The sequence below is a fragment of the Gossypium hirsutum genome, chromosome A13, assembly GCF_007990345.1.
Source record: "Gossypium hirsutum isolate 1008001.06 chromosome A13, Gossypium_hirsutum_v2.1, whole genome shotgun sequence".
Classification (NCBI taxonomy): Eukaryota; Viridiplantae; Streptophyta; class Magnoliopsida; order Malvales; family Malvaceae; genus Gossypium; species Gossypium hirsutum.
The window spans coordinates 104,230,106-104,301,700 of NC_053436.1; the positions used below are offsets into that span (position 1 = coordinate 104,230,106).

Here is a 71,595-nt window from a genome sequence, read left to right on the forward strand (position 1 = left end):
AAGAAGTATCGGGTATTTCTCTCCCCAATACAGTTATTCTGCAATATATAAGAGCATATTAAGTAGATATTGAATGAGATTCAGATTTTTTAAACATTATGTACATAAAACAACTTGCAATACAAAGTAAAATAACAAAGAAAAGAATAGATTGCGATGTCAGTCAAACCATCCATCCACAGTGATGATCAAAGCGAGCAACACATCGATTGCATAAGCTGCAGTGCTTCGATCTAGCAAGTCTGGAACAATAGCAAAATCTCATCACACTTTATGTTAACAAAAAGGCTATCAATAAATACAAAACCAAAGCAATGACCCTACTTTGGAATTTTACAAGTGGGACATTCTTTCTCGGTATAGATGATATTGTCATAAGGATAAGCAGATAGATATCGTGAAACATTATCAGCCTTCACAGTCCCCGGATCAGAAAAGCTAGTTACTAGAAAGAGCAGAATGCCGACAGCAATAGCCAAAAAACTTGCGTACCTAAAAGAAGATACAAAATACAAGGAAAAGAGGGAGGACAATCATTTTGAAGAAATCAGGTTACAGCAGAGAACTCGCTTCTTAGCACATACCTATGAGCTTCACTCAGATAGTACCCAGGAATATAGCTAAAAGACGTCTTCACTATAATGTAATAAGTCGTTCCAATTATTGCCAAGTATATAAGCTGTCATAAGAAGAAAGTCATAAAACGGTTTACCACAATACGAAAGAAAAATCACCCCTTTACTAGTACAAAACAACCCTTTATAAGATCATCTTTTCAATATGGGTACTTTTCAAGCTAGGGTAGAATACTGGAGCATCTAAACCGTGAATTCTTATCATTTGCATCTGAGATCCATTTCTTTATATGGTATGGTGAAGGTTTCCTTATTTGATGCATGTATGTTGGCAGTGAGTTTTGACATTAAAATGGAGTTTAGAGGGCCGTGACAGAACCGAACCTCTATTCGGTTTATCCTCATTCATCATATATAATGTGCATATAACTAAAGCTGTGAATCAGATGATAAAGATCAAAAAGAAAACTCAGGCAATCATCTTATAATTCAATACAACATCTCAAGCTTCACACCGTTGTCACTCTCCCATAGAAGGGCTAAGGCCAAAGTTTCGAGTTCTCTCTCTCCCCCTAAGACTTCCTCATAATGATGGGTGCCAAATGAATCTTATAATTCAATACTTTAGCAACTGAAACTAAACATCATTACCCATGCTGTATTGCTTTCTAATGTTCCCAAAGAAAACAACTTTCATGTATCCTAATTCAGATTCTACAATAAAATACCCAAATTCATAGAAACTCACTCAGCTATGAAACAAGAAAAAAAAGCAGAAATCATTTTTCCCAGGGGCTTCAATTGGTATTAGAATTACACCTGTAAGATAGGATTAGGCCTATCCCAACAATAATACTCAACGGAAAGGATCAAATTTGTTCCTCTATCTCCAAAAACAGCCCCAATAAACCTCCTGAAACAAATTAAAACAAGAAAGAATCATATCCAAAGCAAGAAAAAAAAAGAAGAACCCATAAAAGAAAATGTGGTAAAAAGAAATGGAAGTTACAGGAAGTATTGATAAGCTCCGAAAGTGAGGAAACGATGGATAGAGCTGATGGGTGTTCCTTGGAAGATACGCCACTGCCCACAAAGGAAGGAAACAACTATTGTAAGAGTTATCAACCCATGGCATATCAATGCCCAATGCAAAGACATCTTTGTGAACAAGAATAAAGGGGCGAAGCTTTTTCTGGGTCTTTGAGACAGAGGGAAAAAAGGGGTATTTTGTGAGAGAAAATCTGGAAGATTTTCAGGAAGAGGTGGCTTGGTTTGACTTTTCGATGTTTTGTTTTACTTTTATGGCAGTTTCTTAGTTGGGGTTGGGTTTTTCGGATGTTTGTTCTAACTTCATGGTATTGAATTGTTTAGTGCACGAACTGAACTGAACTGAACTGAGAGATGATTTATCAGAAATCTTTTCCTATTTGATTATTGAATTGTTCATTGGATCTGGATCTTTCCTTCTGAATTTGGGAATGGGGTCATGGCCTGTATGAGTTGGGTACGATGTTAGAAAAGAAAGTCGATCTAATTATGTAAACTTAATTTTTTTAGGGTAAATTTCCAAGTTGGTCATCCAACTTTTAGGTACTTTCATTTTGGTTACTCAAAATGAAATTCTTACAATTTCATCACTTTAACTTTTAGGTCGTTTTGATTTTAGCCACATCATGTTCACACTCTTATTTTGGTAAAAAAAATTATTTTTTATAAATAAAACAGAAGATTACATAGAAGCATTCATAAATGAATTATCAGAGTGCTTTCTTCTTTCATAAAAATAATTATTTTTTAAAGTATTGATTGAGATAAAAAAAATTTAAGAATTAAAGAGAAAAAATGGTAGAAACTAAAATAATGCATTAAAATTTTGTCAAATTTTTCTTGTTTATCACATTGCCGAAATTTTTTATCTTTTGATAATGTTAACTGATTTGTCACTCTAATACTAAAATTAATTTAATTAAACTCCTTCTAAATTTTAATTTTAATTTTATGTTTTTATATTATTTTTAATGAAATCCAGTTGATAACTTTTATTTAAATTAGTCTATGAAACTTAAAAAAAAAATTATTATAGTATTGAATATAGATAATCATGGATCGGGCCAGGTCTCATGGAATTTTAAATCCGAATGCAGTCCAAAAAAATAAGTTTAAATTTTTATTCAAATCTAATTAAAAATAAAAGTATTTGTTTATTAAATTATACTTATCTTAATCAATGATAACCGGAGTGGGAATGGCAGTCCCACAGACCATAAGATGAGAGGTGCAGGTGCTTTTTATAATAACTGACACATTGCAAATATGATCCAAGTTGAAACAACATGTATCAGCAAATATTTCTAAGCCATTATTATGACTAAAATAAATTCTCTCTCTACTAACTTTTGACTTTCAACAAGTATTTTGAATGGTTTTGTAATGCATTGTTCAACCCCCCACCCCACCATTTTTATACTACTAATATGCAACTACATTTGTTTCTCATGTTTTATACTAAAGTTGCAATTCAACAAAGCGTTTACTAAACAGTTTAGTTTTTTTTCATTTATTAATTTAAATAAATTAACATGAACAATATTTTAAATCTCGTTTATTAAATGAATTGAATACACACAAAGCTTGTTCGATTTATTTATGTTTATAAACATACTTGCTTATGTTCATTTAAATAATTATAAAAATTATAAAATTAAGAATTATTAAAACTATTAAAAAGTTAAAAAATATATTTTTTTAATATTTTAAAAATTAACTAATTGCTAACGTGACATACAATGAACAACCATGTGCATGGCACATCAATAAAGGTAACAACGTTAACTTCTCCATTTATTTTGGAATAATTTGATAAACAATATAAATTTGAAGACTAAAAAAAGTAAAAATATTAAATGAAGGGTTAAAATGATTTTTTTTATAAAGTTAGAGAGCCAAAAAAATCAATATTATTTTTAATTTATCTAAAAGGTAAAATTTTGATCATACTGGTAAACATATTCGTAAAATTGTTTCCATTTTTATTCTAACCAATCACTTCCTTTTCTTTTTTTCCAATTTATTTACTTGTTGATTTCAGATGAAAATCCGATGAAAAAGTTGAGGAAAACATTCTTTCTTATTCCAATAAATTAAATTAAAATTTTAAAAATAATATTTACATTTAGCATAAGTAGTAGCTCCATTGGTTAAGATGATTTTATTTATCTTCGAATTTAAAATTCGATCCACAAGAAAATATCATAAACTAACTTAAAACACAAAAATAAGTGATTTATAATTTTAGGATTATATTGTATATTAGATTTAGTCTCTAGTTATGGTGATATTAATGAAAAAATCATTTCATTAAAATCGGTACATTATCACATGCTTCATTATTTATTTTTAATTATATTTTAACGAGACTATGAGAATACAAACACTCATACTATACGTAGGTATATAGAAAGAGCAATAAAATAAGTAGGGATATCTATTTATTAATGTAAATAAATCAGCATCAACAAAATTTTTAATTATTAAATGAATTTAACATGAATAAAGTTTATCCAATTCATTTATATTTATCAACATGCTCGTTTATGTTTATTTAAAGCTCATTTAAATAATTTTTTTTTAAATTTAAAAAATTTCTTCTCCCCCTTTCCTCAAAACTTTAAAATATTTTTTCCTACTCTCTCCCTTTCGTTCTCTTCATCGTCAAGACAAAATTTGAAAAAACAAAAAAATTTTCCCCCTTTCAGTTTTCTCATGATTTATGATTCCACTACAAGTATATATAGCCTGCTGGTGCCAATAACAAGAAAGACGATACCAAAAAAAAAATAATAAAAACATCGGTGCTAACAATGAAAAAGTTAGCACTGAAAAAGTAAAATTTAAACTTTTTTAACATCGATGTTGGCAACAAAAAGGCCGACACCAAAAATATATATATTTCTTAAAATTTAAACTAGTGCTAACAATCTGAACGCTAACATTTATTAAAATATAAAAATTTTTAATTATTAAAACCCGAAATACTAATGTTTTTAATAGGTATCTGGAAAAAATACATATCAATATAGACACCAAAAAAATAATTTTTTAGAGGATCGGATAATCATGTGGTAATGATTACGCGATAATGAAGGTTCACTGCCGGCACCAAGTGCAATGTAAAAAACAAATCATTTTCATACAAGATTTTACACTCTAAGTCATTTTCATAAATAATTAATTTATTTGGATAGTTCTACGGGAATTGAAAATCCAGAGTACTAAAATATGATCTGATGGTAACTTCGTCAAGATTTGCATCAACAATACAAAAATCACAAAGAAATAAACTGGAGTTTAGTGATTAAAAAAAAACACTCCTAAGAAAGCAGCGAACTGCAGGTTGCTTTCGATTGGGAACCCTGAGTTGCATTTTCCATACATAGAGTTGAAGAAACACAAGTCAATACCCAACCTCAAAACCACACTCATAATCATTTGAATGTGAGAAGCCAACTGTTGTAAGAGAGGAGCATTTGGCAGAGTTACTTTCTTATGCGTGCTACTCAGGGAGCCTGCTCACTCATCATCTACAAATTGGATAGTGGGAGCAGCTAAGATAAAGTTACTACTTCGGCGATTGGGTTACTCAGAAAGTCAACTACATTATAGCAAACAGATCAAACTGGCATTTGCATTAAAAATACTTATCATCTGCAAAATAAAATACTGATTCAATTTTTGTGCTTAATGCATGGGGAAAAAAACTTGGTTTCTCATGCATTAATCAATTCATGAGTCACAAAACCAGATTGAATTATCCAATCAATGACAAAGAAGCGGAAGATGAAGCAGCTTTTGCCCAAAATAGTTTGATATATAAGAGCTTTGTTCAAAAGATTACAAAACAAAATTCAAAGCTCGGTATCAAAATCCCCAAACCCTAAACAGCATATTCTACTATTTACCATTTTTCCATATTAAAATTAAAAAAGCTAAAGGCCTAAAACTCCTGAGAAGCAGATCCAATTTCACCCTTATCCTTCCCCATTTTCTTAGGAAGAAGAGTTTGATGAATATTTGGTAAAACACCTCCATTTGCAATAGTGACTGAACCCAAAAGCTTGCTCAACTCTTCATCGTTCCTTACTGCCAGTTGGATGTGTCTTGGAACAATTCGGGTCTTTTTGTTGTCTCTCGCTGCATTCCCAGCAAGTTCTAGAACCTGAATCAATCGCAATTCGAATGCAAATTTAGATTAGAACAAAAAAATAACTCAAATCATAACAACATACAATCGAATAAGATCGTTTTTCTGTAATTAGAAAACCTATCACCAAATCGATTTACGTTAACAGTACAACCAAAAGAACTGAAACCCAGAAACAGATATCCTTTTAAAAACCCACCTCAGCAGCAAGGTACTCAAGCACGGCAGAGAGATAGACGGGAGCTCCGGCACCAACACGCTCGGCATATTTTCCAGCTTTCAAGAACCTGGCGATCCTCCCGACAGGAAATTGAAGACCGGCCTTGTGCGACCTCGAAACCGACTTTGATGCCTTCGGTTTCCCTCTCCCTCCTTTCGTTGATCCACCCGTAGAGCTCATATTCAAAATTCCTAAACCCTAAATTCCGCTGTGAAGATAGGAAATGGAAAACGGGAAAAGAGCAAAAACTTGAATTCGATGGAAAGTTAAGTAAGGTGAGTTGCGGTATTTAATATACCGGTGGTTTGAGGGATCTGATTGGCGGAGTGAACACTCACGAAGCTTGCCAACGTGGCAAAAAATGTTTCGGGTTTCCCGCGAAAATCTGCTCTCTGTTTGGAATAGTATCGATTCTTTGTCTTTGTTCAAGATGAAAACGCTGTCGTATAAATGTGCCACAATTGATGTTACTTAAAAGGATCTCAAAGTTTTGCCCAAACCGACATCTTGTTTTTGGGCTGTAATCATTCACAAATCTTCATTCTTTTTGGGGCCAAAAAGAACCCAAACATATGACTGTTATGTCTCGTGTTTTTTTTTACTAATTTTTAATATCACATATATTACATATAATTTAACGTGTTTAAATTTTAAACTACTTTTAAATAATATAATTTTAATTATTATAATTCATTTTTATTTTTTATAATTTTAATAATTATAATTATTCTTAAATATATAATTATCATAATTTCTATTAAATCATAATTATTTTTAAAATATAATCATTATAAAATATATTTTATGTCAATCTTTTTAATTAATAATTTTAAATTAAATATTTAAATTATTTTTAAATGTAATTTTTGGAGTCGGTAATAATTTTTGAAATTTTATTGGGCGAAGAATTGACTTGAATGAAAGTAAAATTATAAGTTTTAATAGTTTAAGGACTAATTTGAATAAGAGAAGAATTTAAAAGGTTTTAAGTTATGATTAACCCAAGGGTTCGATAGCTATGATGGAGCTAGAGGAGTTCATGGGCTGGGTTGCTCGGCCAGGCCCGAAGGCCTACCCGAAATGTGGGAGGGTTTGGGTAAAAATATAGGCCTGAAAAATGAGCTTGAACAAAAAATAAGGCCTGTTTAAAAAATGGGCCGGGCCTCGAGTAAGGTATTTTTAGCCCGGGCCCGGCCCAAATTCACTAAATAACAAAAAAAATCTGCATTCTTTTTTATTTTTGAATGTTATTTTCTTGTTGTTTTCTCCCTATTTTGCTACCATTTTACTATTATGTTATTACTATTTTGTTGTTATTGTTTGGATATTGTATAAAACTTATTTTATTGTTGATTTTGTTATTATTTTAAAAGCATTTGTTAATTTTTTATTATTTTAGAGGCATGTGCTTGTTAAATGCATCTATCTTAGTGTTATTTAAGTCTACATATTTTTTAAAAATTATTTTCAATTTATTAGAAAATATTTATTTTGATGTTTTTAGTATTTTTAATGTATTATATATATTTAAAATTAATATAAAAAATTAATACAGGCGGGCCGGGCCGGGCCCTGGTTTTAGTATTTTTATTCAAGTCGAGTTTGGGTAAAATTTTAGACCCGTTTTTTGGACCCGAGCCCAATAAATGGGCATGATTTTTTAGTTGAGCCCGGCCAAAACCCGATCCATGAACACCTCTAGATGAAGCTATTCCCCTTTAGTCAATTGTCGTTCCCTTCTCTACTGCCGGGAATTGTCGTCCAAAGCCGCGAGATATTCCCCCATCAGTCAATTGTTTTAATTGTTGGAGAGATCGGATAATTCAACCCGATAATTAATGATCTAATCAGTTCGATCATCTATCTGACTTCATAAGTCATAATCATTTAAACATTCATACATGTTTATCTTTATATAAAAATATTTTATTTGTATATTCATTATATGAGAATTAATTTGTTTGCCCTAATTAATTACTGGCTCAAATGACTCGTATTTTTTTCACATCTTATACAATATATTTAAAATTGAAGAATTTACTAAAAAAATTTAATTTGTGGAAACTATATTCATTATAAATATATATGGGCAAATATTTTATCCACTATGAAGTTAAACACGTGTCTGTTTTAATTTTTTTTTAATTTTTTTTAATATATGAGCTAAAATTAAATTATCGGTTTTAATGCATTTCTTAGTAAAATCAATGCTTTGTGAAAATCTAAAATATCAGTTTAACTCTTGAATATAGAGAATAAATATTATCTTATTTTTAGTAGTATGTATAATATTTTAAAAATATCGATAATTTTGAAATGTATGCTAAAAACATATTAATGTTAATATATATATATATATATATATATCAATATAAGAATAAAAATAATATTTCCACCGATAAAATATTGATTAGCTTAACGGTTTGAAATGTGTGGAATGTAAATGAACGGATGGATAGATCATATAATATATATATATATTAAATTAATTATAAATTGAATTGAGTTTTAACTCGATTAGCATCAGTTACTGTTGTTAATATAAGAGGGCGTGGGTTCGAGTATATTGAAGCATATCATACTCCTATTTAAGGATTGGGGAGGGGCTATAAATAATTCTAAGTATTATATAAAAAATGAACTAATATGGTCAGAACCTACAATGAGATTGTTGAATAAAATTCAATTTGACTGGAATAAGTAATTCGAGTTTAAGTCAAGTTGAATTTTAAAATTCGAATAACTCAAATAACAAATTAGTGTAAATACCACTTTAGTCATTGTCAATTTTGAAAATAAACAAATTCATCTCTCTAGTCTCTCAACAAATAATTCAAAATATTTATAAAATTTTCAAAAAAATATATTTTTTTAAAAAAATTTAAAGAATATATAAAGAAAGTTAAAAAAATTTTAAATAATAATTTTGAAAATCTAAATAAGTTAATTAACAATTCAAATTTATCATACCCAACTAATTTCACTCGATTCAACTCGAATCGAATTTCATTTCACTAAACTTAATTTGAAAAAAATTCAAATTGAGTCAATATGATAAAATAGAACTCATCAACTTGTTTAATTTAAAAAAATTATTTAACTTAATTCAATTCGATCGAACGTTTACCCTTAATCATATAACATGTTAAAAATGTTATTAAAACAAAAGGGGAAAGAATCATACAATGTATCTGAGCTCTATTATGCGTGGATTATATTATTTGACAGTAGATTGTAGTATTGGTTGGGTGTGTGTGTGTCCATGTTCGAGGGAAGTCCACAACAATCCAAAAACTTATCCCAGTTGTTGACCCATTATTGCCAATGCTTCCAAAACTATAGGGGGACTGTGGGCTGAGAGAGAGATGCCTAATAATAATAGCAAAAACTAGAACTTCACAGACAATGACAGCGGCATATATGGACAGAGATATTAGCTGTTTGGTTTTGCTTCCTCACTCATGTTTCCAATTACTTATGTCTTGTTTTACTTTTATTCCACTTCCTTTTTTTTTTTTAATTTCTCATTAAGTTCTATATTTTATTTTCATTTTTAATACATTTTAAGTTAATTATGCCGAGTGAAGTTAGAAAATTCTTTTAGGGGCTGAATGAAATTTTAATTTTTTATAGTTTATATCTTTAAAATTTGTAAAAGATTAAATTAAATTTTTATAATTTTAGGGGGGTAAAGTGTAATTTTACCTTTACTAATTTAAATTTTTTTTAAAAATCTAAGGGTCTAAAAAATAATTTTACATTTTAGGGAGGGTCGGGGCCATGCTAGCCCCCTAGCTTTGCCCCTGCCCTTACTCGTTTTTAATATATTTTATGATTGAGAAGATATGAAATTATTTTAAATATTTTTTATTAAAAATAAAGATTATTTGAGTAGTAAATTCGACAAGGGATGTATTTATATAAGAATTATATTATTTTCTTTTTAATTTAAAATTTAAAATTTTAATAATTAAGTTGATTGAGTCTTTAGCTCGATTGGTATGGGCATTGTTATCAATGCAGAAGAACATGGGTTTGAGTACGTTGAAGCGCATTATCCTCCTACTCATGGGTTAGGAAGAGGCTTTGGGTAATTTTAGATATTGTCTAACAAAAAGAACATATATGATCAGAAATTATAATAAGATTATTCAAAAAAAATTAATAATTAATATTTATATAAATCAGTCATATATGCCAGATTTTTTTAATTAGTAAAATAGGTCTTCTTTTTTTCAAAAATTAAGAAAATAGATTGATTTTAGAGGGAGTGTATGAAAGCCTGTTTTCCCGCCACCACGCGCCCAATTGGACGCGCTTTCCTCCAACGATCATTTCTCAATGGTCAGAATTTAAAAGAGGCCAATGGTAAATTTTTTTAAGAATCTCGCATCTGGCAAATAACCACCTTGGGGGCTGCAAATTGGATCCTACACTTATCAGTGCATTGGTGGAAAGATGGAGACTCAAGACACACACATTCCACCTTCTATGCAATGACTATATAATCGCACTCGAGAACGTAACTCTACAACTCAATTTACCGGTAGATGGGCTAGTCGTTACAGAGTCAGTGGCCGTTCCCGGTAAAAAAGATCTTTGCAAGACATTTTTTAAGGAAGGTGCTGAGAAAGTTTCAAGGTAGTTATGTAACACCCTTAACCCTTATCCATCGCCAGAACAGGGTTACAAGGTATTACCAGAAAGATCAGAACAAATACAAGCAATTACGAATTTATTTAACATACATAATGAAATTTAATAAAAATGTCCCTTTATTAAGCTCTCGAGGCCCAAAACATGTATTAGAAGCAAATCAGGACTTAATTGGAAGCTCAGAGAATTTTTTGTGAAATTTTCAAAATTTTTCCTAGATGCAAGGCTCACACGCTCGTGTGCCAGGCCATGTGGACTCAAAACGAGCCTTTTACAACAAGTTTACGAACCCTGCAATTCTTGAACACAAACAACTCCAAAATATATATATTCAACCAATCTAAAATACATTCAAATACCTTTAATACATGCCAAATTTATCAATCTCATGACCTTTTTAAAGTACTTTCATAATTATTTCACATATAATTTCTAAACTAATTCATTTAACTTCATTTAAAAAACGAAACAGGGGAGAAAGAAAGAAAGGGGAATTAGGAATTTTAAGGTTTCAAGCTTAAGTGCTAACGTTGTGCCGAAAACCTCAGCTAAGAAAGGAAAGGAAAAAGTCAACGAGGATTAGCTCGGAAAATACGGTTTGTATTTCTATAATCTGAAAACTAAAACTATTTGTTTTATTTATTATTATTATGTATGGTAAGTGAAATTGATGTGAGTTTGGTGTCGTGACATTGAATTGGATTGAATTAAAGTTGTATGTATATGTGAAAAATGTGATAAGTATGAAAATTGAGATTGAATTGGAATTATGTGATTATTGTGGAATTGATATTGAAATGTATATTGATTGTGAATTGAGAAATGAATGGAAACCTATTAATTGTATCAGACTGAATCGGATATAGTTGGCATGCTATAGGATTCGAAGTGTTTAGGGATACTTTGACTTCAAGTCGATGAGACACTGAGTGTCGTATTATTACTTCGGATAAATCCGATGAGGTACTGAATACCATATCATTTTACTTCGGCATAGCCGATGAGGCACTGAGTGCCGTATTGGTGTGTTTTGGTTGGATCCGTGTATCCATCCAAGTCCGAATTGTGTTAATAGGGGTATATGAATGAATTGTCCAATTGATTGACATTGAATGATATTGATTATAGATTGGAATGAATAATGAAATGAAATATGTAATTGAGATGCATCAAATCACATGAATCATGGATTCATGAAATGGATATTGAAAATCGAATTGAGTATTTTTTGTAAAATGCTATTGAATAGCAATTATGAAATTGAAATAAAAAATAAGATATTTGAAAGTGTTATGAGTGATGTGTTTATGACATTTAATTATTTATTGAATGGTTACAGGTCATGAGTGATTATGTACTTAAATATTATAATTTTTTATTATTAAGTATTTGGATTATATAAATACCACTGAGTTTATACTCAGCGTACGGTTTGTTTTACGTGCGCAGGTTAGGTTAAAGTCAGAACGTTAAATCAGCATCCAAAGTTGATCCTGAAATTAAGTGGTGAAGTATATTTTCTTTTTGGTAGATATTATCGATAGAAATTATAAGTTAAGAAAATTTTATTTTGATTATGAGTTGAGAATTTTGCTTAAGGACAAGCAAATGCTTAAGTGTGGGGGTATTTGATAAACCGTAATTTATACATATTTTTACCCCATGTTTAACGCATTCTATGAATGATTTCCTATTAGAATTGGTGAATTCGATGCTCCTAATGCTTTAATTTCATGTTTTATATTTAGGAGAGCATAGAAGAGCGAAAGGAACGAGAAATGGGTCAAAACCAGAGAAAATGGGCCAAAGTATGAAATCAACACGGCCTGGACCTCCTCAAACGGGCAGACCACACGGTCGTGTCAATTTGGCAGGCTCGAGTACGGCCTGAAGTAATCGCACATGGGCGTGTTACAAGGGCGTGTCCCTGCTGAGCCCAAGTTGAGTCCAATTCGGAAAAGGCTAATTTTGAGGACTCTTAGGCATTCCAAAGCCTATAAATACACCCTAGAGAATGAAGAAAAGGGAGACACAGAATAGGGAGTAAGGAATTACTCCAAAGAAGCCGATTGATCCATCTCAGAAGCCGGATTCACCATCAAGACTGAAGATCTCTCCTCAATTTCCCTTTCAGGAGTTTTGGGTTTTCTTTATGTTTTGTATTCTTTATTATTCTGAGGTGTTTTCTTATTTAGTTATGAACTAAAACCCTTAAATACCTAAAGGGAATGAAACCTAAGATGAATCTTGTTATTATTTTCTAAATTGTATGATAAATATTTAACTTCTTCTTCATTATGTGTTATTAATTCTTGTTTTGATATCCCAAGATACTGATTCAAGATAAGCTCTTATTCAGAGGAAGAATAGACCTTGTCTAAGAGTACATTTGTCATAATTAAGTGGAGTTGATTGCTCGTCTAGACATAGGGTGACAAGATTTTGCCGGATTAGGGTGAAAACTAATAAGGGGATCCATAGATAGAGTTAGTGCAACCCTAGGGTGTTAATTAGAGAAAAGTCTCAATTATTCAATCTAGGGATTAGACGTTATTAGTCTTGAATAGGGATAATAACATAACTTAGGGATCTCTACGGAACAAGTTAAATGAATAAATCGTCCGATTCGCAGCCAGAATAACAAGTATAGTCTAGGTGGATTTTTCCTTAGGTATTGTCTTAATTCAATCGATTTTCCCAAAAGCAATTCCCCAATTCCATTCTCTGTGAATTATTAGTTTAGATAATTAGTTAGTTAAAACAAAAACCTCTTTATTCTTAGGCTAGATAATAAAAAGACAGTCATTACTAGTACTTTTAGTTCCTTTGGGTTCGACAATCCAATCTTGCTAAAACTATACTACTGTTCGATAGGTACACTTGCCTATATCGCGATAATAGTTAGTTTCAAGAACGATTAATTATAAATATTTAAAACCTATCACGAAATCACGCGATCATCTGCCTATTGTTAGATCAACACTTGGAAGTCGAAGTTAGTTATTATTTTTTTCAAACTTATAATAATTACGTAATAATTTGAAATTTAAAATTTTGCAAATAACAAAATTTATAATTGTGCGCTACAGTTTGAATGGATGTCATACGCCGATTCGATTATCGTAGAATATGTCCCACCCAAATTTTTGGCTATTTGGAGTATGTAGGACGCGATGGTGCCATTGATAGTTTACGCAATGATAGAAATACACAAATCGGATTGAGTGATGCAACAGTTCGGGTAGAGGCAACAAATTCCACCGCCACGGCAAGATATCGAAGCACTGCACAATCTTGATTTACGGGGGGAAAATCGACGAAATTTTGCAATATTTCCATAAGGATTATATCGACATTTAGGATCGTAGGATGGATTTCTTACCCATTCACGAATCTTTTTTCACATCAGACATGGTAACCTGTTTGGAGTACATGCCTTGGTTTAAGGTCGCCAGCAAGCCATATATACTGTTGGTGGAGGCGATGAATAGGCAATTTTGTCCAAATAGGTTATGGTAATCGCTCTAGCATCACAGGTCTGGAGCAAGTGTCGCGACGTGTTTGTCATTGATTCCAACCCAACAAAGGCCAACGATGTTTGCACCACATCCCAGTTAGTTCCCTCCACATATTCATATTCCTTTCACTAACCCCATTTTCTTTCACAAGCACCACCGCAAAATCTTGCATCTACACCTTCTGCGGGTATGAACTTCACAGCAACTCCGTCCCCAACACATTACGCCCTAGTGCCGACATTGATGTTAACACAAATGCCGACATCAATTATGATACTTGTACCGAAACTAATGCCATTATCAATGCCGACATAACCAAGTTTTACGACATTGTACAGTTATTCTTCGATAGTGTTACAAGCACTTACCGCGTCATTGTTTTATCAATGTACCTTATCATCACAACCCCTTCTCGTAAAATATAGAACACATAATGGGAGGTTAGGATGACATCGCACTCAACCATAGAAGAAGGAGATGAAGACAAAGACAAAGACAGAGGGTGGAGATGAAGATAAATACGAGAGTCGAGATAAAGATTAATATGAGGGTGGAGATGAAGATGAAGACGAGAGTCGATATGAAAATTAATATAGGGGTTGAGGTGAAGAAGAAGATGAAGACGATGATCACGACTAAGAGGAGGAGCCGACACCCCAAGTTGTATATAAAAATCCTACCTGCAACTGTCAACCACCACCCTGTGACACACATTCGTCCTGACAATGCCGGTGATATATTTTTCATTTACTTTTTTGTGATGTAAACATAATTGATATTAATAAAATATGATAATGTTTTTTTTATATTTTTGTTCAGGGGGGAAACCAGGGGGCTGGCATGGGCCCCGGCCCCCCTAAAATGTAAAATTATTTTTTAGGCCCTTAAAGTTTTAAAAATTTTAAAATAGTAAAGGTAAAATTACACTTGGCCCCCCTAAAATTATAAAAATTCGATTTAATCCTTTACAAATTATAAAAATATAAACTATAAAAAATTAAAATTTCATCCAGCCCCCTCTAAAAAATATTTTTGGCTTCGCCCTTATTTTTGTTGCAACTTATAATTGTCTTTGTTAAATTCTATTATATATTTTATGCAAATTTTCCATATATAATACTTGATATGAAACATGTAACGATCCAAAAGTTAGTGGTGTCGCAAAACATGGTTTCAAAAGCTTATTTTCATAAACTAGAGCTGTAAATATTTTATTCAATATTTATGGAGTTATATAATAGGCGAATTGAACTTTGGATAGTTACTTCGAATTAGTGATTAATTAAGGTATAGAGGCTAAATTATAAAAATAGTAAAAGTTCAATCGCTAGAGAAATTTCACTTGGTAGTTAAATCAGGGCATAAAGTGGCAATTTTTTCACTATGTTGCTTTCGTATACCCTAGGCGCATAACCTGTAATACCCCGAAAATTTTTACAGTAGGATATTATCCTTGATATAGTAAAATAAGTAAATAAAGTGAAAAAAAGGGAATTTTTGAGTTATGTCAATATTGAGAAGTATATTATGATATATTAATTCAAGAAAGAACTAAATTGTAAAAGTGAAAAAAGTTTTATTGCACAAGAGTAAATACTCAAAAATTGAAGGGTTAAAGTGTAAATATAAAAAAGTTGAAGGACCAATAGTGTAAATATTTTAAGGGTGGAATGATCTAAAAACTAAGGAAAATGGATGAATTAGGACCAAATTGAATAGGTGAAGAACTATGAGGGACTAAATTGCAATTTTACCAAATTAAATGATGACTCAAGGATGAAATTTTAAAAGATAATAAAAGGAAAAATGGTTAATTGGAAGAGAGATAAATCTAGAAAGTAATGATGATATTAATGATATTTATTTAATTAGATAAATATTATTTTAATGAGATATTTTATTATTTTATTATTATTTATTTAGTATAAAAGGGAAGAAAAGATGAAGAATTTTCATCATCTTTCCATGCACTAACGTGAGAGGAAGAGAGAAAGAAAGAAAGTTTTGCTTTCTTTACAATTTGGTCCTTCTACCAAAAATTCACCATTTTCACTCAAAAATCAAAAGAATTTCCATAGCTACCAAGAGAAAAAAATGTTAAGGAGACTATGGGAAGTTAGAATATCAAGTTGGATTCAAGAAATGGAAGCTGAAGGAGAGATAAAATCAAGATGAAGATTGAAATCAATAGAACAAGGTAAGAACATCATGATTTCAATATATTTTTAAATTTGATATTATTGAAAAAGCATGGAATTGATGTTAATGTAGAGTTTCCTTACATATGGTCCTATGTTCTTGATATGTTAGTGAAGAAAAAATAAGATAAAGTGATGAGAAATAGAGTAGAAAAAGAAAATAAGGATGTTATAAACATGGTAATTAATATATTGCACTAAAACAGTTTTGGACAGCAGCAATGATCTAACTTTGAAAAATCACCAAAATTTGTGGAAATTGAATTAGAATTTGAATATAATATGAAATTAAAGTTATTGAGTCTACTTTTTCATAGAAGAAACAGTGTAAGCAATTAAATTGTCAATTGTGTGATATAACAAATTTAGCTAGACAATGTCAGAATGATTTTGGGTTCCCCTATTCTGAATTTGGAAAATCATAAAAAAATGGATAAAAATAATTAGGTCCTTAAAGTTATATGTTTAAAATCTTGAATGAGTATATTTTCAATAGAAACAAATGAGAACATCATCCGAATCCTCTACAATGAGATAATTAATTTTTAGTAAAGAAGGGTTGGAACTGTCATATAGCAGAATAAGGGTGACTTTAAAGAATAAACTGTACTTACTGGCTAAACAAAAAATTCTAAAAACTTTATGGTAAGAAGATATGAAGTCTAGTTTCATGAAAAATTAGCGGATCTTAAGTTCAAGTTCTGTAGGTCAAGATATAAATAATTTAGTGACTATGACGCAAATGGACAGTTTTGAATATACATATAAGTATATCGTGAAATTATTGATAATGTTACTGGTAGCATGTTATATAAATCAAGGATGTGGAATGGAGAAGAGGAGGAGGAAAATAAATATATGAATTTTCAACTAGCAAGGGTTTTGTTGGGTTTTTCACACAGGAAGAAAAACAAAACCAAGTTATCCGGATGAAATATGAAGCTCTTGTTGAAGCTAGAGCAACAAAGCAATAATTCCGGATAAAGTATGAAGTAAGTTTGAGATTCAAGGACTTGAGAGTTACAACCAACAAACAGAAGCAAAAGGGATAAGAAATTGAGAGAAGTATTTCATCCGGGTAACATACATACTGCTGTTTGTTGCTACCTTTAACAGGTTTACATTTAAAATGGATAATTTGTATGTTTTAAACTCAATGACTAAATTGAATAAAAGAAGAACTATAGGGGAAATTTTGTAAAATGTCAAAAATGACCAAAATGAAAGAAATGTATTGTTTTATTGATTAAATTAATAAATTGAATGAAATTATTAATTTGGATCAAGATTGGGTGACAATCGGGGGAAATGAAAAATTTACCAAAATACCCCTGAATCTTGATATTTCTGCAATTTCGCGAAGTAAGTTTGTGTAACTTGAATTATATTCTTAAATACTTGAAATGTATGTTATTGATGTGAATTTGATTTAAATATTCCTTGTATGAAAATTGATGAAACATTGATATATTTGATAAAAAAAGGAAAGAAATCTTGGTTGATCAAAAAGGAATTGACGGTAAAAAGAATCTAGCCCGGATGGGTGATCCTATCCTGATATAGCTCTCTCGAAGAATACGAGTAAAATGGATTTAGCCCGGATGGATAATCCGAATTAGGGTCTGAATTTAGTCTGGACTGGTAATTGAGATCCAAGCTCATTAGAGTGATTGTCATTGCAAGGGATTTAACCTGGACTGGTAATCCCGATAATACTCTATGAGTTTATATTACATAGAATTTAGCCTAAACTGGTAATCCCGCTGTAAGGATGAGGTTTGCTGGAGTGTGCTTTTTGAAAAGAAATGTGTAAGACCATGGTTGAAAGATACCATGACAACATGATATGAAATGTGTAAGACCATGGTTGAAAGATACCATGGCAACATAATATGAAATGTGTAAAACCATGGTTGAAAGATACCATGGCAACATGACATGAAATGAACAAGACCATGGTTGAAAGATACCATGGCAACATGACGGGAAATGAATAAGACCATGGTTGAAAGATACCATGGCAACGTGACATGAAATGAATAATACCATGGTTGAAAGATACCATGGCAACATGACAAGAAATGAGTAAGACCATAGTTGAAAGACACTATGGCATCATGTCAAAGATAAATAAGACCGTGGATGGGAGACGCTATGACATCTGTTGAACAATTGATATTCAGGTAATAAGTATTAGATGACGAATGGTTATATGAAATGGTTGTGTGAAATGTTTGCAAAAACTGGTCATATGGAAATATATGTACAAAATAGTTATATGAAATAATTATGAAGATAGATAAACGAAATAAGTATAGGTACATGGAATATAATTTATGTTAAGTTTGATATAAACTAGTACCGGAATAAATATACATAAAATATATGGAAATGATGGAACATGAAATATTGATATAATGAAATGAATGATATATACTTATGAAGAAACGGTAAGAGAATGATATGTTTCATGACATGTACATATATGATTATCTTTGATATGTTGATACAAGGAAATTATGTAAGTTAAGACAATTATTAAACTCAAGTATGACATGTCGAGAAAATAAGTATATCAATGTTGAATTTATATGAAATACATACTAGTATAGTAACAATGTTGTTGTTTGATACTTAGACAAGTGCCAAGCTATTGATTGAATGGTAATATATTTATTTATATGATGCACAGAATCGGTAAGTATTTAATTGAAATTTTTTTTAAGTGATCTGCAAATTCTAGTAATATTCTGAAACCCTGTTTCAGCTGCGGTATGGGTTAGGGGTGTTACATAACCTCTGTTAATTGTCCCTCTCCCGAAATCCATATTGGTGCGTATCCGAGTAGAATTTGAATGACTGTTTGGGACACGACGCAAGTTCATATTCAGGGCCAACTCAAACGAACGTTGGACACTTGTGGCTACATACTCTAATCTGAGACGGGTGATAATTTAAATCTCCATACATTTTGCATGCTTTCTAATATGTACATATCATTAATATAACGCGTGTACTCTATTTTTACATTCGCACAAGTAATAATTACATTTGTGCATGGGAATCGAAGTGCTTGGAATTTTTCACTATCGCAAGTCTTTTTCAATAGGTCAATACAAAATCTTCCACAATCGCAAGTCCACTTTGCTAGGTTTGTTTTCATGTGCCTATATCGTAGACCCTATCATACGATTGTGTCCACTGTTCGAATGATATATGATAAGTCGTAATTTATACATATTTTTTCCCATGCTTAAGTATATTTTTGGATGAATTATCATTAGATTTGTGGAATTTGATGCTTCTAATCCTTTAATTTCATGTTTTATACTTAGTTGAGCATAGGAGAGTAAAAAGAGCGAGAAACGGCCAAAAATAGAGAAAATGAGTTAACGTGGGAAATCAACACGGCCTAGACTTCCTCACACGGATAGACCACACACCCGTATCTACTTCGCAGACTCTAACAAGGCCTAAGCCACCCCACATGTGCGTGTCCTTGTCAAGCGCAAGTCTAGTTCTACTCGGAAAAGGCCACTTTTGAGGGTTTGGAAGTATTCTAAAGCCTATATAAGCACCCTAGAAAGGCACCTAGAGGGGACACGGAGTAGGAGACAAGGAATTACTCGAAGAAAGCCGATTGATCCATCTCAGAAGCCGAATTCTCCTTCAAAATTGAAGATCTCCCATCTATTTCCTTCAGGGGTTTTTGGGATTCTTTATGTTTTGTTATCATTATTTTTATGAGATGTTTTCTTTTACACATATGAACTAAATCCCCTAAATACATAAGGGGGATGAAACCTAAGATGGATCTTGTTATTATTTTCTGAATTATATGATAAATACTTGATTTATTTTTAATTATGTGTTCTTAATTCTTGCTTTAGTATTCCAGGATGTTGATTCAAGTATTGATGTGCTTATTTAGAGGAGCAAAAGTCCCTGTCTAAGAGTAGATCTAGCATAATTAAGCGGAGTTGATTGCACCCCTTTACATAGGGAGACATAAATTTGCCGGATTAAGGTCAAATCTAATAAGGAAATCCATAGATCGAGTTAATGCAACACTAGGGGTTTTAATTAGAAAGAGATTTCAATTAATCAACCTAGGGTTAGACGTTGTTAGTCTCGAGAGAGATAATAATATAAATTAGGGATTTCTACGGATCAAGTCAAGTGAATAAATCGTCTAATTCAGAGTCAAATAACAAGTGAAGTCTAGGTGGAATTTCCCTTGGGTATTGTCTAAATCAATCAGTTTTCCCAAAAGTATTTCCCCAATTTACTTATTGTGTATTCTTAGTTTAGTTAATTAGTTTGGATAAAACAAATCCTCTTATTTTTAGGCTAGATAATAAAAAGAAGGTTAATACTAGTACTTTTAGTTCCTGTGGGTTCGACATTCTGGTCTTGCTATAAGCTATACTACTGTTCGATAGGTGCACTTGTCTTTATCATGATAGTAGTTAGTTTTCAAGTACGATCAATCATAAATATAAAACTTACCACGCAACATCAATGTATTAACGAGGTAGGCCACACAGGCGCACAAGTTATCCAACATTCTATGGAAACGATGTTGGATGAGTTTGTACCCTGTGAAAAAAAGTATACCCATGAATGCAAACAATGAGCGAAATATGGTATAACAAGATTATGGAAATAGTGGCAACTACTTACCCATGTCAATACATTGATCTTGTTCAGTTTTCGAAGGCCATTTTGAGTGATAGTTAGAGCCGACATGTCGTATATAGTACCTATGATGTGTGAGATCCTAAAAGTCACCGTGTTGTTCAATAGAGGCCAAGATTTTGGGTCCCTTATCGGAGATGACACATATGTCAGGTTGCAGGCAAACATGATGGCACAATCAAGTAAGGAAGAAATCTCAGTTATTTGTTATTTCTTCTGAATTATTGGAAATGCTATCGACAAAATCCTCTAATTCCCATCCCGGGCATCAACCATCAACAACCGATGCTCATACCTCCTGTACAGCTAGATGCCATCAATTTGTATCAAATGCTTGCAATGCTGGAAAGTTTCCCTACATTGATCGAAGATATAAAAGGATCGATAGAATACTCCTTTCCCAGGGACCAAACGATTGTGAAAGTACGCTTGGTGCATTTCTAGATCAATTACGGAACCTGTTATGTACCAATCAAGTATCGAACACTATTGCCACAAATCGTTATATGACCTGTCTCAGCTGTGATGCAACTTATCCGTAATCTTTTATTTTGTGACCCATGCCTTGTAATTGTAAAAGCTACAATGTTAGCAATAAACACCAACACGAGAATCCTGAGGCTCGCTTTCACCATAGGTAGAATTATGTCAGATATCATGTTAGAGTCTAACCTCGAATGATCCTAACTTACACTTGCAAATTACGAGTTAAAGTTACGTTATTGGCAAAAATGAAGACCCTTGTTAGGTCATGTTATGTCGGATATTAGGTGATTGCATCGCGCACCTGCTGCAACTCAAACATGTAGACTGATATACTTTTTTATTGTCCACAAGCTCGTCTTCTTTCGAAAATATGCTATGATTTTTCATTTGTATATTCTGTCGTGCATTGCACTTTTTCTCTTGAATTTCTCCGAACGAGATTTTATGACATGATAGTTCACACAGTTCTTGAAGTTGTACCACTTCAGTGTAGTAAGAAAAACATCTTTATTGGGATACTCCATGCCAACTTCCAATACTTGAACATTTGATGATGAACTTGAATGGTCAGGTGTTCTGTGTAAGAGCTACGAGAACTCTAAACCACTTTCGACGGAGAGGTTGATGTTGATAATGTGGTGCAGAAGTTAATATAAGATTTATATTTTGTTCTTTTTAATTTAAAATTTAAAATTTAAAATTTAAAAATTAAAAACTTAATAATTAATATTTATATAAATCTTTAATATGAATATATATTTGCGTTACATATGAAAAACTAAAATAAAAAAAATTGTACAAATTGTGATAAAACAACATCTATATGACCCAGTAAACAGTTATCTTTCGGTCGATCAATTTGTCATATCTCGTGTCCTTATTCACATCGGGTGTACTTTAGTCATTCTCTGTTTACATCTTCTAACCTGCGCCACAAGTTTCCTATCCTTCACCCACACCACGCACATATAATAACCTCCCTGTTTTAATCTATTTTATCGGTGTGAGATTTATCATTTTATTGTTCACTCTGTTTTTCTGCTCTCTTATGAACTTATAATTAAGCCAAAAAAAAAAAAGAGAGAAAAGGTTTTAATGAATTTGATAATGTGCTAAACAGCAGAAAAAAGAAGGATCTTTGGAGTGGAAAATAGCATAAGAATAGAATCTTTGTTGTTTGTTTCTTCTTCTTTTTTCCTTTTTTTAATTAAAAATGGTTTTGTGATATGAATTGTGGGTTTCTGGGTTGTTCTTCGAAAGGATCTGTTTGAAGCTTTGGGGTTTTGTTTTTGAGTCTTTGAAGAAGGGGGGAAATGGCTAGAAGAAATGAAGTCAAGCTCAATGAATGCAAGGTACAATCTTTATTCTTTGTTTTTATTTGTCAATTTCTATTATTTCTATCTAGAGTTGGATTGGCAAAGTCGGTTTTTAATGGATTTGTAATCTACTTTATGCCTTTTTTGGTTAAATGAAACCCACTGTAGCGGTGTTTTTTTTTTTTTTGGTTAGAACTTGGTATTCTTATCAAGTCTTTTCTATTTGAAGATCTTTTCTTAAAACTTTGGGGGCGTTTAGGGTTGTTGAAACTTTATTATTTTCTTGCTTTTGGTTATGTGTCTATTTAATTTGTGGATTGTTTTGCTTTTGCTTTTTAGTGATTTAGGTTTGGAGCTATTGATTGTGTTTCTCCAAGAAAGTTGGAGTTCTGTGATAGTCGTTCATTCTTTGGAGTAGTGTTATTTAAGAGGCTTGATTAGATTGTGAAGATCATATAAATCAGTGAAGGAATCTACATGTTGTTGGTTTGCATCAGCTTGCTTTGATGGATAGTTTTGTCTTTAATACATTGTGAAAAATTATGGAGTTCATAGCATGTATTCATACTGACTTTTGTTGTGTATATTGACAATTGACAAAGTGAGTTAAGTAAACAATGGATTTGATCTTTTCTTTGCCTTTGACTCTGAATAGATAGTGGTTTCCCTAAATATGTGTGCTCTTTGTTTTGATTTTTTTTTCTTTGCCTTTGTCTCCGAATAGATGGCGGTTTCCCTAAGTACGTGGGTCCTCATCTCCAATTTTAAGTTGGCTTACAATCTTCTTCGTCGACCTGATGGCACTTTCAATCGTCACTTGGCAGAGTTTCTTGATCGCAAAGTCCCTGCTAATGCGAACCCAGTTGATGGGGTTTTCTCGTTTGATGTTCTCATTGATCGTGGTACGAGCCTCCTGAGTCGGATTTATAGGCCAGCTACAGCTGAAGAGCCTCAACCGAATATTGCTGAACTTGAGAAGCCTGTTACAGCGGAGGTGGTCCCTGTTATTATTTTCTTTCACGGCGGAAGCTTTGCACATTCCTCGGCTAATAGTGCTACGTATGACACTCTATGTCGGAGATTGGTAAGCCTTTGTAAGGCTGTTGTGGTCTCCGTGAATTACCGCCGTGCACCCGAAAATAGATATCCGTGTGCTTATGATGATGGGTGGACTGCTCTCAAGTGGGTTAACTCGAGACCATGGCTTCAAAGTCAGAAAGATTCTAAGGTTCATATATATCTGGCTGGTGATAGCTCTGGTGGTAACATTGCACACCATGTTGCTCTGCGAGCCATAGAATCGGGAATTGATGTGTTGGGAAATATATTGCTCAATCCAATGTTTGGTGGACAAGAAAGAACTGAATCTGAAAAGCGTTTAGATGGGAAATACTGTGTTACTCTACGAGATCGGGACTGGTATTGGAGAGCTTATCTTCCTGAAGGCGAAGACAGAGACCATCCTGCATGTAATCCTTTTGGACCTAACGGTAGAAGTCTTGAAGGAATCAAATTTCCAAAGAGTCTTGTCGTGGTTGCCGGCTTGGACCTTATTCAGGATTGGCAATTAGCTTATGTTGAAGGGCTCAAAAAAGCTGGACAAGAGGTTAAACTTTTATACATGGAACAGGCCACGATTGGTTTCTTCTTGTTGCCGAATAGCAATCACTTCCATACTGTTACGGACGAGATAACCAAGTTCGTGAGTTCTGACTGTATTAAAACAATAGGGGAAAGAATCATGCAATGTATCGGAGCTCTATTATGCGTAGATTATGTATGTTTATTCAAATGTTTTTTAGGATAAGATGGAATTATTAATATTATTTGATAATGAATGTAAAAGTGGGTTGTAGTATTGGTTGAATGTGTGTGTGTGTGTGTGTGTCCATATTCGAGGGAAGTCCACAACAATCCAAAAGCTGCTCCCAGTTGTTGACTCATTGCCAATGCTTCCAAAACTAAAGGGGGACTGTGGGCTGAGGGAGAGATGCCTAATAATAATAGCAAAAACTAGAACTTCATGGACAATGACAGCGGCATATATAGACAGATAGATACTAGCTGTTTGGTTTTGCTTCCTCACTCATTTTTCCAATAATATTACTCATGTCTTGTTTTATTTTTATTCCATTTCCTTCTTCTTCTTTTTTAATTTCTCATTAAGTTCTATATTTTATTTTTATTTTTAATAAATTTTTAATATATTTTAATATAACTTTTTTTCAGAGAAATTGAAATAACTATTAGTTTGTTTGTTTTTTTCATTTTATTATGAATAATATTTCTTTTTTAAAATTTTTTTTAAAAGCAATCAATTGTGCATTTACAGTTATTTTTTTCAACATTGCATTTATTTTTCTTTTATTAACGGAAATTATTAATTACAATTCAATCATCATTTACTCAATTTTTGAATATTGTAGATACTAAATTGTTTTTTTATAAAAATAATTTGTACAAATTATTGTTAGAATGAATATCCTGTCAATAGATTACAATTTAAGATTTAAATTTTTTTTATCTTAATAATGATTAGATTGCTCCTTAATCCATATTCTATCAATGGAAATAGTTAATTTTGGTAATGCAAAAGAAAAAAGACAATTTCAAGTTGGTTGAGAGAAGGCTTCTAAGAGAGTTTAAATATAACTATACTTCCTACTTTTATCAAGTAATTGAGGATAAGACCCAACACATGTACGTTGTTGTCGTTGCCTGCTTGGTTTATGTTTATGTCTACAGCACATATTGGATGGATTTGTTATTTATCTTTTACGAAAATTATATGTTTCTAAATTGTTACAATTTTGACTTGATTTGTTGCGTTTTTTTAAAGAAACTAGTTTTTGGCGGTTCTATTTTTTAGGAAATTGATTCATCGGATTTATCGTTTTGTCCTTTAAAAAATCTTATAAATAGTTGGATCATTCTCCTTGTGTTCCCGTTTCTCAAAACTTTTCCAACCAAGTTTTCAATCTTGTTTTCCTAACTTATTTTTCCAGATCCTTTTTCAAGAAAAGCAATACTAATTATGTTTTACCTTCTTTATTCGGGTGTACAAATATTGAAATTTTGTGTTAATCTTTGAGGGCGACGTCTACTTCACGGCAACACCGACAAGGGCAGATTTGCTTCTAAGGTAGCGGTTCTTCTATGGCACAATAATTATTTCGTTTATTTACACACAATTTATTCTTTTCTATCAGTGCTAACGATTTGTTTTGCAGTAATATATTTTCAACAGTTAACTCTGTTATAAATTAATTTTACTTGCTCACACAAGATAGGCCTATTTATAGATTAGGTGACTTATTAAGATAATCAGATTTGAATAAGATTTTTTTGTCCTCGTACTAATTTAGTTCAGTTTGAATTTAAATTAAATAATTTAAATATAATTATAAAATTTACACGTATTAATAAGAAATATAAATTCGATATTAATGGTTGAAATTATTTTTGGATGTGAAATGACCTTAGAACTTTATTTTTACGATACGAATATAGAATCATGGTGGTACATTATGAGTTTGACATGATTAATGTACTACGCAGAATGGGATGAATTATGAGATAGGGACAATGCGAGAGATGGATGGATGGAGAACGGTAAATAGGATGAGGAAATGAATTTAGATTCAAGAAAATGAGACTTTACCTAATTTTTGAGAATATATATTATTGGTATTCAAACCAGCAATGGTGATATCCTCAAGTGGGTCATCATGTACACATCAGTATTAGGTTTAGTTTTCTTAATACAATCTTCTTTTAAACTGAAGATGTAAATAAGCACCTCCAGGGTCTTGATGTTCTCGTTGTGGGTAAGGTATACTTTCATATGCTCTCAGTTGTGGAGTAAGGATCAAATAAGTGCACGAACCAGACGATCATTGGACAGAGTGTAACTTATATCTTTCAGCTCACTTATCATATTAAATACTTCTCTTACATGCTGTCTCATATTATGATTAATCATTTATTGTTAGTGTCAAATTTGGTTGTGAGATACCTGAGTTTAGTGATGGAGGTGCCACCAAACTTCACCTTAAGAACAATCCCTTCTATGTTGGGTCGTATTCTCATCTTCAAGCTTTTTGTAAACATTATTTAGAACCTCGTAAATTTATTGTTACTAAAAAACATACTAAATTTTTTTACCCTAGATTTCAAGATTTCCCTTTTAATCTTCAACTTTTTTTTTCTTTTATTTTTAATTTGCATTAGCTTTACTTGTATATTAAAAAAAAATGAATTCATATAGTAGGCCTTAAGGTAAAGAAAAAGAAACCGACACACTTACTAAAAAATTGATAGTTAATCTTATATTTGATCTAATCTCGAAGTTTGAATCAATTTATTTTAAATTTATTAATAATATTTAATTTTAATATTAAAACATTAAATAATATAAAAATAAATTATTAACATTTTTAAAATCAATACTATTATTAAATCTGTTTGGTATCATGAGTTAATAAAATTTGAAATAGAAATAACAAATATTATTATAATATTTTTATATCTTAAATGTATATTTTTATAATATATTTTTAATAAATGACTTAACTATTTATCTAGAAAAATCTCTTTTAAAAAATATATTATTTTTTAAAATAATTACCCACTTTCATAAAAATAATTTTATTTAAAAAAAGTTAATGTAATTTTTGGTCTCTAAATTTGACAATTAGATTAATTTTGATACCTATTTTTCTTTTGGTCCACTTTACTATCTAAATTTAGCAATTAAATCATTTGTAATCTTGAATTTGGAAAATGTAAAACATTGATGACATGATACTTTAAGGTTACACTACACATCACTTAAAAAATAATATAGACAACTTCAATATGTCACTCAAGACTAAAATGGACCGTTGCTAATTTCAGGAACCATAATAGATAAAAGGGGTAAAGTATAAAAATAGTTACTTTTATTTGTCTTAAATTATATTTTAGTCACTTATGTTTGAAATGTTACGTTTTAGTCACTTACGTTAAGGTCTTGTTACGAAATTGTCACTCTACCGTTAAGCTCCGTTACCTCCCTAACGACGATCCTATGTGGCAATCCAAATTAAATTTATTTAATTAAAAACCTATTTTCATCCCAGCAATTGGACATCTAAGCTGGCATTTAAAACCCATTTGGACTGCCACGTAGGGCTGTCGTTAGGGAGGTAACAGAGTTTAACAATAGAGTGACCACTTCGTAATAAAAAGATAACGTAAGTGATTAAAACGTAACATTTCAAATATAATTGACTAAAATATAATCTGAGGCAAACAAAAGTGACTACTTTTGTTTTTTACCCTAAATTAAAGCTACAAATATTAAAATAAATTTAATTAACAAATTCAAGATAAAAAAACATTTTTTATTACTTTTCACTTTCTAATATATTTAATAATTTTTATTACCTTTAAGTGCTCTAATTTTTAATAATATATTTCAAAATTTTGGTTTGTTTCAAATTTAAAATTTGAATTTAAATTGAGATTTTTCCAATATAGATTAAATATAATAATACATAAATATTCAAAATAAGCACAAATTTAGTAAGGATGAAAATTCATGAAAACGACAACAGCCTAAATAAGAAACGGCATCGATTTTCCGCCATTTTCCTTTCCCATAATGGTATGGTATTTCCCTGGTTTGGATGCCTAGAATAGGTGTAAAGTATCATTTGATATAAATAATCATCTCAGGAAGTCAAAGGGGAGATCTGACGGACTCCGTTTGTCCTCACGTGACCTGACGTCGGCGCATGCGGGGTAGCTTTTGTTTTGTACCCTTTTTTGTTTCTTCCTCTAAATAAAATCAAATTTAAAATTAAGAAAAAAAATCATTTCCGTTATCGTTAGTTTCCAATTTATTAGAAGGAAACCATTTTGTTTTAGGGGATTATTTTGTTAGTTAAAAAAGTGACTTTTGGGTCAACGGTGTGTTTATTTCTCGGTGAAAATTCTAATCTAAAGGCATATTCAATATGAATTAGTCAATTAGCCAATAAATTATTAGTAAGGGAAACAGTTCGTGGGTTAGACTAATTTTTTTCTTATAAATTCATATAATTGATCAATTTTATAATTTATTCAAACTGATTTAGCATTGATTGAAATTAGATAAAAGAATAGTAAGCATCCTTATAATAAGATTTAAATTGCATTTTGCTCCTTCTATTAAAGAGATAAATAAGTTAATCATTGTATGTTAGATCAAAGAGTAAATTGGTCATTTGTTAAAATTTCATCTATTTTTACTATTAAAAATTGGTTTTTGTATGTCAGCATGATATACAGACAATACAACTTGTGTCACTATCTAGTTATTCCATCAAACACACTAGTTTTTAATTGTACAAATAGATAAATTTTTTAAAAGGATTAATTTGCTCTTTGATCTAATGCACAATGATTAATCTACCATTTTTTTAAGTAGATGGAGCAAAATACAATCTGATTACTAGTATAAGAGCCTTTATGGTACTTTTACCTTGAAATCGTTCAATCTATTGAATTGAATTAGATTGGAACTGGTTTTTAGTTAACTTTTATATTATAAATTTTTTAGACAATGTGCCTAGAATTAGACATAACCCTCTTCTACCCTTAAATAAGAGGATAAATGCACTTTGACGCACTCGAATCCATACCCTTTTAGGCTGACAACAATGTTAATACCAAATGAATTAAGACTCAATCGACTTATATTACACTCTATATTTGTTTTTAATATAAAAACCCCAAATTTTAATACTTAATTTTATCATTTAAACCAAAAAAAAAATTCTTAACCAAAATATTTTTTATATTATATATTATAAACATGTTTTTAAAATAAAAAAATTTACATATATTAAAAGAATTAAATTGATGAACTCAATTACAAAATTTCATGATGAAGAACCTATCCACATAATTTTTTATCACAATTTTTAACGCCCTACAAAATCAATTTTAACCATTATAATTTACTTAATTCAAGTGATTGAATAGAAAATTATTGATTATTTTTTTATAATTAAAGATAATGTAACCTAAATTCATTTTTATATTTTTAAAATTCAAATATATGATTATTGTGATTAGTAAATTCGTCAACGGATGTATTTATATGAGATTTGTATTCTGTTCTTTTTAATTTAAAATTTAAAATTTATATAAATCTCTAATATAAATATATATTTGTGTTAAATATGAAAAATTAAAATAAAAAAAATTGTACAATATTCGATAAAACAACATCTATAGGACCCAGTAAACAGTTATCTTTCGGCCGATCAATTTGTCATATCTCATGTCCTTATTCACATTAGGTGTACTTTAGTCATTCTCCGTTTACATCTTCTAACCTGCGCCACAAGTTTCCTATCCTTCACCCACACCACACACATATAATAACCTCCCTGTTTTAATTTATTTATTGGTGTGAGATTTATCATTTTATTGTTCACTCTGTTTTTCTGCTCTCTTATGAACTTATAATTAAGCCAAAAAGAAAAAAAAGGTTTTAATGAATTTGATAATGAGCTGAACAGCAGAAAAAAGAGGGATCTTTGGAGTGGAAAATAGAATAAGAATAGAATCTTTGTTGTTTGTTTCTTCTTTAAAAAAAAATAAAAACAAAATTGGTTTTGTGATATGAATTGTGGGTTTCTGGGTTGTTCTTCGAAAGGATCTGTTTTAAGCTTTGGGGTTTTGTTTTTGAGTCTTTAAAGAAGGGGGGAAATGGCTAGAAGTAATGAAGTCAACCTCAATGAATGCAAGGTACGATCTTTATTCTTTGTTTTTATTTGTCAATTTCTTTATTTCTATCTAGAGTTGGATTGTCAAACTTGGTTTTTAATGGATTTGTAATATATTTTATGCCTTTTTTGGTTAAATGAAACCCAGTGTAGCGGGGTTTTTTTTTTTTTTGTTAGAGCTTGGTAGTCTTATCCAGTCTTTTCTATTTGAAGATCTTTTCTTAAAACTTTGGAGGCATTTAGGGTTGTTGAAACTTTATTATTTTCTTGTTTTTGGGGTATGTGTCTATTTAATTTGTGGATTGTTTTGCTTTTGGTTTTTAGTGATTTAGGTTTGGAGCTATTGATTGTGTTTCTCCAAGAAAGTTGGAGTTTTCTGATAGTAGTTCATTCTTTGGATTAGTGTTATTTAAGAGACTTGATTAGATTGCGAAGATCATATAAATCAGTGAAGGAATCTATATGTTGTTGGTTTGGATCAGCTTGCTTTGATGGATTTTGTCTTTTAACACCTTGTGTAAAAATTATGGAGTTCATAGCATGTATTTCATACTGACTTTTTTTGTGTATATTGACAATTGACAAAGTGAGTTAAGTAAACAATGGATTTGATCTTTTCTTTGCCTTTGACACTGAATAGATAGTGGTTTCCCTAAATATATGTGTTGCTTGGAAGATGAAGCTCTTTGTTTTGATTTTTTTTTCTTTGCCTTTGTCTCTGAATAGATGGTGGTTCCCCTAAATACGTGGGTCCTCATCTCCAATTTTAAGTTGGCTTACAATCTTCTTCGTCGACCTGATGGCACTTTCAATCGTCACTTGGCAGAGTTTCTTGATCGCAAAGTCCCTGCTAATGCGAACCCAGTTGATGGGGTTTTCTCGTTTGATGTTCTCATTGATCGTGGTACGAGCCTCCTGAGTCGGATTTATAGGCCGACTACAGCTGAAGAGCCTCAACTGAATATTGCTGAACTTGAGAAGCCTGTTATGGCGGCGGTGGTCCCTGTTATTATTTTCTTTCACGGTGGAAGCTTTGCACATTCCTCGGCTAATAGTGCTATATATGACACTCTATGTCGGAGATTGGTAAGCCTTTGTAAGGCTGTTGTGGTCTCCGTGAATTATCGCCGTGCACCTGAAAATAGATATCCGTGTGCTTATGATGATGGGTGGACTGCTCTCAAGTGGGTTAACTCTAGACCATGGCTTCAAAGTCAGAAAGATTCTAAGGTTCATATATATCTAGCTGGAGATAGCTCTGGTGGCAACATTGCACACCATGTTGCTCTGCGAGCCATAGAATCAGGAATTGATGTATTGGGAAATATATTGCTCAATCCAATGTTTGGTGGACAAGAAAGAACTGAATCTGAAAAGCGTTTAGATGGGAAATACTTTGTTACTCTACGAGATCGGGACTGGTATTGGAGAGCTTATCTTCCTGAAGGTGAAGACAGAGATCATCTTGCATGTAACCCTTTTGGACCAAACGGTAGAAGTCTCGAAGGAATCAAATTTCCAAAGAGTCTTGTCGTGGTTGCCGGCTTGGACCTTATTCAGGATTGGCAATTGGCTTATGTTGAAGGGCTCAAAAAAGCTGGGCAAGAGGTTAAACTTTTATACATGGAACAGGCCACGATTGGTTTCTACTTGTTGCCGAATAACAATCACTTCCATACTGTTATGGACGAGATAAGCAAATTCGTGAGTTCTGACTGTTAATATAATTAACCTGACCTACAGGCTGCCATAAATGACAGGAGCTTGACATTCCTCCCCTTGTTCCAACCAACAAGTTTGCAGTTTATGATTGTGTAGTATTACTAGTTAGTGTCGTATTAATGCTGGTATTATTTTGCTCCATATTTTCTGACTACCGAGCTTGATTATATGGTAAAGAAGAGGTATTCCAGCGCATAGCTGGATCAGGATGTGTTCTGGTCTGCATTCACTCGCCTGGGCTTGAGTGTTATAGTTCGATGAAGCTCTTGTTTCGGTTAGAGCCTTTTTGACTATGTTTTAGCAGACTAAGTTTAAGAGTTACAAATTCTGGCTTCTTGCCACAAAGGAGAAGAAGACAGGAATATATGGATAACATTCGGTAACCGATCAAGGGATCGATGTCTGGCTAATGTTATATATATATATGCTAATTCTAGAACATGGATTAGAGAGTTCTCCATGGCTTTTATGACCCTGTATGTTTATACATATGTGTTAGTATATATAAAGATGTTTGCTTAAATCACTCTCCTCCCTTGTCTGACGTTCAGCTTTTTCTCCAATTTAAATGTGGGTATTTTATTTGCTCTATCATTGTTTGATACACTACCGGACAAGTGTAAATACAACTATATATATATCCTATTAAGATTGAGACATTTTGGACTCTCTTGTTTACAAGCAGGTACACTCTTTTAACTCTTAATCAGGTATGGTAATATATATTTGTGAGGAATCAGAAGGTAGGCATTTCATGCATTAAATCCCAGCAGGGACAAAAGGGGTATCAACACACCTTTGACAAATGATTGGAAGCAAATTCTAGTAAGTTTTTAATTATTTTTCTATCTATGGGATTGGGATTTTGATTTAATAATTTATTGTCATTTCTTGAATGCTTGTTATTATGGTATGGATGATTAAATTTGGAGGGCTGAATCTTTGCATACAATACAGGAATTGGCTTGTTTTGAAAAAGGAAAGGAAAAAAAAGAAAAAAACATACATGGTATATTAATGGTGGTTGCAAAATGGATGACATTAAAAGGGGGACCACTTGAGAGGGCATACACCATCCCTTTTTTTGTAAGCTGTTATGATTTGCTGTCATAGTGCTAAAAGAATATTAGCATAATGTTAAAGAACAGCTAGGCTTTTTGATAATGACATCAAAAGCCCTGTCTAATTGACTTTAATGGAAAATATGGCACTATCTTAAGAAATAAATTTGATTTCATTTTGTCCCTCTTTGTTTCTTCTTAACCTATATGACAATGTCAACTATTGTGATTTTCTTTTATTCCCATCCTACAACAAGATTATTGTTTTGCTTCTAATCATGCATTCTGACTAGGATTTGCATCTGAAATTTCTGCTCATAAACCTTTCTATTTCATTATTATTGAATATTGATGGTTTTAAGACTCTGGAAACATGAAATAATTTATACATTCGAATGTTTCCAAAATCATCAGCTTACCATTTTGTTTACGAAAGATATCATACAGGTTGAGGATAGTGCCAACATTTATATCATAATCAAATTGGTACACAGCCAATGCAAGATTCATGCCTATTCTCAAAGACAATAAACCTTTAGATTTATAAAAATCTTGAAAATTAAACGCATTTTGATATGATACAGCTGTTTATAAACCTCTTGCCGCTGTTAGATCCTCATAATAGTTTGGCATTTTCTTTTAGTCAACTTAAAATTTTGTCTCTCAATTTTATAGAAAGTTTTGAGTGTTATAAAAGGAGATGAGTTTAGATAGTAGTAACGCCTTGTTGAGATAATATACACAATGCAGTATCACCTATCAAGAAAATAGTGATCACATCATTTTCTTAGTAAGTGATGATGCACCATGCACAATCCATTCTAACTAAATATTTAATACATTCAAAATTATAAAAAGATAAAATTTTAATTTAATTTAAAGATAATATTAATTTATTAAAGGAGATCTAAAAACTCCAAGAATAACATCAAATCTGACATTCAAATTTATAAAAATCTTAGAAAAAATTACATCAATTGACATCTATACACTTGGAAAGCATGAAAAAGATTGAAGAAGATGAAAAAGATGTTGGGTGATGATGATATGAGCTTTTTATAAGATAATATAAGAAAAAGAAGACAAATCTATTTTATATATTCTGTCATTACAGCATACATTTTGGCTTTGTTTGCAGGTTTGCAGCAACGTAGGGGGACATCCCTGTCATCTTCAAGTAGTTTTCACCCTTATAAAATATTAATAAAATATTTATGTTCATTGAATGTGAATCACAACAAATTATGTAATGAATGCTGCTGTTCAAATATAGAAAACTTCAGACATAGAAATCACCCCATCAGCGTGCCCTTTCCCTTTCTTTTCAATGCCGAAAATACCGCAGTTATGACCTATCTTTTATCCCTTAAGAGTATGATTATGTGTCGGACATAAATACGTTTAGAGTTAATTACATCATCCATTCTTAAATAACGGTGATCATTTTAAATTAGTTTTTAAATTTTGAAATATTCTAATTATTATGTTTAAATTATCAAAGTTATATAGTCTTTTTGTTATTAAAATTATTAATTTAATTATTAAAGTAGATGTTATATATCATGTGGCATAAATTAAAATAATTTTTTTAAAAAAAATGAATGTTGTGAAAATAAATGTAATAAAAATATTAATTTTGAAGTTTTTGAAGCTTTTATAAAAGATTTCTTTTTTCTGTCTTATTTTACTTTTAGTTTTTACTTTAAAATTTATGTGACAACGTTTTACTTTTCTTTAAAATTTTCATTTTAAATTATTTCTGATATGATTTGACTTGTCATTTAATGTTGAAATTAATGATTTTAATAATGGAATGACTTAATTGATATAATATAAACAATTTAGATATATAATTAGAATGTTTAAAATTTAGGAACCAATTTAAAATAAGGGTCATAATTTGAAGATGTTAGATGCAATTAACTCATACGTTTATATATATTTGAAGTTTTTTACATATATATATATTTAATCGAATATATTTTTCATAAATCATATCAATATTTAATGGTTTGAATCACAAACCTTTTTTTTTTCAATTTGGTACTTAATTTTTTTGGGGTCATAAATAGTATCTAAACTATTTTCTCTCTCCAAATTGGTAGGTTCATTAGTCCAACCTACAAACCGTACCTAAATTATGTCATTTTTCTCATTTTAGTATTTAACCATTTTTTTTGTCAAAAATGGTACCTAAACTACTTTTTTTTCTCAAGTTGGTATCTTTATTAGTTCGACCGTTAGTCAATCAAGGTTTTTAAAACCAAATCGATAGTTAAACTAACCAGGCCTCTAGTTCTCGGTTTGATTGATTTATTTGATTCAATCAAATAAATTATTTAAAAATAAAAAATATTTAAAAAAGAGTGCTTCGTACAACCAATTTGGTTCGCGCGTTAATCAGATCAGCCCCTATCTCCAAAACAATACTCGACCGATTCCCAATCGAACTAGTTCAACCGGTCAAATCCCGTTTGACTCTAAAAACACTTGTTTTAATTGATGAAAGAACTTTTTAGATCTCGTCAAGTCGAGTAATAGGCAGTCAAGTTTGAAAATAAAAATTATTCGTTGTCTTCTCAACCTTGAGAGAATAAATTTCGAATATTGCTAACTTTCCAGATATTATAAAAAAAAGAAAATAAATTGAAAAATTATATAAAAGAAAAAAAGTAAGAAATTGTTTTTAAAAATTTATATGACGTGGTAGTCTATTATTGGAGTTTTTTAATATAAAATTTTGAGGTAAAATGGATAAAATTATTAGTTTAGGTATTACTTGTGACTTAAAAAAATTAGGTATCAATTTAAGAATTAAACTTTGAAAAAATAGACTTAATGGTTTAACTAACCTACTAACCTACTAACTTCAGAACAAAAATAATTTAAGCTATAAACGTCAATTAATCAATAAAGTACGTCAATGAGACACAGTCGGTGATCAATATGTGGTTGGAAGATCTCCCCATCTTCATACATGGTGGTGGTTAAGCTAGTTGATCGAATTTGTTGCATGTATATCCATATTTAGGGTCTAATATGAAAATTGGCACTTGCATCATTAGGAGCTATGTTGGCCTTGATTAAAACGCAGCAGTGATAATACCAGACATGTCTGAACAATGTCTGGTTTAGTACAGAGTTGAAAAGAGAAGAAGAGCTTGTTATTCCTAAATAGATTGATAATTATTGGAATTCACAAGATTCGTTATGATACAAGCTTTTAAGCTCAGAAGTAGATACCATACCCAAAATCCCCATTCTCTGCACATAGGTCCTTTTAGAATTACACAGGGATTGAGCCACCAGCATTCAAGATTTGTTGTTCAAGCTGGCATTCAAAAAAACAAAAGGGAGAGTCAATTCTCAAGACTAAGTTGGAACATTGATACAAGATTGGTCCTAATTTTACCTGGAACATAGATTCAAGCTTGGTTTTAATAATGCCATACTCATGCTTCACTTGTTGCAGACATTTAAGACATCTATATATTAATGTAAGACATCAAGATTTCACTGGATATATAATCAAATGTAATGATCCAAGGCATAAATTCGACTCACCCTTCCACGTTGTGAGCTTCGCAATAGTTCCGGAAGACGATGCAGAGTTTCTGAACTCTGTGAGCACCAATGCTGTTCATTTCACAACATTTTAGCCATGGAAATGAATCAATATGAATGGGATTCACAGCTTGCTAGACAATTAAGAATGTTAATAAATTCATGGTCAAGTGGTGGCAAATGAGATTAACCCAAAATAGAAAGAAAAAGCTTATGTGAGGTAAATAGTATTACCTGGAGCTGCTACCTTTCAACTGGTGAACCTGAGCATCCATCCTTTTGAAATCTATGATCTGCTGCTCTCTAAATTTAAACATCAGGAGTAATCATAATCAAATTACATTAAAGAGTAAAAGCATGGTAGAAAATAGGGTCTTGATCCTCACTCACAGTGCTTTACTCAGTTCATTAAGAAGTCTTTCAGAATCTTCAAAGAAAAGAGACACTACTTCCACAACAAAATCTGGGTTATTTTCATCTTGGAGTGACTGAAGTTGGGTGAATTGTTCATCCAGAAAACCCTAATAATAAAACAAGAAATGGGGGTTAGAGAAAACATAAAATGATTTTGGGGGGGGGGAGGAACATTAAACCCAGATTTTCTTGAATGCCAAACAGTCTGCTAAGACTACCAACAAACAGAACTAACCTCATGGTAGAGTGAGGTTCTGTAGTCAACTAGTTGCCTTTGCAACTGAATCAAATCCATTGCAGCTTTTCTTTTTAAGAATTATATGTATAAAATATATATCATGTCATTGGATTAAAATGAGTGGAAAACTGGATATTATAGTGTTAGGAGGTGGAAGTGGACTATGTAAAGTCACACTTTTCCTGTTTCTCTCTCTCTCTCTTATTATTTTTGCTTCACTCTCTCCAGTCCCCTCTGGGAAAATCTCACTATTAATGATGACCATGTTGAAAACTGAATTTATATATAAACATGTATATGATATACATCTGTATGTATGAATATTTAAAGTATCAAAAGATACAAAACTTGATGCCATTTACCATTCACCTTCCCAACTTCTTTTTCTCCCTTTGATCAATTATTGCCGTTTCTTTCTTTCTTTATCTTTATACCAGTAGTTCCTTCAATTGTTTATTGTCTCAACAACTCCTCCTTAAGTTCATCGACTAATATCCAACAAATTACCATTATAACATATGAATATAATATAAAAAATTTATCATATAATATAAATGTAAAAGTATCATAATTTTAATATTAAGAGAGATTATATTTTATCCCGGATAATTTTTCTGTTAAATATTTCATCTATTTTTATGATTAATTTTTTTTGTTAATTATACTAATTTTTTATAGTAAAAATGGATAAAATTTTTAATTTACCTTTTAACAATATTATTTAAATCGAACTGAAATGACTAATTAAATCGGGAATCAATATGAACCAATTAAATCTAGAATCGATATTTAAAGTAAAAATGGGACCAAATAAATTGTTATTGCAGGATGGGAGATTGGATAAAGTTTGAGAGAATGGATTGATGAGGGTGCAAGAAAAGGGTTGATTTATCGCTTTGGAATGAGGACTTTGTCCCACAAGATTAATTACAGGACATTGAAAAAGGTAATGTGAAAACCATGTTACAATGTTCCATGTTTTGCATTAGAGCTATTTTGTGTATTGGTTTAGTCTTTTCCAAAAATAAATAAAAATAAATAAAGGGATGATAAAAGCACTCTTTAAAAGATTAAAAACTATTGCAATAGCTAAAATTGTGCAGCTCCCTAAGATTTTATTTATATTAACTCTAAAAAAATTATAAGATGTTTTAATTTTTTTTACTTATATTTTTGTAACTTATGGTAATAAAGATAGTATAAATAGAGAGTATGTATAAATTTATTATAGTTTTAATAAAAAGTTGAATCCTTTCATTTTTCTTTTAATTTTGTAATGCGTTATTAACCTGTAGATTGAATATATAAAAGATAGAAATCATGTTATCAAAAAAGTCTGCCCATGAGTTCCGTAATGATAACTAAATGGCAAGTCCAACACATTAATATCATCTTACACTGGACTCTCGATTATAAATACCTCCGAGAATGAGGAAGAGATGATTGACTATCCAAGAATACCAAGCTTATACTCTGTTAACTCATCTTCAGCTTTTAACCTTAACACTCTCCTTACCTTCATTCTTTCTAACTTCCATCTCTCTGCCTTGACTGAGTGAACCAGCCTCTGCAACAACCACCACTCTCTTCTCCATATCTCCTCCTTGTTATATCACTGTATCAACAAATTCGTTTTAGTGATAATTTGGTAGATTTTTTTATTAAGGCATTGCCAAACAAAACGTTTGAAAGATTGGTAGTCTAGTATACAAGATTTGAATGCATCGACTCAAATATGTAATGTGATGTTGACATTAGGGGCCGGGAGTCTAAAACATGTGTACTCTTTTCCTGATAAAGGTTTTTAACAAGATAACTTATAAAAGAAAATTATGCATTCTTTTTTCTGCATTAAGTTTTTATCCCTCAGAATTTCTTGTAACAAGGTTTTAAGGACATTTAAAGAAAAATGTTGTAAATCTATTGATAAAAGGATGTCCTACAACTTCGAAAATCCTCGAGAATTTTTTTTTGTAACCCCTAAAGAATTTATAGGGTGTCTTTTAATTCTCTTATTCATTATTTTATAACCCACGATAGTGGAAATTGGTAAATAAAAAGCATGTATAAACTTATTGTATTTCAAGTAAAAATAAATAAATTGTCCTATTTTTATTTACTCTTGATACTTCCCTCTTCTTCTTACTACAATTCTCTCAATTTCATAATATTGGAAACTTCTTCCTTTACTCAGTTATTCAAAAATATTAATATTTAAAATAAGATTTAAATAAAAAATATTATAGTAACAAGATCAAAATTCTTACCTAAACTTGAATCCATGAGTAGGTGTAAAAAAATCAAGTGGGTAAGTTTTAGTACATAAGCATATCCATTCATCTTACCTACTCCCCCATATTCTTTATGTTTCTTCCTACTCTTTCCCCTTAATTGATATATAATTATATGTGATGTCAATATTCGTCCAAACGAATTTTATCAGGTTTTTGCTCTTCATTCCACAGTTGTGGGATGTAATGTTGTTGTCTCATTGGTTAATATATTTCATATGATTTGGAGTCCACAAAGTATTTGCTTTTAAAATCTTTTGCTTTTTTGGCTTTTACTCTGTAAAGGTTATCTTTCTTATACCATCTTTAATCATCTTTCTATTAATTATTATTTGTGATGTTGAAATGTTTCATCTTTTATATTTCTATATATATATACTAGGTAAGGAAGAAAATAATAATGAGAAATAAAGGGGAAGATTTTTTAGGCATATCAAGCTTTTATAGATGCACACATGATTGCCCTTTTCAAGACCACCCCAGCTTTCTAAAATTATCCTAATTAAATGAATTTGAAGAAAAATTAGAAAACTTACTTTGTATTATCTGCTTTCCAAAATTATCCTAATTAAATGAATTTGAAGAAAAATTAGCTAACTTACTTTGTATTATATTCGGATATTAATTTAATTGTTTCATAAAATCACTTTTAAAAAATGACATTCATCGTTATAATTGTGAACATATTTCTATATGATAAATGATGGAGTAAATAGAAGAATTTGAATTGGGTTAATGCTAGATATAAGGAACCTAGAGTGACAAATTGAATAGTATGTTGGATTGAGACAAATCAAGCACTTAAAAAGGGACCCCCACATAGGACAACAAAAATGGCTCCAATCTCCATACTCACAAGGTGCCTATGTGTCCCTTATAAAGTTGGCTAAAAGTCCCCAAGTGAAGTGCATGCATATGCAGCATAAGAGACTGTAGATTTTGGTGAGAGATTTCACATTTCACTCAATGGATACGGATGGTATGATGGAAGATTATCTCAGTGACTGGTTATAGTTCAAGGGACCACTCTCTCCCTAGCTCCTTTGATGGGAAGGGCATCTAGGTAGTGGGGGCCAATTTCCATGGCAGATTTCATGTCATAAATGCAAGCACCCAAAACATAATGTAATATAACTAAATGTCTCTCTGTTCATATTTGAATTTTAACAACTTAGTCACAAATTTTAACATACACGAATTCTATCAAATCTTACATAAATGTAAGCTTCATGGCAGGATGCTTTTGGGTATCCAAAGTTCTGTAAATGAACAGAACATGGCAGAAGTTAATGATCAAAGAGCTCTACCGTGTATATATAATCAATGTACTGTTTCATTTTATTTTACTCTGGTATCAACTTTTGGCTTATTCTTGAAACGAGAAATCTTGAGAAGGGCATAAGATCAGCTTTGATGATTTCTTTGTTGCTGAAAGCTGTGTAGCAGATTTTGAAATAGCTTAAGACAATAAATGGTCTCTTATATTATGGACATTGAAGACTGATCTAAACCTTCACAAGAAGTAAAGAGAAAAGACTCAAGATTTAACCTAGTTAATTTATATAATCATTTTCAAAATGTCCAGTTTGTAACATCTCCTATCATGAAAAGACATTTCAAGAAAATCTAGAGGCATCAGATGGCTTATACAAATAGAACTTAAACCTAAAAAGAACACAACTTCTGTAATTCATTTTCCCCCCTTTTTTTCTTTTTTTTTTGTACTTTGAAGAATGAATAATGTTACACAGCACAGAAAGTAAATGTCCTCACAAATCATTTGGATTTATCAAATATAAAATTTACAAAATGTACATTAGGACGGAAGAAACCAGAGGAATTTGCACTTGGCAGCACAATAAAGCCAGTAGTCATCATATTATATTACCTGAATAAATCAGTCAGTAGCTTTTTAAAATCATCAAATCACACTTCTGATTAGTGTGTGAACCCCCAACAAGGCTGACGTTTTAACCAAAAGAACCTGAAAGTTCACAATACAAATGATCATGAAGGAATCAAGCACTCATTAAGTCAACATATCACAAAATGAAATGATGATTTCGAAAAGGTCTTAGAATCAGTACACGATTCAAAGTTGGTTTGTATGTTTATATGGAAGAAGCAGAATTTTAGAAGCTAGGATTTCCAGACTATGATGCATCATATATAAGTACAAACAATTATATAATGCCTTTAGATACTTACCTTCCTCGGAGAAGGCAAAAACACCCCCGAGCATATCATCATTGTCAACTTCTTCCTCAGATTTTTCTCTATCACAAGGACTGATGCTGTTGTCAACATCAGTAATAACCTTCTTTGGTTCAGAACATGCACTTAAGGGTAATGCTTTGCAGTACTCTTCTTGAAAAAATTGCTCAAAATCCTGAGACTCATTTACTGGACCCTCATCTAGCATGTTCATACTCAAATCAGATCGATTAGAACTTGTGTTTGAAACGTCACTGGTTCCGTCACTGTTTGGAAACTGAACCTCCTTTGCAACAGTTCTTCCACCAGATAAGGAGCCACTTGTTAAGGAAGACATACTATTAGTTGAGTTAGTATCTTCAATGTGACAAACACCCACTTTTGATTGATTGAACGAAGCTGAACCAGCATCTTTGTTCAGATTGCCCTGGTTAAGCATAGTTGATGCCAAAACAGAATTTTGTCCTTTTACTCCATCATCATCCTTTCCAGATTGAATGCCAGAAGGATACGAACTCCTTGTTGATCCTGGTAAAAACACAAAGCATAAATCCAGTTTGATACTTGAGTATATTGGACGACATTTAAAATTCAAAATATTGTTGTACCACTATCTGAGTTTTCAACTGAGCTAGGTGACATCAACTTAGAGTGAGAAATAACAGTGACTTGAGAGAATCTTGCTTTGGCATCTTCAGAAGACACAGGATATTTTTCTCCGCCAAATCCTCTGAAAAAACAAATGGCAACAGTGTGAAGGAAAATTCATAATAACAACCGTTTTGCACCAGGTCAGACCATCCTAAACCTCTCTTCAATATAAAAATAAGGGACGTGAATAATCAAAACCAGCAGGCACAATGTAAAAGGACATGGAAATTACCTGTTCCATTCAGATTGAAGCCTGTGAAAATGCTCAAAAACAGGCAACAAATCCTTCTGTCTAATTTCAACCTCATGAGCAGGCATCTGTTCTAATTCAATTTCTCCACCAGATTGATCAGCAGTGAATTTTTGCTCCTCAAACCCCACAGGACTCATTGTATAGAATGATACCTACGAAATACATATCATATGTAAGTGAAATGGGCAATGAGCAAGAGTATCTTATGATCCTATAAAAACTCTACCTTAGAATTCTGCCAGACTGGTATCCTTCCGGAGCTTATCTGCACTTCTGCATTAGAAAGATACAAGTGAGACCGGTCTTGGGCCTTTGACAGGTCATTGTGCCCAGCATCATTATTTTCAGAATCAGAACCATCCACCTTCATCTCTAATGCTTCTTTTCTTCCATGAGTCATTCCAGAAAGACATTCTTCTCTTTCTGGCCAATCTGTTCTTCGGCATACATCCCATGCTTGCAATTGCATAGTTTCAACTTTCACCCGTAATTCCTCATCTTGTACCTGAGGAGCAGAGCCTGGTCCAATTCTTGAAGCATTTTCACCAGCCTCTCCCCTAAATGAAGGCAATAGCTTATATTGAACAACATGACCAGAAGGAGTGTAAACTAATAGGTGCTCCAAAATATTAGTTTTCATTTGAGCTTGTTGCACATCATTAGGTAAAGAGTTATGAAAAACAGCAGAAAAAGCACCAGAGGGGAACGAGGCCTTTCCAGCGACAGAAGATGCAGCATTGGTAACTGTATTAAGCCATGAGTTACCATTTTTTATTCTGCTAACAACAGAGAGGGTTACAGTTGGTGGTGGTATAGAAAATGTTTGAGAGTATATCACGAAAGATGGAGTGGACCACCAAGGGAGAGATACAGCTGGTGATAAGATAGGCCCATCTACATGAGAATTCTGAATTTGGAGAACATTCTCACCACCAAATGGGGAAAGAACAAAAATATGGCAAGTACCCCGAGATGAGACAATGGCAATCCACTGACTGAAAGGACTAAAACAAATATCTTGAATCACCTGCAAAATTAAACAAAACAACAGCAAATTATAAATATACGTAAAACACAAGAGTTCCTTTAAAGGTAGAAGGAGCAAAGACATACAGCTGACGTCATCCCGCGATGGAGCTTGTAAAGATGCACATGTGATGAACTCCAATCATAGCTTTGAGAGCCAGATCCATTCTTTGTTGAGGATGGCATGATCCGAAAAATATTTATGTTGTTTCCATGTATAGAGGCTGTAACTAGAAGAGTCCCACTCGGATCAAAACATAGAGCAGAAATTGGACTAGTATGAGCCCTGAACTGTGATATAACAGCCCTGGTAACATAATCTTTAACAACAACCTGCAATGAATCATATAAAGAAAATCCTAAAAAAATACACTCAAGTCTTCATTGTTTATAATTAGCAGGTCAAATTTTAATGCCTCTGATATTCAATACTTCTAAGAACTAATGAGCAATATCATCTCATCTGACACCTCACTGAGAAATTCGACCTCAAGCATGGATCTCACATAATTAAAAAAAGAAAAGAAAATCCAAACATGTAGCAAAAGATAAGATAGACACATTCCACATCAAGGGGGAATTAATGTTCAATGATCATGTACTTATCTCAGGCACTCTAACAAAAGACTGAAATTTGCTTCTAAAATACATCAAAAACTAACCGTCCCAGCAATATCAGTCTCTGCAGCATGCGAAGCAGCCCGACCAACTTTCCAGCCTGAATGTGAAGATACAGGAGAACCAGAACCATCAGGAGTAAGATCTTGATAGTATTTTGATAAAGTTCTGTAACCCATGTCACCCAGATTGATTAGCCCTGCAGCTAATTGCTTACTAGATTCCATGGCATATCGAGCCACAAGACTCCCACTGCTGGGTGAAGTTGATGGACTAACACCAGGAGAAGGACTAAGGTTCTGTGGACTCAGCCGACCTGTGTTGGACTGCAATGGATTGTTTGAAGCGTAAGCTAACCATCTGGGACCCACTGCCATGGGTCCGTATCCAATACTAATCCCAACCATTCCTTGGCCACCTGCTTGAGGGACAGGATAGGTGAGGATGCTAAATTTGTTTTCAAGAGTGAGAGCATCGAAGCAGTATATCTGCCAAACAATAAAAGAAATTAGCACGGTTTAAATTGTTTGGCTAAATTAAATAGTAGGTCAAAAATATGAAATAAGGATTGTATCTAAACTATTTGATAAAACACTAGTAATCTGCTTTTTTTCAGTTGTGCATTAAACTAGAGCAAGCATAGAGAGGAAAGAGGAGGATAAAAATTGTTTAATCCGTCGGGACTTGTCTATAACAAATGTTAAAATATTAGCTGTCTAAGACTAAGTTCAAGGAAGAGAAGAAAAAAAACATATGTTAATTCTTACTTGTGTTGCAAGCCCCACAGCAATTATTCGAGGACTGCATCTAACTGTATACACAGTAGACCGAAATCTTAGTACATGGACATAATTATGAGACCTTAGTGAATAGAACCGAACAGCAGTAGGAGAGATAAGAACATTTCCAGTTTGAGGCCCATCAAAACCATCTCTAGTCAATCCATCTCTTCCAGTACGCATCAAACCTGAGCCCTTTGACTCATCACAGGCAACAACCAAAAGTAAAGGATGCGATGCTCTAAATCCTTCATGACCCTCTGACTTTTCAGGAAGTGGCTGCATTTGTAAAAATGTGACTGGATCATCACGCCTTGAAACAAGTTCGTTGACATTAGAGGCATCTTCAACATCAAGAACTTGAAAGCCATTGGAGTATCCAAGTAAGAGAACTCGTTCAAAAGATGATGGACCAAGCTCTAGTCTGTCAAAGGAAGTCCAGAGCACCTATTTTACAAAGAATTCCAAAAAGATAGCAAACAGTGTATCAACAAGTTATGCAACACAAGAATTCCAAGGCAAATGCACAAAGTTATTCAAGTAATCAAAAGAAGTAAGACCATGGCAAGCTACATTACAGAGTCACAAATAAATTTATATTTGCATATCGCATTTACCCATGCCTTCATAGGATTAGGGCTAAACAATTGCCCTCATCCTTTACAAGGAGTCATTGCCATCAAAATTATAGGCAACTGAAACAACTTGCATACAATACAACAGCATTCAATAGTTGAATTTCCATTTTGACCTTCAAGGAACTAAAATCCCCATATTACTAAAGTTAATCAAACAGAATTGGCAGTAAATAGCAAATCAAGATTTAAGTCTTACAATAAACTACTTCTGGTACTCTCTGAAACACAGTACGGTTCTCACACAAATAGCTAAACTCATACAGTCACCATTGCAACATTTATAACCTAACCCATTTTCACAGAGCTGCAACCATAAATGGGTCAAGAAAATGATTAATTATCATCATTATTACTGCAAAATAATGGATCCAAGTGCTGAGCATTTATGATGATTTTGATTTAAATCGTAATTTGGGCATTACAGACTTACAAAACTCTAAAATAACAAGGGATAAACATTATTACAGCATCAGTATAATTGATGAATAATCAAGTCTACCAAAAAGCTTAACTTTCCTCAAGTCTCTAAGACATCATTGAATCATTTCTGACCAAAAAATTGTATAATGAACCGTCATTCATTTACATTCATTAAATAAATTATTCACAACTTCATTCATTTTAATAAAATTCATAAAAGGAAAACATCATTTTCTTCACAAATAATGCAATGTCCATTCAATGGCCACTAAAAAGCCAATAGTTATATATAGTGATTTTTTTAAGGAAAAAAAAAAGAACAGATTTCTAACGATTTTCAACAATCCAACTTGAATTTTAGCAAATACTCGAAAATAAATTAAGTTCAAAAATAAATTCGCAAAGAAATGAACTATTTAGCTGCGCATTACACTTCGCAAAGCCCTGATTCACTAGAATAAGTAATTTTATTTTAATTTTAAGAAATAAATAAATAAATAACCTAATTTATCCACATCTGATATTTTTTTGAGCAATCAGAAAACAAAATGAACTAAAAAGGAGCTTATTTATCGCAAATAAAACCCTAAATCAACAAAGATTAAATTAATTAAGGTTATAATCAATAATTAGAAGATTTAAAATAGAAAACCTGGTCCTTTTGGAGTTCGTGACTGTCTCCAGAAATAGAAGCGGCAACAGAGGCACTAGCTGACCGGACACCAGAAGAGGCTGTTTTTATGCAGGAAGATATAAATTTCAAAGAAATCGGCAAATAACGATTATTATTATGACTGTTAGTTCTGTTATTGATAATATTTGAGCCTTTGTTGTTTCCGATGTTGCCGTTGCTCTTCATAGTCAGGAAATAATCCAAAATTAGTTTCTTTTGCCGGCCACCGGGGCGTTACCGGGAAATTTAAAACGATCGGCAATAGCATAAGAGGTTAATAACAGAAAGGCAGTATTTCACAGCTTGACGGTCACCGGAAATGATTTTTTTTCTTCTTTTTTTTTTTGCGGTGGTTGGGTTTGACCTTTTTTAACAGAGAGGAAGAATACAGGGGAGAAGAAAAGACGGTTCTTTGCTTTCTATGTTAAATGTTAATTGCGGTGTAAGCAAAGCAAAACGGATAAATTTCAGATCAGTGGACAATGTTTTCTGAAGTGCTCAATTAGGTTCTTCTCGGTCAAATGGATTTGGTTGATAGGTTATCTGCTAATTTGAGTTGTTTTTGAATTTTGATCATTTTGAAGACCTATCGTAGAATACAATATATTTAAAATTTATGAAAATAATATAGCAAATATATTTTGGGTGCAAAAAGAATATTTTAAATTTTCAACTTTTTTTTTATGTTGGGTGCAAAAATTTGTCTATGAATATTACTTTAATTTTAATTATAAATGAATTTAATTAGATTTTTACCCACAAAAAAATTGATTTAATTACATACATTGAATAATTACTCAATCTCTTTTATTTGATCTAAATTAATCTAGTAATTAATTATAATAAGTTAATGAAATTTGAATCAATTCCCTTATGTCTCACTATCAAAATTAAATATTAGTCCTTTTATCTATTTATTTATTTAGATTTCCAACGACTTCGATCATGAACTTGTTGAGAAAAGATAGTTACATGTTTATTTTCTCTTGATTATAATTTTATCTAATGTAATCGTTTAATGTTATCCTTTTCTACTAAAAAAAATATCGATGAATATAATAATTATATAAATATTAAAAAACTATTTTAATTTTGAAAAAAATATAAAAACATTTTAATTTTATATTAGTATAAGTGAATCTCTTAAATTATAATATGAAATTAATATAATTTAAAAATTGATGTTGATTGATTAATTTAAAATATAAATTAAACTTTTATAGGGAGGAAAATTAAAATAAAAATAAATTAATGTTGAATGTAAAAAGTCAAGCCCCACTTTGCTGACATCAACATAATGAGCACACCATGGCAAATTATGAGTGTCATTGCCTTGATAATCAAATGGAAAATAAGAAAACTATAAGGATGAGAGTGAAAAAAATGAGAAAAGTATTGGGGCAAGGGAGAAAATAAAGAAAAGTATAGGGGGAGATCTGTTACGTTACGATAAGGAACGAGAATATCTTAAAGTAGATGCCGATTGCCGAACCACAAACCTCCGGGATAGATTTTCTCTGTTGTCAACCGTAAAGTAACCATTTTCCTTTTTTTTTAAATATATATATATAATTAAGTAAATTGATAATTTGGAAATATAATAAATAATAGTAATGATTTTCGGAAAAATATATGTCTTATTTGGTTTGTAGTTTTGAATTTATTTAGACTTTATAAATTAAAAGTTACAATATTTGAACGTAAATGAATTTATTTTTAATCAAATTGTTATTTTTTTAATATAAAAATAGAAATTTTAATTATTATAATAAACACATTTTCTTTTCATTTAATTGCAAAAGTTAAACAAGAAACCTATCTCTTTCGGTTCGGTTAATATTCAAATTAAATTACTTAAAATGTAAAAAATTTTAATTGTTAATCGAATCGAATTTTTTTTTCAAATAGATTAACCAAATCAAAATATTTTGGTTAATTCGATCGATTAACCGAATTAACCGAAATTTATATGTTTTTATTTTTTTGGTTAAAATAAGTATAAAACATATAAAAAATACAATACTAATATCTATTTTCTTTTATTTAACAATTTAAAAAACTTTAAATGGAGATGATAACAATAAATGTGATATTAGAAACACTACATAAGTCTTAAAAACAACAAATATTTCAGTTAATTATTCGATTTCAAACCGAATTAACCGATAATTGAAATTCTAAAAAATCACTAACTGATTTCTGACCGGATTAAATTCAACCACCGACTTAAATTTATTTAGATTATTTATTTGAGTTGTATTCTCCTGCCTCTGTGAGTATTATATATTGTATTTGATAATAATTTATATTATATAATTTTTGATAGATTTATGAATTTGCATCATAGTCAAAGCGAAGGAAAAGTTTAATACGCGATTTTCTTTTATATTTTTGTATATATTTCAAGGATATTTATAATAAATAAAAATAATAAAGCATAAATACAAAAAGCATGAACTCAAGTCAATGCCTTGATGCTTTTCTTGCCTTAATACGCAACAGTACTGATAATGTTTGTAGGGTTAGATATAGCTAGAATTTATATGGGTAAGGCTACGGTTGGGTTAAAGTAAAAATTTTAGGTTTGGGTATGGTTTGATTTGAAAATTAGGTTTAAAATTTTGTTTAAATTCAGTTCAAATAAAAAAAATATTAAACTCGAGTTCAACCCGTTTGTATTAACTTTTTGTGTAATTTAAAAAAAATAATATTTCAAATATAATAAAAACATTAAAATAAAAATTTCCTGACAAATTGAAAATCCATTAAAAGAAATTATTCATACTTAAATAATATTAAGATAGTTGTAACTTACCAGGCAAATGTTTTTAAAATAATAACAAAATTAATAATAAAGCAAGAGCCATGCAATATCTAAATAATAATAATAACAAAATAGTAGCAATATAATAGCAACATTGTACAGAAGCAAAATAACACTGAAAAAAATGCAAATTTGGGTTGAGTGTAGGCAAAAAAATCTTATCTGAGGCCCGATTTGTTTAGAAAATAGACCTTATTTTTGTGTCTAAGCTCATTTTCTAAGCAAGTCTTTAGGCCTGGACGGGTGATCCCATCCATTAACTAATCTAAATATAACTCATTTTTCCGTTCAAATATAATTGTAATTTGATTTCGTGATTGTTGTATCAAATTTGAGCATAAATAATCAGATTTAACTTAATTGAGAAAAGATAATAAATTTTTATCTTAAATGAGAACAAGATAATAATTTCTATCTGAACTTCAATTCAAATTTAAAAGTTAAAACTTGATGGAATTCGAATGGAATTTTAAATTTTTTATTCAACTTGATTCAAGTACACCCTTAAATAAATTATATTGTTTGTTTGTAACAGTAATAGATATTTTATGTTGGGTTTTTATTAAGTATTTGAATAATGGTTGATTTTGGAGTTAATTTTGGATCCAACTCAATTTTTCAAGTCCATCTTTCTCTAAATTATATATAGGAGGATAATGGATTTTAGTACAATCAAATCCATATTTTGCTACATTGAATTCTGTACAAAACCACGAAACTTAACTTTATAATATAACTTTATATACATGCGTCTCTCTCTCATTCCATAATTATTTATATTTATATAAAATTTGATGTATCAATGAGTTTAGTACCAATAAAGGCCAATTTTTGAAATTATTACGAAAATGGGCATTTTCTAAAAATAATGTTGGGTATAGATCGAAAACTCAAAAACGTGCTGATGTAAACGCATTTTCAATGGATATCCTAGAAAAACGCTTTCATGTCAACCTTTTTTTTCTTGTGTCAGGTAAAAGCGCGCTGACATGGACACGATTTAGTAAAAAGCGCTAACGAGGACATGCTTTTGACTATGTAGTTCCCCAATGGTCACCTTCAACAGCCGTTTAAAAATCTAACCATTAGGCAACGTTCAAGAAAAAAAAGTATAAAACCCCCAACCCATTTTTTAACACAAAATTCCAAACTTCTCTCTAAATTTAACAAAAAAGCTTTCAATGCTCTCTAAATTTTTATTTTAGTCTAAATTAGTATTTTTTATTTACTTATAATTTCTAAGAAATTTAATCATGTTAGCAATGGTTCAGCAATTAATTCATCTAGATGATAAACATATCTCCGTCAATCAAATGAAAATGGTAATGGTTAATTTCATTTTTTTAATATTATTTAATTTTTTATTTCATTTTTATAATTTAATTAATATTTTTTATAATAGTCGGTAGATCGAGTGTTACAATGTTGTATTCGTAATCTAAATAGTCCTCCATCATCGTTAATTGAAAATTATTTGAGGGAAGTAGGTTTTTGGCACATGACCAATATAGGCCGGGGCTGCAAGTTGGACCTAAATGTAACAACCTAATTTTCAGTGATGTCCAAAATAGTGATTCAAGATCACAAAATCCAATGAGTGAGTCCAAAAATTTAATAAATTAATATTTATGAGTCAAATGTGATTTTAGAAATATTTTTAAATTAATGAATTTTGTGAATTAAAAGAATTTATTAGGTAAATTAGGTTGAAAACTAGGTACCGAGACCTCGATTTTATAAACCAAGCCGTAAATATTTTTATAAATATTTAAGGAGTGTTAGTGAATTAGTATTAAAGTTTCGTTAGAAAATTCTAACGTTTTGATAGTTAATTAATTAAAAAAGACTAAATTGAGAAAGGTGCAAAACTTGTTAAGATGATTAAATAGCTCAAATAATGATTAATGGAGGACTAAATAGAATTAGACATATGGGAAATGGTTTGGACGGCGTGTGTGTATAAAAATTTACAAGGATAGTGTGAACAAGGAACAAAATTGGAAATTTTGTAAATTTAAACTTAAAAATTGAAACTTCATGAGAAATCTATAGAATTTTATTCTAAAACTTCAGCAAAACACCATAGGAAGATTTCTTAAGCTGATTTTCATATTTTTGTTCCAAGTAAGTTCAATACTTGCTCTTTTCTTATAATTTTTGTGATTTTGATACTTTTACAACTAGGTCCAACTATTTAACTCATTAGTTTTTGATTCTATGAGTGATTTTAAAAGTCACCATGGATGAATGCTGGAAATTTATGATGAATAAACATGGATTTGACGCTCTAATTTTTTTATATTATGATTTTATTAAGTGATTTTGATAGAAATTGGTTTTAGGACCTAATTGTGAAAAAGTTAAGAATTAGGATTTGGTGTTGAAATTCTGAATATCAAAGGTGGTAGCTTAAAATGATTAGATAAAGTGTTAATTGATAAAAAAAATTAGCTCAATTGATGAGTTAATTGAACAGTGACTAAATTGTAAAAATTTTAAAATTTGGGGTAAATGTGTAATTTTAAAAATTGAAAGGTATAAATTGTGAAGTGAATTAGAATTGAATTAGATGTTAATGATTAGAAAATTTTATATTATAGATCAAGAAACCAAAGATAAACGTGGAAAAGAGAAAGTAACAGATTAGTTCTTGAGTTTCTACAAATTCTACAAATTTGCCCAAGTAAGTTCATATGGTTGAATTTTATGAATAATTGTTAAATTAGAAATGATATATTGTATTTTTTTACACCTTTGATATTGAATTATGAATATCATAATAAAATGAAAATCGAATTGAAAGTTCAAATTAAGTGGAATACAGGATTGAGTATAATCGTTCAGTGACATATAACTAATTGACAAATAAGACCATGGTTGGACCATGACAATGTTTAAATGTAAGACCATAGTTGGGCTATGGCATTTTAGTGAAAAGACCATAACTGAGTTATGGCACTGTGAACGTAAGACCATGGTTAGACCATGGCAGTATATGTGAATACGTATAAGACCATAGCCGGGCTATGGCATATTGATGATAAGACCATAACTGGGTTATGGCAATATGAGTGTAAGACCATGGCAGGGCCATGGCAATGTACGTATAAGACCATAGTTGGACCATGGTATCAAGTAAACGATGTACTCAAATCCGTAAGACGTTCTCTAATTTGACAAAGATTGGTAAGTGTTATATGGATTAAAGTGGTAGAATTTAAGCAATCATTAATATTGAGCTCAATCAAGTGAATTCGTCATTTGAAATTGTGAATGGCAGGGAATGTTAATGAATTGCTTGTTTAGTGATTTATTATAGTATGTTCGGTAAGGTTTACTTTTTAAGCATATGAACTTACTAAGCTTCTATAAGCTTACTCTTGTGTGCTTAATGTTTGTTCCTTGTAGATTGACGTGAGTTCGGAGGATAGGATCAATACATCGGGTCACACTATCCAGATTGCTCCGGTAGATTTTGTTATACATCTTTTGGTTTATATGGTATGTATAGGGATAGTTTGATAATGAAACAATTTGAATTGCGGTTGTGAGACTTAAATGTGTATGTATATATTAGAAACTGATGTGTTTGTGATGTTATATCATATTTAATGCATGTTTTGGCTTGAATTGGTTGCTTGGTTGGACTATATTGGAATATGAGAGTGTTGTGTGCAGGTTGATTGTGTAAAGGGTGAGAAAAGTGGCCTTAAAATGACCTATTTTTGTCCACACGGGTGTGTTTCTTAGCCGTGTGTAACACAAGGCCATGCACATCGGCGTGTAGTCTGGCCGTGTGTCCCTTGCATCTTAAAAATTAGAAACAGAATGCTCAAAATTGAGCACACGAGCAGAGACACGGGCGTATGTCTCAACCGTGTGAGGCACATGGCCTAGCACACGGGCGTATGGCTAGTCGTGTGACATAAGTCGGAGAGTTACACGGGGTAAGAGACGGCTTGAAGCACGGGCATGTCATAAGGCCACACAGGAGTGTCCCTTAGCCACACGGGTGTGTGTACCATGCATTAAGGAAAAATTTTGAAATTTTGCGAATTTTTTTTTGAGTTTCTGATTTAGTCTCGATGTAACAACCTGAATTTTAAGGTCATCGAAAAATTGAGTTTCGGGTCTTTGATATTGAAAATTTGATTCGTAAATATTTATTAGAAATATTTACAAAGTTAAATGAAAGGTTAATTAGATTTTAATTTAGTAAATTTAGCTTAATTAAGGTTAATTTAGTATATGGACTAAATTGAATAAAATATAAAAGTTTAATATAAACTATAGAAAAGTCAAGAGATTAAATTAGTAAATAAGCCTTATGTGACAAGTGTGTGGTATGTATAAGTGCGTTTGCATTATTGTGATTGGTACAAATGTATGTATAAATAAGTATTTACTTATTATTTAAGAAATAATAATTATAACTTAATAATATAATAATATATATTATAATAATAAAAGAAATAAAAGAAAAGAAAGAAATATAAAGAGGATAGAAGGCATGAAATAACAGGGGAAAGGAAAGGAAAGAAAAAGAAAAAGGAGAAATTAGGGTTCTAAGGTTTAAAGCTTGATTGGTAAGTTAATTTGGTCCCTTTTCTTGTAATTTTGGCGTCTATGAAATCCTAGGAAGAAATACTACTTGAGTTATGTTGAAATTTAGAAAGTTAATGAATTTTTACATGTTGATTAAGTTGTATGAATTGATGAATTAAGTGTTAATTTGATAGAAATTCAAGTTGGAAGTGGGAGAAAGATTAATTTGTAAAGAGAGATATAAGTTTTGTCATAGTAGGGACTAAATTATCTAAATGGTAAAATTAATGTTTTATATTGAATATTAAGAGTTGAAACTTGTTTAAAGTAGGTATAAAATGAAATTTATAAGGTTATTTGAAGAAAAAGAATGGTTATGGTGGTAGGACCTAATTGGAAATATAGTAGAAGTTACATGGAAAAATAAAGAGTGTGTTATTAAATAACATATATTGATAATTTTAAATGTTAAATTTTATGTAGCCAACGTAGCACCGGAAACGTTATCGAAAAAGAAAAATGAGAAAGTGTGACAACCCTAATTTGACCCCAGTCGAAAAGTAGTTTCGGGACCACAAAACCGAGTCATAAAAATAATTAAATGTTGTATTCTACGCTTATTATATGTGAAAGTGTATGTGTGAAAGTATCGTGTCTTAACTTTGTCATTTGAATGTGGAAATAGCTAAAAAGGACTTGTGTGTTAAAACTTAAAAATATGATAGGAAGAATTTAGAGGACCGAATAATGCATGGTATATAACAAGGAGGACTTGCATGTCAAATGGACCACTATTAGATTAATGGACGACAATGATGAAAGTTGACAGGAAAAATATGTATTTTGTATTGTAAAATAATAACCTAATGAATATTATATGATTCCATGTTAGTAATATAATATTTAATAAAACAAAAGAACAAGCAAAACAAAAGGGTTCTTGGATATTCGGCCTTGATGTTCCTAATTGGAGGTATGTTTGATTTTATTTCTTGATAATTTATGTGAAATTGAGTTAATTGCTAAGCTCCTTTCATAGCCCATCACTTAATTTTTGTTATTGATTTGAAATGATGCATTTGGCTATGGGTTGTATGGATGTCTTTGAAGGTGTTATATGTTTTGGAAATGGTTTGTTAATGTTGTCACTTATAGTGATAATTCGGTCATGATTTAGCTTATATTGAAAATATGTAATTATAAGCATAATAATAAACATGTGAAATGGTTGTATTTTTAGTTGATATTTGTGTTCAAAATGGTTCAATTTGTTTTAGCCACATATGCATAAATTGTAATAATAGAATAGATAATATGTACTTGAGTATTCGGTTATGGTTTTAGGTTCGAGTTGATGGATATGCAAAATTAGCTTTTGGTATGTATTGATTTAGTATAAGAGTTCGAAATGGCTTAATTTTCATGTTTAAGTTCGGTTATATCCGATCATGGTTGGAGTTATTTTGATATGCATATTAGAAGGTATGTATGATTTGTGTATTGGTTGCATTTTTGAGATGTTAGTTGTCTTTTGATCATAACCCATGAATTTATTTTCCTAATTGTTGAACATTAAATGTTCGGTCATGAGGTTGATATGAAGAAATGCTTTAGTTCTTTGTTGAATGTGTTAGAAAATAACAGTTGGTGTTTGATTATTGTAAGAATTGATTTGTTTATAAATTAAATTGAATGAGTTGAAATTGAAATTTTAATTAGATCAAGAAACGAGGAGATCGGAAGCGGATAAGAGAAAAGCGAAATTAATTGAATAGCCGAGAAACTTAATCCGTCGATAATCGAGGTAAGTTTTAAGCAATTGAGTTGATTGAATTTAATTATAATGTAATTCATGAATTCAATGGAAGTATATAATTATATATGTGTAGTTTGGTATAATCAAAAGTGAATACATATGTATGGTTTGATATCACCGAAGGTGATATATATATATACATTTATTTGATCTAGCCGATTGTGGTATAAGTATGTGTATATATATTCAAAATGGTAGTAAGCTTGAGATGAGCACTAAGTGTGCGAAGTGAAATTGGTAATGAGTACTAAGTGTAAAAAAAAATTGATCATTTGGCACTAAGTGTGCAAACTGAATTTATACCGAGTACTAAGTGTATGAGATCAGTTAATGAGCACTAAGTGTGTGAGTTTATCTTTACACATCAAAGATGGATTAAGGTGAATAAATGTTTATTTGTTTGTTTGAATTAAGCTCAAGAGAAAAATAAGTTAAATTCGGAAAGGGGGGAAGCAAAAGTAGTTGATTAATCAATCCGTAATTTTGCAATGACATTCAAGGTAAGTCCTTCAGTAATTAAATTTTATTTGCTGCGCGCTTAAGATTATATAATATGATAAGAAATTATTTGACCTTTACAAGTTCGATTTGCAATAAGTATATTGAATTTAGGCTATAAAGCCGAATATGAAATGGATGATTTATGTATATAATGTGGCCGAATGACTATTAAGTAATGATGTGAAAGTTTGTAATATGTGTATACAATTTTATTGTACTTGTTTGTATAAAGTTGAATGTGAATTGAAAGGTATATATGTGGTGACTGAATAGCTATTATGAAACAAAATCAAAGAATGGGATATTTGTATAATAGATGAATTGTGACTATTGTTCCTACTTGATCGAGGTTGTGTGTGAAATAATTTGTGAATATGGCATATAGCCGAATGGTTATTAAAAGTGAAACTGGGATAGTTGTAACGGCCCAAATTTCAGTGATATCGGAACAGTGATTTGAGATCACTAAATCCGACAAGTATGTTTAAAAATTTAATAAATTAATAATTATGAGTCAAGTGTGAATTTAGAAGAATTTTGAATTAGTGAATTTTGTGTAAAAAAAAAGAGAGAAAAGAATTTAATAAGTAAATTGGGTCTAAAATGAGGTATCGAGACCTCGAATTCATAAACCGAGCCATAAATATTTTTAGAAATATTTATGGAGTGTAAATAAGTTAGTATTAAAGTTTCGTCAAGAAATTTTAAGATTTCGGTAGTTAATTAGGTGAAAAGGACTAAATTGAACTAATTGTAAAATTGTGAGATGTGATTAAATAGCTTAAGTATTTAAAAAAGATGGATTTAAAGAGCAATTAGACCCAAAGGTTAATGGCTGGACGGTTTGGGTATGAAATAAGCAAGAAAACAATGTGAACAAGGGGCAAAATTGGAAATAGCATAAAAGTTAGTAATTAAATAATGATGTAATTGAAAAATCTAGACATTTTCTTCATCTTTCTCAGCCAGAAACGTCGTACCAGGTCTCCTATGCTGGTTTTTCATATTTTTACACCATGTAAGTTCAATTTTTACTATTTCTCAGTAATTTTTATGTTTTGGTGACTTTTACAATTAGGTCCAATCATCTAATTCATTAGTTTTTGATTTGGTGGGTGAAATTGGAAGTTACCCTGGCTGAGTAAGGGTAGTATATGATGAATTATTATGAAATTGAAGTTCTAATTTCATATTAAGGTTGTTTTATTAAGTCATTTTGATAGAAAATGGTATTTAGGACCTAATTGTGAAAAAGTTGTGAATTAGATGTTGGTGTTGAAATTGAGAATATCAAAGGTTGTGAAATAATTTATAATGATAAAATAAAGTGTTAATTGAGAAAAAAATTAGTTCAATTGATGGGTGAATTGAGTAGGGACTAAATTGTAAAAACTGTAAATTTTAGGGTAAAAGTGTAATTTCGAAATTTGAACAGCATAAATTGTGAAGTGAAGTAGAAATCAAATAAATGCTAATGAGTAGAAATAATTTATATTATAGATCAAGAGAAACGAGATTCAAGTCGTGATCGAGGGAAAAATAAAGTTTACGAGGAATAGGCTCGATTGCTAATATTTTATATCGAGGTAAGTTCATATGATTTTTAATAATGCAATGTGTAATTTAATGTTTTGAAATGAAAATTTCATGAATGATATAGTATATTATTGTATATAAAATGTCATTAAACTGTGATAATTGTAAAATGATATTTGAATAAAAGTACAAATTAAATGGAACAACGGACTTGAGTACTTTCATTCAGTGGCTAAGACGAATCGACGGAAAAGACCATGGTTGGACCATGGCAGCATGTGAAATGTGATTTCCGTATAAGACCATAGCTGGGCTATGGCTTCGGAGAAATGTGATATGTGCTACTGTATAAGACCATATCTGGGATATGGCATCAGTGTGATATGTGATCCGTATAAGACCATGGCTGGGCTATGGCCTCGGTATGTGATATGTGACTATGTGCAAGACCATAATTTTACTATGGCATTGTGATAATGAGGTACTCAATTCCGTAGTTGTTCCCTAATTTGATTATGAACGAAAATGTAAAATGGCCCGAAAAGATTAAGAATTGGTGAATACTATGAAAATGACACGATTTGGAATAAGTTCTTGATACTTGATGACATTGAGATTATGGATCTATGCTTATGAAGCATAATTATGTATTCTTACCATGATGGATGAAATGATATTGTATGGATTTAGTGAATAATATTGGTGAATGAATAAATATGGCCTTGGCAGTTTTGGATTACTGCAGTAGTGTAACTTTTGAAATTCACCATAAATTATGGAAATTGAGTTAAGGGCTGAATAAAATATGAGATTAAAGCCTGATGAGTCTAGTTTCATATAGAGGAAACGGTGCATGCAATTGGATTTTATGTTATAAGATATTTAAATTGTTGTGAGACAGAGTTTGAATGACTTCGAGATCCCCTGTTCTGATTTTAGAAAATCATTAGAAATTGTACAATTGTGGTGTTTTATCTTAAAAGCATGTTGGTAATTGCTTATTAATTTCATATGGACTTACTAAGCATTTATGCTTACTCCCTCCTTTTCATTCCTTATAGTTTTGACAAGCTAGCTCGGAAATCGGGAACGGTCGGAGGCCCACTCACACTATCCGTATACCATCTTGGCATAATGGCTTGTATATTTTGAGTATGGCATGTATAGCATTATAATCATTTTGTATATATGGTCTTATGATATGGTTATTGAGTGGTATGGAAATGCTTGGTAATGATTAGCCATTGGAATGGCTAATCATGATCATATTTGGTGTTATGTATGTCAAATTGCTAGCTAATCCATGGAAACCATGAAATAGGTAAAATTTACCATAAAATAGATTCAGACAGAAGTAGAGATGAGAATTTGAAAAATAACTAAAAATAGTAGAAATGGAATTAAATAATGAATAAGTTATGGAATCGAAGCTTGATGAGTCTATTTTCATATGGAAGAAGCGAAACAGGTATATGATCTATATTTTATGAGATGTTTAAATTTTTGTGAAACAGGGCCAGAGCAATTTCTGGATCCCCTGTTCTGAATTTGGAAATTCACCATAAATTTTAAAAAGATAATTAGAAGTCATGCTTTATATGTACAGATTCCTTATTGAGTCTAATTTTATTAGAAAAAAACGGCATAGTCATTTAAGCTCTGTACAAGGAGATATCTGATTTGTAATACACAGAGGTCAGAGTAGTCGAACCCTGAAACAGGGGAGACTTTAACTAATAAACTGTACTAATTGGCCCAACCAAAAATTCTAGAAAAAAATTAGTAGATAGATATATGAGTCTAGTTTCAGGAAAAATTTACGGAATTGGATTTCGAGTTTCGGAACTCGAGATATGAATTTTTAAGAAACTATGACGCAGTTGGACAGCTTGTCCGAATTTGTTTAAGTGCTCAAATAAGTTTAATAATGCCTCGTGCTCGACTCCAGCGACGGTCTCGGGTAAGGGGGCGTTACAATAGTGAAAAGATTATATGTTCTTTGTGTATGATTATTGAACCGAAAGTTAAAGGGTAGGTGTACATTTTGTGCTTATATTCGAATGAAGCAATTGAATTACTAATGTGATATGTTATGTGAAATGTGTTAACATGTGAATAAATATGCAAGACACTGGAAATGTATCCGGGCTAAAGTCCCGCAGGCTTCGTGCTAGAAATGTATCCTGGGGCTAAAGTCCTGCAGGCTTCATGCTGGAAATGTATCCGGGCTAAAGTCCTGTAGGCTTCGTGCTGGAAATGTATCCGGGCTAAAGTCCCGCAGGCTTTGTGCTGGTAATATAATTTCGGGTTTTATACCTAGCAGGCTAAGTGCCGATAAATTTGATAAAAGTATACAATTACAAAATCCTACACTAAGATAACAAATTGAAAGTGTATTACATATTAAGTTGGCCATGTATGTATCATGTACTCGTATGCGATTTTGATTTGAATTAAATTATAAATGTATAAAGTGATGCATCTGTGAATAAGTGTTATGACTATAAATGTGATCGTGATACATTCGGTAAATGTGTGAAGTTATGTGAAGTGATTCTATGTTTATATTCAAATATAAACACTTGGTCGGTTTGTGGAAGTATATGATTTTATTTTTTTTAGGTGATTACGATCATGGAAAATTAAATGTGAATATGATATTGTATTTTATTCATTTCAATTGAACTAAAGTTAATAGTGAAGCATTTTAATGCCTATGTTATATGAGTTCGATCTTGAATGACATGATATACATGTTTAAATAATTTGAATGCAAGGAATGTGTGAAAGAGCAAATTTGTAACAAATCTGCTTGGGATAGCAACAATAGCGTGATTTTGGAAAATCACCATAAATTGTGGAAATGGAATTAGAAGCTGAATAAATTATGTAATTAAAGCTTAATGAATCTAGTTTATTATAAAAGAAACTATGTAAGCAAAAGAATTATAGATAATGAGATATTTGAAGTGGCGTGAGATAGAGTCAAAATGACTTCGAAATCCCCTGTTCTGTTTTTAGAAAATCATTGTAAATTGTACAATGATGATTATAAGATAAAATTTATATTATTAGACTCCTTAATGAGTCTAGTTTCAAATGAAATAAACGAGAACATATTTTGAATTCTGTACAATGAGAAATCTGATTTACAGTGAAGAATGGTTAGAATAGTCAGACAGTAAAACAGGGGAAATTTAAGAAAAATTTGGTATTGATTGGTCAAACCAAAAATTTTGAAAATTTTAGGGATATAAGATATATGAGTCTATTTTCAGGGAAAATTAACATCACATAATTTGGAGTTTTGTAGCTCCAGTTATAAATAATTTAGTGACTGCTGCTTAGCAAAACAGCTTGTAGTGATTATGTGATTATATTGTGAACATTGAATAAACTTGGTCAGATGTATGTAGTCCATGTGAAAATGAGGCGTGATAAATAACAGATAAATATATGCTATATGTGCTTGACATGTGACCTTGTGGTTCCATGAATCAAACATGGAAAAATATGACATGTTTTGGTTGGTATGTATTGGATATGTGCAAGTTTTGTTCATACGAATGAATTGGCAGTTATCACATGAATTTAAAATCATAGTCATAAGTTATTTGTAAATATAAATAAGTGAAGCTATTTAATAAGGTTATATGAACTTAAGAGTACTATGAATGTATATGCAATTGAGATTATTTTTCAATTCGGATTAGTGATATGGAATTTCCATAATCATTGAAATGATTTATTTGCTTAAGGCTTACTAAGCTTTCAAATCTTATTCTGTGTGTTTTTCCTATGTCTATAGGGCTTTAGAGAAATTGCTTGGGTTGGAAGTCGAGGAGATTTCATCACACTATCGAGTTATCATGTGAGTAGATAAAGTTTGTATATCATTAAGGTTTAAGGCATGTATAGAATAGACTAATAGTGGAATGATATTTTAGTTAACGTATTTAAGCCATGCGAATATGGCATCTTTTGGATGTTTAATTTTATAAGTTAGAAATTCGATCACTGGTTGTGTCTAGCAATTATTTAAATAAAAAAAATCTTTATTTCAAGAGAATGTTCAAAATTTTACTGTTAAGATCTGTTTTCTGATTTCCGGTAACGCCTTGTCCTATTCCGGCGACGGTTATGGGATAGGGGTGTTACAGAAAGTGAACGAGGATATCGAGTAAACTCGAGAATTTCGGTTTGTATTTCTATAAACTATGCTTAATAATATAATAATTGTAATTATTATTTTTATATGGTTAGTATGTATGATAAATGATGTGATAGAAATTGTTACTATTTTTGTTCCAAAATGAAATGATTCAAATACCCTATTAACAGTGTCGGGCTAGTCGGATATAATTGGCATGCCATAGGACTGGAAGTGTTCAGGGATATTCCGACTATGTGTTGATGAGACACTGTATATGCCGACTACCGTGACTGTTCCGGATTCGTTTCGAAGAGGTACTCTGTACCTGACTGTGACTGTTACTGCTACTGTTACTCTTACGGTGTATTCCGGCATCAGCTAGCCAATGAAACACTGTACCTTATCCCCGGTGTGTGGGTTGGATCTGTGTATCTGTTCAAGTCCGAGTCATGTTAATAGGGGTAATTAAAGTACTGAAGATTAAATGTTATCGTTTATATGACTGATTTATGATGTTGAATGATATTGAATGATATGAAATATTTATGAATTTCTTTTCCTACATGAAAAAAGATACAAAATGAATTTGAAAGACGAAGTTATTAAGATTATGAAAGTAAAAGTTTAAGTTAGAATGTTTATACAAAGTTTATTATTTGTTCGAGTATTAGTTTATAGAAATACCACTGAGTGTATACTCAGCGTACGGTTTCTTTCCGTGCGCAGGTTAGGTACAAAGTAGAAAAAAGTCTCAGCATCCGAGCCAACTCCCGAACTCAATACTTGGTGATGTATCTATCTATGATGATTGGCATGTACCTAGGTTGTTTAATGCTATTTTGGTTATAAGTTATGTTAATGAAAAATGATAATAGATAGTTAATAGTTGTAAGGAGAATACTATAATGTATAATCTTTTGAATTGAATACAATGGCACATGGGTGAAACTTTGAATGGTTAGCTTAAGGCATTATTGAGTATATGTGTTAGATTATGAAATGATAGTTTAATAAGTATTAAGTGTGTTTAGTTATACTTGATTGGTTGAATGAAGAAATTTTTGTAGTACTTGTTGTCCACAAATTGCAGGGTTGGTAAATTTTAAAATACAAGGTTCATTTCGAGTCTACATGGTTTGTCACACGGGCGTGTGACCAAGCCGTGTGAGACACATGGCTTATATATGCACATGTTGTTAGGCTGTGTGTCCCCTGCACCTAAATAGTTACAACCAAGTTAGTCCACGAGCTTGTGCGTTGGTTGCCACGGTTGTGTCTTAAAGTCAATTTAGTACACGGGCAGGCTACACGGGCATGAGTCATAGCCGTGTTTAAAAGTCAATGTTGCACACGAGCTGAGGACACGGGCGTGTCCCAAGCCACACGGGCATGTGGAACTGTTTAAAAGATGAAAAATTTAAAATTAAAAGAGAAATTTTCTAAGCTTACAGTCGAGCCCCAGTTTATTTTAACTATGTTTAATAGGTACTGTGGGCTCATTAAAGCTATGTTTGGATGTATTAAATTTCATTTATTCATGTCTTAGTGTAAATGTACTAAAATGATTGGTAATACTCTGTGATCCTGTTCTGGCAACGGGACGGGGTTAGGGGTGTTACACCCGACTTGCATCTAATGCTTAAATTGGGCCTCGAGGGTCCATTTAAGGGACGATATGATTAGTTTTGATTATGAATAATAAATGACATGAGTTATGTGTACTTGTTCTGTAAATTTTGGTAATACTTCGTAACCCTGTTCCGGCGACGGACACGGGTTACGGATGTTATACTGAAACTCATCAGCGCGTTTGTGGAGAGATGAAGACCTAAGACACACACATTTCATCTTTCATATGGGGAGTGTGCCATCACTTTGGAGGATGTGTAGTTATAGTTGAGGTTATCGGTGGATGGGTCCGTTCTCATCGGGTTCGCTCAATCTACTGATTGAGGAGTCATATGTTACGATTTTTGGGTGTGATTCCGAATATTATTTACGGAGGTCAAATCGATATGAACTGGTTACGAGAGACATCCTGGTGTCAGGGATGATTCGACTGAAGTACAAAGAGTACGATAAGCTCGTCAAAATAATTTTTTCAGAACACATCTTGTCAAAATTATTTTTTCTAAAATAATACTTAGCAATTAAAAAAATTAAACCCTAAAACCCTAAACAATTAAAAACTTAATACCCTGATTTAAACTTTTCTAAACATCCTCATCAGCGCTTTTGACTAAAGTACATCCACGTTAGCGTGTTTTTGCCTGACTCAAGGAAAAAACATTGATGTGGAAGCGTTTTTTTAAGATATCCTCTGAAAATATATCCATATTAACACATTTTTGTGTTTTCGGTCCATATCCATCATTATTTTTAAAAACGATCCATTTCCATAAATAATTTCGGAAATGGAACTTTACTAGTACTAAACTCTGTATCAATGATATGTTATAGAAAAATTGTATATTATTTTGCGGCAGTGTTGTAATTATTTACGAAGTTCCTAGAGATGGTTGGCCTTTTGAATCATAGAATAAGAGATAATAGGGGGATGAAGGTGGCATAAAATGTATGGGCAAAGATCAAAAGTTGGCCAAAAAAATACCCAAAAAGTCATTAACTAGCCATACCTGGACACTTCTAGTTTTGTTGTGGGTCCAAAATCATTGACGAAAATGCAATCATTGCAGGCTCTATATTTAAAAGAAAATCCTAAAAATATGCATGAAACCGACTATTATATGAGTAATCCAATATGTATCTTCACTTTGATATTTATGGACATATGACAAATATCTGGGACAGACTAGAGATATTTTTGTACCTGGATTTTATCATTTTACAGCTTGGCTAATTCTATTTTCTCTTTTTTGCAAACCATATAAATGCATGATTTTGGATACTGAAGCATGCAAAAGCTGAAGCTTATGGACTTACCATTTTTGCTTTCTGGTCTATGTAATTTCCATCAAAATTATATTGCTGAAACAGGATCATAAAAGATTCTCCTTCATTCATGTGAGCCTGTAGGAAAACGCAGGAAAAATAGAGGGGAAAATTGCAGGTCCGGCCGGTTTTAGTTTGTTTTTCATATTTCAGATTCTTGCTTGATGCATCTCTTAGTTTTTTGGTCTTCAGTTTGCAGGTTAAGGACTGCAGTGCAGGGTAAGAGTTTCATAAGGAAGATGAAAATGGCGGACTCACAGGATATTGAGATAGGATCAAGTGGCAGCTTGTATCAGCCATTTTTTCATAAAGATGAAAAACAACAAAACTCGCACGATAATGGGAATCTGTTTATGGTTATTTTCTGCACATTTGTTGCAGTGATGGGCTCTTTTGAGTTTGGCTCAAGTGTAAGTTTCTCTATCATCTTAGCCAATTAACAAGCTTTTCAGTTATTGTTTGTCAATGAACTGATCATTTTTTTGTTGGGTTTTCTTTGTTTTTCAGATAGGATACTCTTCGCCTACTCAGCAAGGTATAATGGAGGAACTTGGAATGTCCTCTGAAGAGGTACATGAGCAAGAAATTAGCTTATCTCTTTCTTAACGTTACCCGAATTCAGGAGTGAGTTTTGTATATAAATATCCGCAACAAAATATTGAAACTTTGTTGTCTATTTGCAGTATTCAATGTTTGGATCCATACTGACTATCGGTGCAATGGTTGGTTCAATCTCTTGCGGGCGTGCTGCTGACCTCATTGGCCGTAAAGGGGTACTCATATCCGACCTACATCTAACTATGATTATGAAAATACGACCCTCTAAAGATCTGCAGAATATATAGAAAGATTATGAAAAAATTGAACATATCGGTGTTGGAGACATGAACATATACATATTACATTTGGACATATCCTGTTACTGTATAATCATCCTATGGATTAAGCAACATTTGATCACTAAATTCTCTGCTTAAACTTTCTATATTTCTGTCATTGCAGACTATGAAGATGTCATCAATCATCTCCATTGCAGGATGGCTCATAATCTATTTATCTCTGGTTTGTTTTTATGTTAAAAAATTCTCCATCAATTTCCGTAACAGTTCTTACCTCGATAAGTTGCTGAATGAACTCCGTTCTTTTTTCCAGGGACCTCTATCTCTAGATGTCGGAAGATTTTTAACAGGATATGGGATTGGTGTTAACTCCTATGTGGTATACCTTCACTTTCTATATGGAATTTTAGGCTAATTGAGATTTAATTATTGTGTTATATCCTCTTTAACACTCCTGGTTTTATAGGTGCCGGTTTTCATTGCTGAGATCACCCCAACACACCTTAGGGGGGCTTTATTAACAGTACATCAGGTATCAAAGTTGCTCGAACTCTTTTTACTTTCCCTTGAAGTGTTTCAAGTGTGTTATTCATATCTGACACATATCCTTCGAACACATACCCATATTTAAAACACGACTATCTTCGAGTAACATAACTTTATGGGAGCCATTTTTTTTCTTTGATGATTTTACACTAAATCTACTTTGGCAGGTTGCTATTTCCACTGGTCTGCTGGTGGCATATACAGTAGGTGCATTTGTTTCTTGGAGAACACTGGCTTTAACTGGTAAGTTAGTTACTACATATATTGTGTTCATGGGAAGATAAACTTGTAAATTAGAATCAGATTTTAGTCTTATTTGATTGTTTCATTTGGTTTACCTGAAGTTGATTCTCTGTTGCAGGAATGATTCCATGTGCTGTTATGATTTTGGGGCTATATTTCATCCCAGATTCCCCTAGATGGCTGGTAAGATCACTTTCTTACTGTAAAAACTAGGGTCCTCGAAGAATCATAACTCTATAGCCATATTTGCATATGCTCTCGACATAGGCTAGAAACTTGAAAAAATGTTGCACATTCTTTAGTATCAAGAAGTTCATTGCTTGAAAATCATTGAGTGAGTTGTGTGGTATACAGGCAATGGTTGGCTGCCAAGCTGAGTTCAATGCTGCACTTCAGAAGCTTCGTGGAGATACTGCTGATGTTTCAAGAGAAGAAGCTGCAATAGAAGTACTTAACTCAATCGCATTTTCCCCCTTTTTTAATCCTTATTTTGGGAATTGAGACTAATTTTTTTAAGTCATAGGAATCTTTGGTAACACTTCAGCATCTTCCAAAAGCCACTGTGTTGGATTTATTTCTCGAACGAAACTTACGTTTAGTCATTGTAAGTATGGCAACACGATATTACGATTGTTATTTTACGGATTTCGACTCTCTGTCGTCGATTTCGCTTGTTTTCACTTACTTAATGCCTTTTCTTTTGTTTCCCTTTTATGCTCAACAAATGGCATACAGATTGGAGTTGGACTGATGGTGTTCCAACAGTTCTCTGGTTACAATGGAGTAGTTTTCTATGCAAACCAAATTTTTACATCTGCAGGTAATCTGATTTCTATATTATTAAATAATGATTGGAGTTCGGATGATGACCGAATCCCAAAATGTCCAATGACACCAAGAGAGACAATTTATATTTTTCTCTCATTTCAGGAGTTCCTCCAAATGTTGGAAGCATTCTCTATGCATGTTTACAGGTTTCAATCTTTTTTTTCTCTCCCTCCCATTCTCTTATTTTGATCCACTATCAGTGACATAAAACCATGTTTCTTTGATCCTTCAGATAATTGTTCTTTTGCTTGGTGCTGTTATAATCGATAAAGCTGGAAGAAGGCCTCTCTTAATGGTAGATAAATCTATACAGATTGTTAAATAACTAATAAAAAATTCATATTAAAATGTGTATTTCTGTTTCAGATTTCTGCAAGTGGAATGCTCCTTGGCAGTCTACTTACTGGAGCCTCCTTCGGTTTGAAGGTATTGTTGTTCCAATAGGGTCGGAAGCGTGTAAATTATTGTACTAAAAAATCACACAAAGTTCAATTCCCAGGGAAGAGAGGTGGATCACATGGATCTCTTAAATACCAAGTCTTTCCTTAGTCAGAATATCCCTTCTATAGTAATTTAATAGCACAATTAAATACTACTATTATACCCTCAAATATTGAAAGAAAAATAGGATAAGAAAGAACACAAGAGTTTTAACGAGGTTCGGTAAATTATACCTACGTCCTCGGGCACTAACACCAGATGATAACTTTACTATCTTCACAATATTACAAACAAATAGAATTCCTTGAGAATTCTCAAATGGGAGAAGAGAGAAAACTAAGAGAGAAAGATTGGTTGGGATGGTTGAAATGAGAAATGGTTAGGCCTATTTATAGTTGAGGTTCAGGGACTAACTTGCAAATGGCCTAAAATTAGGGACCAAAATTGTAATTATCCCTTTCAACTTTAAACAACTTGCCAACTATTTTTTTTCTTTCGGTGCCAATTGCACCTCCCACCATTTTTGACTTTTCAACCCCTTTTTAATTTAACTTATCAACAATCTCCACCTTGAAGATTTGATTAGGATAATCACATCTTCACACACTTCCTTCAACTCCCCAAATTCGATAAAGCTATCTTTTGTAGTGCCTCCAAATGCGCTCTCGAGCGCCATACACCTAAAGGTGCTCAAATTCTCAGGATGTTAATCAAGTTCAAACAATGATTAAACTTGATTGTTGTTACCACCTTGGTCATCATATCTGCGGGATTATCTGTTGTCGGAATCTTCTCAAGTAGAATTTTTCCTTTTTCAAAGACTTCCCGCACAAAGTGATATCTTACGTCGATATGCTTGGTTCTTGAATGATAGACTTGATTTTTCGCTAAATGAATAGCGCTCTGACTATCACAATATAGACTAATGTGACTTTGATCAACTCCCAAGTCTTTCAATAATCCATTAAGCCAAATAGCCTCCTTAACAGCTTCTGTAACTGCCATATATTCTGCCTCTGTAGTAGACACAGCTACTGTAGACTGTAAGGTAGACTTCCAACTCACTGGGGCTTTCGCAAGAGTAAACAGATACCCCGTAGTTGAACGACGTTTATCTAAATCACCAGCAAAGTCGGAATCAACATATCCAACTACAAACTGACCAAGTGCTTCATCCTGTTCAAAAATTAAACCAACATCTACGGTTTTTTGAAGATACCGTAGAATCCATTTCACAGCTTGCCAATGTCCTTTTCCAGGATCATGCATATACCTGCTCACAACTCCAACAGCTTGTGAAATGTCAGGCCTCGTACACACCATCGCATACATCAAACTCCCAACTGCATTAGCATATGGGACTTTTGCCATATATTCTCTTTCTTCTTCAGTTTTCGGAGATAATTGAGCACTAAGTTTCAAATGAGAAGCAAGTGGGGTACTTACATGTTTTGTGTTTTCATTTACACCAAAACATTGTAATACCTTTTTCAGATATTGCTTCTGATTCAAACAAAGCTTGCCTCTCTGTCTATCTCTACTTATCTCCATGCCGAGAATCTTCTTGGCCTCACCTAGATCTTTCATCTCGAACTCTTGATTCAACTGAGCCTTCAGCTTATCTATCTCATTTTGGCTCTTCGAAGCGATTAACATATCATCAACATACAAGAGTAGATAAATGAAAGATCCGTCATGCAGCTTCTGCAAATACACACAATTGTCATATTTGCTTCTTGTGTACTTCTGCCTTCTCATAAAGCTATCAAATCGCTTGTACCACTGCCTCGGGGATTGCTTCAATCCATATAGCGATTTGTTAAGCTTACAAACCCAATTTCTACCACCAGCATCTGTGTATCCTTCTGGCTGAGTCATATAGATCTCCTCTTCTAACTCACCATGCAAGAAAGCCGTCTTAACATCAAGTTGAGCTAGCTCCAAATTCAACTGTGCTACCAAGGCCAACAAAATTCTAATGGAGGAATGCTTCACAACAGGGGAAAATACATCATTGTAGTCAATTCCCTCCTTCTGAGCGTAGCCTTTAGCTACCAATCTTGCCTTGTAGCGAATATCCTTCTTGCTAGGAGATCCATCTTTCTTTGCGAATACCCACTTGCATCCGATTGCCCTTTTACCTTTCGGTAATTGCGCCAACTCCCAAGTATTGTTCTTCCGGAGAGACTGCATTTCTTCATCCATGGCGCTTTTCCATTTATCACTTTCTAAGCTTTGCATTGCTTCTTGATAAGTGATAGGAATATCATCAACAACGGGAAGGGCGTAGGCCACCATATCAGTAAATCGAGCAGGTTTACGAATTTCTCTCCGTGGCCTTGCAACTGCAACTGGTTCTGGTGTACTTAGTGGTTCTTGGGTCAGAACCTCTTCAACCTCTAATTCCTCCATTGTGGCTGGAGAATTAGACTTATTAACTGGGCAAATCCCCATCTGCTCAAACTCCACCTGTTTTGGAGTACACTCCACCTGCTGTGGAGTATTGCTCGTCTGAATATCTTTATCTGCTACCTTTTTCAATGTGGCAGATTCATCAAAGGTAACATCTCTGCTACAGATCATTTTCTTTGTGCTTAAGCACCAAAGACGAAATCCCTTCACTCCAGAAGTGATTCCCATAAAGAGAGCTTTCTTTGCCCTCGGATCTAACTTTGACTCCTTCACATGGTAATATGCAGTGGATCCAAACACATGTAAGGAATCATAATCTGTAGCCGGTTTTCCAGACCATACCTCCATAGGAGTTTTTCTTTCTAATGCAGATGATGGCAAACGATTAACAAGATGGCCAGCGTATGTCACAGCCTCAGCCCAAAATTGCTTGCCCAACTCAGCATTGGACAACATACATCGAACTTTCTCCAGCAATGTTCGATTCATACGCTCTGCCACTCCATTCTGTTGTGGTGTATCCCTAACTGTGAAGTGTCGAACAATACCATACTCTTGGCACACATCAAAGAACGGATCACTTTTATATTCCCCTCCATTGTCCGTCCTAAGCCGCTTGATTTTCTTGCCAGTCTGGTTTTCGATCATAGTTTTCCATTTAAGAAAAACTCCAAGCACTTCATCTTTAGTTTTCATGGTATACACCCAAACTCTTCTGGAAAAGTCATCAACAAAAGTAACAAAGTAGTGTTTTCCTCCCAACGAAGGTGTTT

The 71,595-nt window shown here is 32.0% G+C and overlaps 7 protein-coding genes and 1 long non-coding RNA gene across 11 annotated transcripts in view; 4 read left to right on the top strand and 4 right to left on the bottom strand.

Annotated features, from left to right (window-relative positions):
• The window catches only part of LOC107893259 (probable protein S-acyltransferase 17), a 3,740-nt gene extending 1,654 nt beyond the window's left edge, over nt 1–2,086 (bottom strand). For both annotated transcript variants that reach the window (XM_016818197.2, XM_016818196.2), the window contains exons 1-6: nt 1,585–2,086; nt 1,395–1,488; nt 585–679; nt 325–492; nt 170–242; nt 1–38 (exon numbers count right to left, since the gene is read on the bottom strand). The exon at nt 1–38 is cut by the window's left edge and continues 15 nt beyond it. In XM_016818197.2, the coding sequence (XP_016673686.2) occupies nt 1–38; nt 170–242; nt 325–492; nt 585–679; nt 1,395–1,488; nt 1,585–1,733 (617 nt within the window). In that variant the 5' untranslated portion in view covers nt 1,734–2,086. The remainder of the gene's footprint in view (nt 39–169; nt 243–324; nt 493–584; nt 680–1,394; nt 1,489–1,584) is intronic.
• A 3,335-nt stretch (nt 2,087–5,421) lies between these two features.
• LOC107893261 (histone H2AX) lies at nt 5,422–6,363 on the bottom strand. Its single transcript, XM_016818199.2, has 2 exons — nt 5,975–6,363; nt 5,422–5,790 (listed from the first exon to the last, which is right to left on the bottom strand). The coding sequence occupies exons 1-2, from the start codon at nt 6,173–6,175 to the stop codon at nt 5,569–5,571; spliced, it is 423 nt and encodes a 140-aa protein (XP_016673688.1). The 5' UTR covers nt 6,176–6,363; the 3' UTR covers nt 5,422–5,568.
• Nucleotides 6,364–22,558: 16,195 nt separating this feature from the next.
• LOC107893263 (gibberellin receptor GID1C-like) lies at nt 22,559–24,725 on the top strand. The gene is made up of 2 exons (NM_001398516.1): nt 22,559–22,903; nt 23,592–24,725. Exons 1-2 carry the CDS (start codon nt 22,865–22,867, stop codon nt 24,672–24,674), a joined length of 1,122 nt encoding a protein of 373 aa, NP_001385445.1. The 5' UTR covers nt 22,559–22,864; the 3' UTR covers nt 24,675–24,725.
• Nucleotides 24,726–25,830: 1,105 nt separating this feature from the next.
• On the top strand, nt 25,831–26,821 carry LOC121212550 (uncharacterized). Its single transcript, XR_005907833.1, has 2 exons — nt 25,831–26,009; nt 26,426–26,821. It is a non-coding gene; the product is annotated as an uncharacterized lncRNA (long non-coding RNA).
• Nucleotides 26,822–30,151: 3,330 nt separating this feature from the next.
• LOC107893264 (gibberellin receptor GID1C) lies at nt 30,152–32,937 on the top strand. Of its 2 annotated transcripts, none has more exons than XM_016818203.2 (2): nt 30,152–30,646; nt 31,351–32,937. In XM_016818203.2, exons 1-2 carry the CDS (start codon nt 30,608–30,610, stop codon nt 32,344–32,346), a joined length of 1,035 nt encoding a protein of 344 aa, XP_016673692.2. In that variant the 5' UTR covers nt 30,152–30,607; the 3' UTR covers nt 32,347–32,937. The 2 variants fall into 2 exon arrangements, with proteins under 2 accessions (XP_016673692.2, XP_016673693.2); XM_016818204.2 differs by having other exon boundaries at nt 30,289–30,646; nt 31,451–32,937.
• Nucleotides 32,938–36,468: 3,531 nt separating this feature from the next.
• Nucleotides 36,469–37,974, bottom strand: LOC107894790 (histidine-containing phosphotransfer protein 1). The gene is made up of 6 exons (XM_016820005.2): nt 37,621–37,974; nt 37,362–37,492; nt 37,206–37,274; nt 36,972–37,043; nt 36,820–36,892; nt 36,469–36,738 (listed from the first exon to the last, which is right to left on the bottom strand). Exons 1-6 carry the CDS (start codon nt 37,678–37,680, stop codon nt 36,694–36,696), a joined length of 450 nt encoding a protein of 149 aa, XP_016675494.1. The 5' UTR covers nt 37,681–37,974; the 3' UTR covers nt 36,469–36,693.
• Nucleotides 37,975–41,595: 3,621 nt separating this feature from the next.
• Nucleotides 41,596–47,784, bottom strand: LOC107893265 (autophagy-related protein 18h). 2 transcript variants are annotated; one of them, XM_041085546.1, is made up of 10 exons: nt 47,166–47,746; nt 45,444–45,902; nt 44,894–45,164; nt 44,721–44,776; nt 44,146–44,391; nt 43,259–44,059; nt 43,012–43,184; nt 42,737–42,858; nt 42,123–42,656; nt 41,596–41,898 (listed from the first exon to the last, which is right to left on the bottom strand). In XM_041085546.1, the coding sequence occupies exons 1-10, from the start codon at nt 47,370–47,372 to the stop codon at nt 41,885–41,887; spliced, it is 2,883 nt and encodes a 960-aa protein (XP_040941480.1). In that variant the 5' UTR covers nt 47,373–47,746; the 3' UTR covers nt 41,596–41,884. The 2 variants fall into 2 exon arrangements, with proteins under 2 accessions (XP_040941480.1, XP_016673694.2); XM_016818205.2 differs by having other exon boundaries at nt 44,721–45,164; nt 47,166–47,784.
• A 17,934-nt stretch (nt 47,785–65,718) lies between these two features.
• Nucleotides 65,719–71,595, top strand: part of LOC107894441 (sugar transporter ERD6-like 8) — an 8,944-nt gene continuing 3,067 nt past the window's right edge. Inside the window, exons 1-14 of the mRNA XM_041085548.1 lie at nt 65,719–65,923; nt 66,021–66,083; nt 66,197–66,286; nt 66,516–66,575; nt 66,666–66,731; nt 66,819–66,884; nt 67,066–67,141; nt 67,260–67,324; nt 67,496–67,588; nt 67,665–67,745; nt 67,877–67,961; nt 68,072–68,115; nt 68,202–68,264; nt 68,336–68,395. Of these exons, the coding sequence (XP_040941482.1) occupies nt 65,753–65,923; nt 66,021–66,083; nt 66,197–66,286; nt 66,516–66,575; nt 66,666–66,731; nt 66,819–66,884; nt 67,066–67,141; nt 67,260–67,324; nt 67,496–67,588; nt 67,665–67,745; nt 67,877–67,961; nt 68,072–68,115; nt 68,202–68,264; nt 68,336–68,395 (1,083 nt within the window). The 5' untranslated portion in view covers nt 65,719–65,752. The remainder of the gene's footprint in view (nt 65,924–66,020; nt 66,084–66,196; nt 66,287–66,515; nt 66,576–66,665; nt 66,732–66,818; nt 66,885–67,065; nt 67,142–67,259; nt 67,325–67,495; nt 67,589–67,664; nt 67,746–67,876; nt 67,962–68,071; nt 68,116–68,201; nt 68,265–68,335; nt 68,396–71,595) is intronic.

Excerpts from the sequence above, each read along its gene's own strand:
- LOC107893261 (XM_016818199.2), bottom strand. The coding sequence starts at position 6,175 with ATGAGCTCTACGGGTGGATCAACGAAAGGAGGGAGAGGGAAACCGAAG. Across the intron at positions 5,791-5,974 it reads TTGAGTACCTTGCTGCTGAG|GTTCTAGAACTTGCTGGGAA; the intron begins GTGGGTTTTTAA and ends CGATTGATTCAG.
- LOC107893263 (NM_001398516.1), top strand. The coding sequence starts at position 22,865 with ATGGCTAGAAGAAATGAAGTCAAGCTCAATGAATGCAAG. Across the intron at positions 22,904-23,591 it reads TCAAGCTCAATGAATGCAAG|ATGGCGGTTTCCCTAAGTAC; the intron begins GTACAATCTTTA and ends GTCTCCGAATAG.
- LOC107893264 (XM_016818203.2), top strand. The coding sequence starts at position 30,608 with ATGGCTAGAAGTAATGAAGTCAACCTCAATGAATGCAAG. Across the intron at positions 30,647-31,350 it reads TCAACCTCAATGAATGCAAG|ATGGTGGTTCCCCTAAATAC; the intron begins GTACGATCTTTA and ends GTCTCTGAATAG.
- LOC107894790 (XM_016820005.2), bottom strand. The coding sequence starts at position 37,680 with ATGGATTTGATTCAGTTGCAAAGGCAACTAGTTGACTACAGAACCTCA. Across the intron at positions 36,893-36,971 it reads GAAGCTCACAACGTGGAAGG|ATGTCTTAAATGTCTGCAAC; the intron begins GTGAGTCGAATT and ends ATTAATATATAG. Across the intron at positions 36,739-36,819 it reads AGCTTGAATCTATGTTCCAG|CTTGAACAACAAATCTTGAA; the intron begins GTAAAATTAGGA and ends TTTGAATGCCAG.
- LOC107893265 (XM_016818205.2), bottom strand. The coding sequence starts at position 47,372 with ATGAAGAGCAACGGCAACATCGGAAACAACAAAGGCTCAAATATTATC. Across the intron at positions 45,903-47,165 it reads ACGAACTCCAAAAGGACCAG|GTGCTCTGGACTTCCTTTGA; the intron begins GTTTTCTATTTT and ends TTTGTAAAATAG. Across the intron at positions 44,060-44,145 it reads ATCGCGGGATGACGTCAGCT|GTGATTCAAGATATTTGTTT; the intron begins GTATGTCTTTGC and ends TTAATTTTGCAG.